The 72,089-nt window shown below is 36.5% G+C and overlaps 4 protein-coding genes and 1 long non-coding RNA gene across 7 annotated transcripts; all 5 read left to right on the forward strand.

Annotated features, from left to right (window-relative positions):
* The first annotated feature begins 1,527 nt into the window (after positions 1 to 1,527).
* LOC121412266 (period clock protein-like) lies at positions 1,528 to 5,126 on the forward strand. The gene is made up of 3 exons (XM_041605165.1): positions 1,528 to 1,648; positions 2,893 to 2,953; positions 4,623 to 5,126. Exons 2-3 carry the CDS (start codon positions 2,893 to 2,895, stop codon positions 4,904 to 4,906), a joined length of 345 nt encoding a protein of 114 aa, XP_041461099.1. The 5' UTR covers positions 1,528 to 1,648; the 3' UTR covers positions 4,907 to 5,126.
* A 3,036-nt stretch (positions 5,127 to 8,162) lies between these two features.
* On the forward strand, positions 8,163 to 29,358 carry LOC121411678. 2 transcript variants are annotated; one of them, XM_041604500.1, is made up of 13 exons: positions 8,163 to 8,279; positions 8,930 to 9,052; positions 18,601 to 18,723; positions 19,355 to 19,483; positions 19,721 to 19,888; positions 22,623 to 22,892; positions 24,636 to 24,767; positions 25,543 to 25,656; positions 26,221 to 26,265; positions 26,542 to 26,715; positions 27,224 to 27,413; positions 27,861 to 28,114; positions 28,482 to 29,358. In XM_041604500.1, exons 1-13 carry the CDS (start codon positions 8,180 to 8,182, stop codon positions 28,679 to 28,681), a joined length of 2,022 nt encoding a protein of 673 aa, XP_041460434.1. In that variant the 5' UTR covers positions 8,163 to 8,179; the 3' UTR covers positions 28,682 to 29,358. The 2 variants fall into 2 exon arrangements, with proteins under 2 accessions (XP_041460434.1, XP_041460435.1); XM_041604501.1 differs by lacking the exon at positions 26,221 to 26,265.
* Positions 11,842 to 16,683, forward strand: LOC121411680. The gene is made up of 3 exons (XR_005969523.1): positions 11,842 to 12,014; positions 13,413 to 13,473; positions 15,779 to 16,683. It is a non-coding gene; the product is annotated as an uncharacterized LOC121411680 (long non-coding RNA).
* A 6,295-nt stretch (positions 29,359 to 35,653) lies between the features above and the next one.
* Positions 35,654 to 38,426, forward strand: LOC121411681. The gene is made up of 4 exons (XM_041604502.1): positions 35,654 to 35,794; positions 36,698 to 36,761; positions 37,184 to 37,480; positions 38,218 to 38,426. Exons 2-4 carry the CDS (start codon positions 36,698 to 36,700, stop codon positions 38,370 to 38,372), a joined length of 516 nt encoding a protein of 171 aa, XP_041460436.1. The 5' UTR covers positions 35,654 to 35,794; the 3' UTR covers positions 38,373 to 38,426.
* A 7,431-nt stretch (positions 38,427 to 45,857) lies between these two features.
* Positions 45,858 to 58,136, forward strand: LOC121411682 (serine/arginine-rich splicing factor 3-like). 2 transcript variants are annotated; one of them, XR_005969524.1, is made up of 6 exons: positions 45,858 to 46,025; positions 50,422 to 50,689; positions 51,554 to 51,763; positions 52,370 to 52,984; positions 54,287 to 54,352; positions 56,912 to 58,136. XR_005969524.1 is itself a non-coding variant. In XM_041604503.1 (5 exons), exons 2-5 carry the CDS (start codon positions 50,448 to 50,450, stop codon positions 56,916 to 56,918), a joined length of 525 nt encoding a protein of 174 aa, XP_041460437.1. In that variant the 5' UTR covers positions 45,862 to 46,025; positions 50,422 to 50,447; the 3' UTR covers positions 56,919 to 58,136. The 2 variants fall into 2 exon arrangements, 1 of the variants encoding a protein (XP_041460437.1); XM_041604503.1 differs by lacking the exon at positions 52,370 to 52,984 and having other exon boundaries at positions 45,862 to 46,025.
* Positions 58,137 to 72,089: the final 13,953 nt, after the last annotated feature.

A 72,089-nucleotide genomic window follows, 5' to 3' on the forward strand; every position in this document is an offset into this window, starting at 1 on the left:
CCGATTTATGTTTTAGCAAGTGCCATTTCTTGTATCATTGCCATTTTTTAAAACCGAAATATGCTCGCTCACGAACGTGTTCTGTGCTCCTTTCATCTGAAAAGGACCCGATATATGTGAGCAAGTGCCCACTTGCCTTCTTGTAAGCACCCTTTCCTCGAATCAGTGCCATTTTGTACCCAAGAAAAGTGCCCCTCACGAAAGTGTTCTGTGCCCCTTCCCCTGAGAAGGACCCGTTTTATGTGTGAGCAAGCGCCCCATTGCCTTCTCGTAAGTGCCCTTTCTCGTATTAGTCCCCCTTTTTACCCAAGAAAAGTTCCCCACGCGAAGTTCTGTGCCCGTTTCACCTGAGAAGAACCCATTTTACGTGTTAACGATTGTCCCTTTTAAACAAGAAAACAATATTGTCATTTTAAGGATAATCCTACGTGCCTTAAGCTTCGTGAGTCATGTAAGTGGGGGTAGATAAGCAGAGGCGTATGGATGGGGAATTGGGGACTCACGACCAAGAAAAAAAGAAAAGGAAAGAGAGAAAGGTGAAATGTGATATTATATTCCGATTGTCAAAATCTATCACAAAATTGGATTTTCGTCATAAAAATTCAAAATTTTTGCTCGCTCGCTTCGTTCGCAACTTATAGATTTACGTGATACGATATATCTAGCCCCCTAGTTCTTTTGGCCCATTACACCACGGTAGATTGTTGGAAGTTGTTTTAAGATAGTACCCTTTTGAAAGAAAAGGTGCCCTTTTCCCTGTGCCCCCCACTTTGCTTCCCGAATGTAAAATACCGTAAATGCAAAGGAAATGATATCCTTATCACATTCAGTCAGTAGTTTGATAGCCATTGTACAATCTGTTCTAAAATCATCCAAAATGTTAAACCCAAGCATTTGAATGCCGAAGCTGATTTTTCTTTGGGAAGGGTTGATCAAAGTAATCCCTCATCCGGTAATGAACAATCAATAATGGCTCTTTTGATTTTTTTCGTTGTTTTTACTTTTTTTGGTCTTTTGTAATTAATTTATTAATCAAGAACTAATTTCAAAATGTCATTATTCACTAATTGATATATGGAGCTAAGTAGTTATGCTTATTACCCTTATTATTTATTCGTTTTGATTATACATAAGGTCTATTTCAAAATGTTAGAATTCGCTAATCTGTTGAAGAAGTAAACTTCCTTCTTATATCCCGTTTATAGACTTTTTTGATTGCAGAAACATTAAGTAGGAAATAAACCCTCTTTTTAGAGCAAACCAGAAACCTCACGAAGTTATCCGTCGACCTTCGAACAATCAATTGGCGCTATGTTTGGCAGATATTACGTGCAATGTTTGTTATATTCCGTGGACCTATTGTGTCTCAATATGAAACGGGGTTTTGGCGAAGTTTTTGTCACCTGCATCATAGGATTTCCGGCCGATTGCTTGAAGTCTGTTTGACGAGTGGCTTTAGAACCTAACATGACAGCAAGGTTAAAGTCATACATGTGTCGTTAACATCATAATGTCTACACCTCTAACCCTATATAAGGGCGAACTTTATTCTAACAACAATGTATTTTATCTGCACATCTTCACGAGATCATTATCTTTGCATCAACCTATTTTCCTGGAACTTTGGAAAGTTATCTCTTGAGTCAAAGTAAGTCGTATTATTCATTTTTTTTCATACAGTACTCTGCAGCGCTAAAGAACATTTGCCTTTTATTGATATTGATATCTATGTCAAAAGGAATGAACTTCTTGAATGAAGATTTTTTTTCTTTTCTGATACTTTTACATTCTTGTCTGTCGAGAAATGACCTCTGAGTGGGTCAATATTTGTTGACGACAAGTGAATTTTTGTTTAGACAAGATTGAGACAAGATACTAGCTTATGTCGTCAACGAAGCTGACTCAAATTGCTGCTCGCTTGAAATTTCACCTGAGGCTTTGTCATTGGAAACAACGTCATAGATTTGGTCAGTCAGGGCCCTGTCTTACAAAGAGTTGCCATTGATCCAATCAACCACAACTATGGAAAAGAAACAACGTCAACATCTAAAATGCATGCTTGTTCAAGATAATGCATATTCATACATTTATCGTGTTCTTGAAAATTCAATGTGATTCCCTTTGCTTACAAATGACATTGTTCAAACTTCCTGTAGAAAAAAAAAGTATGACATCGATGGATTTCCATATAGTTGATGCTGATCGGATCAATCGTAACTCTTTTTTTGTAAGATGGGACCTGGGTCCCGTCTTACAAAGAGTTACGATTGATCCAATCAAACGTAACTCTATCGAATCCATCTGCGTCACAATGTTTTCTACATTATATTTTCAAAATTTCCTTTGTAGACAAAGGCGAACACACCAAACTGTCAAGAAAACAATTAATTTATGTAATTTATACGTCGTATCTAGAAAACATTTTGAACATTCGTGCATTTAAGATGTTGACGTTGCTGGCCGCTGTCCATAGTTGGGATTGATCAGATCAATCACAACTCTTTGTAAGACGGGGCCCTGGGCAGTGTTTCATCAACATTTTTGTCCGACAAGTTGTCAGATCTGACATCTTTCTCTGACTCTGATTGGCTGTGAGGCACTGTTACTATGGTAACTGTCGGATAAAATGGGACTTGTCGGATAAAACGTACGACAAGTCCTTTCATTAAAAACGCTCCCCTGGAGTCTTCGTCAGTCTGACGGACAGAGAAAAGAATATATTTTTCATACATCATCTGCATGAATCTTCTATGTGCCTTACAATAGAGAACAGTCCCAGTAATGTTAGTCTCTTTCGTAAAATGAGCTCCTTGTGACCATCGTTAAGGTGTCAGTACTTGAAAAAAATATATATTATATACTCCTTATTAAATTTATCATTTTTTTCTCCAGATGAAGCCAATGATGATCACCCTGTGCGTGTTGCTCTGTGTAATGCTGATAACCGTCGAAGGTAAGAATGCTTATACAACTATAATATGGGAATTCGGTGAATTTTACTGTCTTCAGAGTAATAACCATCACGTTCAAACTAGGAAAAACCTTTGATTGTTTCTGAGTATTTATCATTTTAAACTCTTAATTTGAAATTTTCCAAAAAAGTAAGCAAGCCATAACGATCACAGGCGAAACACTAATTTTCAGAAATACAATCAAGACATCATTCTTTGTGTCGTTTCGATGGTGAATATTCAAATAAGTCCAAATTAGTGTGAAAAGATATTAACTTTTTCGCTGCCGATTATAGTTGCAATAAGTTGTACATTATTTTTTTTAAACTGACACTCCGGCGGCATCGTGGCCACCACGGTATCAGATCGCATCCTTATCGTAGTTGGCAGTGCATTACCATCGCTATATATGACAGTATGGAGAGGCGGTAATAATCATACGATAGTGATCGTAAATTTTAGTAGGCATGTAGGCAAACCGATGTACGGAGATCGTAAGGCCACTGTGCGATCTCCTTACGGACTCGGCATGAAAATCGTAAAATCGCTTTAAAATGCAATGTATCTGCAGTGTCATTTTGTGTGTGATAAATAGGAAGTACTTTGAAAATTGTCGATTGAAATTAATATCAGCTTAATTGAAATCTTACCCTAAAATATCTATAAACATTTTCTAGCCCATAGGCATATCTATAAAATGGGGTCACAGAATGCACGTCACCTACGCCATTAAAATGTAATTGAGAAATGTTAATTGAGATCCTTTGTGTGTTTTATTGTTTTGAGACCGTTATTTAAATTCCATCTTTTTCTGTCATCCACGATTTTCAAGTGTTTTTGCGGTTTCTGGATTCATTCTGGTTCCTTTCACACTTGCAAAAACTGTGAAATGTTGACACACCTTTACAGGAAATAAGAAAATATAAGAAATAACAGAAATCATAATGGGTTTATTTCATTTTTTTAATAGATTTTAATCGTTTTCAAACTGAGTCTGAGATAATCATTTGATGAATGGAAGATACATCACCAATATAATTTTCATTCATTTTCTTAAGTGTAATGTTTAATAAATGTCATATCATGTTAATTATCACTTACATCATTGAATGTAATTGCAAATGTATGAATCAAATTTGTAATAAATTTTCTGTTCTGGTGGAATTAAATCAATTTCGAATTTAAATTTGAAGAAAGAAAATCCTTTTCCCCGTTACCTTTTTTTTAATTTCGAACAATATAATTTATGATTATACAGAATGCATTGTACAAAGTATATAGTTATGAAAATAAGTTTGATATGAAATGGACTGTTGAAAGGCTGATCTTGTTTATTTGCACTACCTTTATAACCTTGAGTGGTTAAAATAACATTATTTATATGAATGACTGTTTGAAAAAATAATGATAGCGAAGCATTTTCCTTCTTAAAACGAAGAAATGCCAGGTATTCCTGACATTATTTGTAGCATGAATAGTAGACCCTATAAGAAAAAGAAAAGGAAATTGATTCAAAAGTGAAAGATCATCTTGGAATAGGACTGTAGATTCCCTAGATTATACGCCGATCTTTCCACCTTTTTTCAGTTCTTATTATACATGTATTTTGCTAAAAACATAAAAATAGCACCATTTTTAAAATGAAGCAATTTTTTCATCTATTTCATCTAGGCCGGCGACACAAGCGGTCAAGCAGTTCGAGCAGTAGCGAAGAAAGCACCGGAACAGAAACAGGTACGGGTACAGGAACGGGAACTGGTACAGGTACCGGTACAGGAACTGGTACTGGCACAGGTACCGGTACAGGAACCGGTACTGGCACAGGTACCGGTACAGGGACTGGCACAGGCACCGGCACAGGAGCAGGTACAGGAACTGGAACTGGGGCGGGCGCTGGAATTCCAGTTGTTGCCACTACGCCAGCAGCGACAGCTACATCACCACAAGCACCTTAGCGGAGTAGTGACTCTCAAAGCAATTCACCTTTCACCCGTGAAATTGTTTTTTTTATTCAATCATGCTAACTTGTATTTATTTATTGCAACATGATTTTTGGAACAGGAGTCAATAGGACAAACAGAGTGCCTATCAATGTACTTATCAACAATAAAAAATGCAAAACCAAGTATTAAAGGTCAAGTCCATCCCAGAAAAATGTTGATTTGAATAATAAAGAAAAATCAAGGAAGCATTATGCTGAAAATTTTCATCAAAATCGGAGATTTTCGCTTATTTTTCACAAAACAGTGATATGCACAACTCGGTGACATGCAAATGAGGCAGTCGATGATGTCCCTCACTCACTATTTCTTTTGTTTTTTATTGTTTGAATTAAATAGTTCATGCTTACAGATTTGACAATAAGGACCAACCTGATTAAACCATATAGTATTAAACAATGCTAATTGCACATTTTCAGGGAGGACAGACAATAGGGAAAAATTTGGAATGCTTCATATTTCACATAATAAAATACAAAAGTGAGTGAGTGTTGTCATCAGTCTTCTCATCATACCGACAAGGATGTGAATATAACTGTTTTGTGAAATTAAGCGAAACTTTAAAACATCATAACTTTCTTATTTTACATCCGATTTTGATGAAATTTTCAATGTTATGCTTGTTGGATTTTTCTTTTTTTATTCGAATCAACTTTTTGTTGGGGTGCATGACTTGTCCTTTTAAAAACAGGAAATGCCATTTGGAATATAATAATTGGAAATACCCATTTTTAATATTTAATTCCGCGTATTTTGGTAAAGCAAAGTAAAACATAATCCTTTGACAAATAAAGTAAAAAAATCAATTTCAATTTCAAATTTCAAAAATAGAAAAATTAAAGTCATAAAAATTAATTCGCTTGGTAATTCGCTACTTATGTTAAGAAAACAATGACTTGAGCCTATATCTAAAACATTATATTATTTTACTGTATTTTGTGAAATGCTAAATGGTGTTTTTTTTAAGTATGGTGACAATTCGTATACCACTTTATTGTATACTAGAAAATAGAATATTGTTTGCACTATTGTTTTTCATTTTAATACAAATACGGGTTTATGAACTTTACGAACTATGCAATATCTGGAGACATTATTTTGTAAACATAAAACATTTTATACATTTTCTAAAATTAAGATATACTTCATAAATAAATCATATTGATATGGACTGAGAAAGCATCTTTTAAGAAAATTGTCTGTTTTATAATGTTATCGAATGTATAAGAAATCATTAAGTGGGTATTAATAAGGTAGTTGTTAAAATTCAAGATTTTTGAATTCGAGATATACGGAAAGCAGTTGAAGAATTAAAAGAGAAAGACAGGAAGAGAGAGAGAGGGAGAGAGAGGGAAGGGGGGGGGTAGAGGGAGAAAGCAATGGAAGGTTTAAGAAATTACAGGTGAGAGGAGAGGAAAGTTGCATTGGTTCGTGTTAGGGAAAAAACAGAAAAAGAAAAAGAAAGCAAGCAAGAAAAAGAGGAAAATTTATGAAATTAAAAGGCATCCAAATCATCAATTTGCAAGTCTTGTGAGCCATATTGTCTTCCATGCAGTCATCCATTTACACCCGGTTAAAAAAAATATGGAAATTCTTTTGTATTCAACTTGTCCTAGATAGAGTTTACTATCTACCACAAAGTACACTGATCATCAAATATCAAGAGGCACCCCTTCAAATAATTTTTGTCTGTGACGTTGATTGTATGACCATAATGAGAGACAATAAAAATATCCTTCAATTTTAAAAGAAAATGTATCAAAATAGGGAAAAACGTCAATTGATTGATAAGTCATGATGCTTATTTTGTAATATCGATTACTACGTAAAAGATAACAAACCATTACTAATATACAAAATTCACTGGCTTCATAATGCTATTGTAGCACATACGTGCTATTCAATGTAACGTTTTGTAATTCCAAAGGAATATAATTCAATTTTCAATAATAATATCCGTATACGGTTACATGAAAAGCGATATACTAATGGCTGATTTGGACAGTGTTTGAGGGAGCTAACGATAAAAGGGGAATATACATGTATATTCCAAAAGTATTTAATGATGTGTATACATTTGGTAATTGAATGATGCTATTAAAGAAAGCTCATACATTTTATATAACACCATAAATATGAAAGACGCGTTAATCAGTGGGAATTGCAGTAAAATATGTATTTCCCTTCGCACATTTCAACTGCGTTTTTCAAGAGTGATTGTGAGAGAGAAAATGTAAGTTCTGGAATGAAGCAATTTCTTGGCATGGTTATCATGATTATAATTATTTCCAACTATCTTGGCTTTGATTCAATAAATTTGGCAAAGACATTGACCACTAAGTTCATATTTGAGTAAAGTGCACTTTGTTTTCTACATTGCTGATGATGACACGGATTTTAGACAGTATTTTCTTTTTTTTTAAATTATCATTGCTTATTAATCCTTTTTTTTAAATCTACATATGGACTGCATTTTTGATGAAAATTAAACCCCTTTGTTGGTAGCAATGATATTAAGTGAAGCAAATATATCTATAAGTAGTATTTTTCAAATGTATCACTGGCGGTGGAAGCCAACAATTTTAGGGGGACCACCAACATATTTAACAAGCAAAAAAAAAAGGTTACCAATAACCAAGTTATTAACAAAAACTTTAGGGGGATCGTCCCCCACCTCAAATTTAGGGAGGGGGGGCACGCCCCCCCCCCGCTTCCGCCGCCTATGAAATGTATTATGACGACTACTTTTTACTAGGATGATCAGTGGTTAGATTGCGATTTAAAAACTAATCTAAATGTTTGTAGCAAAATGTCTTTCATATTTATGGTGTTATATAAAATGTAACAATGCAAATCTCCAAAGCAGCTCGATTCATAACAGTTTTCGTTACTGAATTTATTGGAAGCAGAAGGAATCTTAGAATTGCAACAGCTCGATTCAGTACCCTTTTTGAATAACTTTAAGAAATAAATCTCAATTTGGCCATTAAATCATAAATAAAAATCAAATTTACGCATTGATGATGGAATAAAGATGTTGACTTCAAATCACTCTCTGTTTCAAACAATCAGAACGAATTCCAGAAAAGCGTAAAGAGACTGAGTCACATAATAATCATCTCCGTGCTATACATCATGAAAAAATGTATCGTTCAACATTGCTATGGTATTTTAACTTTTTTTATTAATTTCCTTCTTTCGGAAGATATCAACGAGTGCATCCGGGGTATGTCCAACTGTCACCCATCGGCGACATGTATCAATACACCCGGCTCCTACCAGTGTAGATGTAATCAGGGTTACCAAGGAAATGGAAGAACATGTATAGGTAGGTTAATGACTACCCCTTACATAGCTTCTACTACGTGCTAAAATACACATCAAACAATCATAATTTATCATTGCAAAAGTATAAGTAAGGTAAATACATGTATAGGCCTATACAAATATTTCAACTATAATGGTAAGGCGTCTTACATACAAAATGAATTCGTTTTAAAACATATATCTCGGAAGGCAGTTGCTACATAACACGATGGTTACAAATCTTCTCAAACATAATAATAATAATAATATACAACATTTAAAAGCGCTTTATACATAAGTTTCAAAGCTCTGTTTCAAACAATCAGAACGAATTGACGTTTATTTTGCGGTTGGCAACATAATTAATGTGATCAAAATTAATCAAAAGATATTTATGTTGCGGTTGGCAAGTTAATTAATGTGATCAAAATTAATCAAAAGATATTTATAAATTGAAGAGCCAGAAGACACAATATTGCTCATTTATTCTTTAGGACGACTTACATCACATTGGACTTTATTTTTCTTCATTATTTCATCATAGCACAGTGTTTACTACAACCTTTTTATCTTATGCGTTAAAAATAAAGAAAGGAAAGTGGCGAATATGTGACCTTGAGGGAAGCCTCTGTTTTATCTCTCGAACGTCATTTCCATTGTTCCATACTATAGATATCAACGAGTGTTCTACTGGTACCTCCAACTGTCACTCATTGGCTACGTGTATCAACATTCCTGGTTCTTACCAATGTAGATGCAATGAGGGTTACCAAGGAGATGGGAGAAACTGCATAGGTTCGTTTTTATCATCTTCTCTCAACATTATCTTCATTATTGATTGATCGAACTTACTTTGCAGTTGTGATATTTCATGCATTATAATCGATTTACAAAGAAATACTTTACCGGAATAACCCTTTTATCCTAAATCAAAACATATTACTTATCCATATATTCATTCATCCCTGAAAAAATTCTACAGGTCCACGATTTGTTTGTGGTATGGTTTTTCTGTTTATGTGAAGGATAACTGATTGTTGAGAATGTTTCATTTGTGGTGGACATGTGGAAAATTCATTGTGCCTTTGATAATGATTTTTTGATAACAACTTTGCTCATTTTTTTACGCTGGGGACTCTAGTAGGGCCTACACCAAATTTCCACTGGCTTTTTATGTCTATAACATCATCACGAACTTTCGCTGCCAAGAGCAGATAAAAACACTATGGAAATGTTTAAAAACAGGTACAGTTTGACGGGTTTTCCCACTGGATTGGGAAACACCAATTAATATTTCGAAAGAGAGCCAGATAATTTTGAAAATCCATGGAAATGCATGCGGTCCTTAAGCTCGGACAATGCACAACTGTCAGCATCTGCCTCTTGCTGGGCTGGAAAACATTGGCAACCTGTCGACATATAGATTCATCAAGCCTCCCTCATCACGCATACTCTGACACGATATGTCAAAACAAAACTATTTTGGAGGAGGTCGACGTTAAACTTGCGTGTTGAATTAGTGCCGTTAAATCCAAAATTGTTCCGCCAACTCCAGACGCAAAAAAGTAACTAGACTATTTTAAATACTAAATCTGTATGATAAATATTAATGATTCTTCATAATACAGTGATGAGCGAGATAAAGGATAATCGATGTTTCTTTTGTCGTTAGCTATCGCGTCACATCCACGGATCCACGGAGTAAAGGAATTCCTTCGAAGGATACCTCAAACTAATGCAGTTGCTATTATATTCTTGTGAGATGGGTATTCTCTGTCCCAAAATATCCATGCAGATAGCCATGTCATTTGAATTCATATAGTCCATCAGTTGCGGACCTACCTCCCCTCTCTTCTAGTGCATGGGAGGTCAGTTCGAAAGGGGTCCACCATGTCCACCCGCTAGTCATGACCCCTGGTCTTAACATGCTTAATACCCGTTAGTCATAGTCATAAGGGTCTATATTCATATAGACATGATAGAAGTCGCTATATAGTCATCAACGACGAGGGTCGCTAGTCATAATCAAAGAATAGCGACTAGCGAACCCCTTCTACCATTTTGAATGGTGAACCTCTTTTACTATTATGACTAGCGACCCTTAGATCAATGTACCCTTTTCCTTTTTATGACTAGCGACTCTCATCTTGTAGTATAGACACCAACCCTCCTTGCGACCCTTAATATGATCAATGACCCTTATGTTCGATTATGAATAGTGACCCTCATCTTGCATCGTGAATATCGGACCTTATGACTTTATCGGACCTTATGACTGGTAACCCCTTTTGCCTTTTATGACTAGCGAAGTTATGACTAGCGAAGTTATGACTAGTGATCCTTATATGACATGTATGACTAGCGGGTTTACCCTGTTCGAATTCACCCTCCCTATACTTGCACTACTTCTTTCCACATCTCTCTTTCATTCTGGAAATCAGTGAATATGCATGCATTCTCCGTCCATGGTCTTCCCCCATTCTCACTTTACCCCCTCCCATCTTTTTTCTCTCTCTCCTTCTCTTTATCTTCCCTCCCTCTAATTTGCCTAATCTGGACCACCATACCAATATGTGCTAAGGATAATATTTTACCTTCGAATTCTTCTAACTTTGTTTATTCTTACGTACAGCCTTACAACTTCATGTTTTTACCTCTTTCATAATGTTTGTACCTTCTTTTCTTCTGACTTTCTGCTCCATTCCTTCCCTTCACTCCCCCTCCTATCTCTATCCACCCCATGTCTCTCTATATCTGCCTCTCCTCCCCCCCACCTCTCTCTTACCTTTCCAAATTCCACAACACAAGTAGTTTTCAATACCATACTTTATCCGTATTATTCATTTTGTAATTATCTGTGTTATTGTTTGAATATGTTCTGTGTCTTTATTACATTGTGAATACATCGCAATTCGGCCTTAGCCGCGATAATGTCTTGATTTTATTAATAAACCATTTATCGATCTATCTATCTATCTATCTAATAGTATCTATCTACATACCTATCTATCTATCTATCTATTTTTCCCCTTTCATCTCTCACCTCGCCACCTCTCTCTCTCTCTCTCTCCTTCCCCCATCTATTCCGATTCGTATAAGGACGAAGCCAGCTAGCGGGTATAGATGATGCCAAATAATTTGCGTGCATCGCAGAGATCCATTAATGACAACAGCCAATAGATTATTAATCTTAATTATTGTTACGCCCTTGAAATTAGAATGACAGTTCTATTTCATGGAAAATATATACCTCGAATCAAATGATCAAAGATCAATATTTGTCAGATACGTATACAATAATAAGAAATATCAAGCAAATACCCCAAATCCGTTAAGACTTGACATCTAAGTATTGAAACATAAGTCATAGGCTTAACCGATATGTATGTGAATTCGGAAATATCGGCCATAATGGGAGCTAATTACAATTAACTAATATGACTTCGCAATGACGAATAATCTTAAGCTAATTAACTAATTTCACTATTCACTACCAAAATAATTAATTTTGACGTCACCTGTGTGAAGGGATTACCGATAGACAACTGAAAAACTTGACCGAAGTTGACAACAGTCTGCAAATGATTCAGGTTCCCATCCCGTTATTCCAGGAGGGGATTAAATATATCTCTATATATTCAGCTACGAGTTTGGAAAGATTTTAAAATAAGATTTCAAGGCAAAGCGGTATTCATCACTGAGATTGTTCAAGGTTTTCTCTCTCATCCGGACAGTTCCAAACATCACCTCTTTCAAAGTAAGTTCACCAACATTTTATCATCGCCATTAAAGAGTTTATATTTTGGAATTGTATACCTCTGTAGTATAATATAGTAGGATGCGCCCGACATTTCTTCATAAGTATGTACATTGAAGTTTAAACGTTTTATTTAAATGATTTATCTTATTCTTCAAAGTGCGTTAGCATTCTTCATCGCTATTCATTTTAGTTTAATTATGCTTTCATTGTCTTTGATCTAATTCCAATTACGATTTCTTTGGCCAGGCTTTTAATTGATACTGGTTGCATTATTTCAGTTTCTTTGTACGATATGCAAACAGAATTATTGGCAGAACTATAGTCTAGATTGGCTTGATGTTGTGTACAACTTTTTAAATCCCTACAATATCGGTTCCAATTGAGTAAATGGAGTAAAAAGAGTATATATGGCTATTTATCAGAGTTTGATGATAATTTGTACTAATTGTTATACAATCAGCTAACAAGATTGCCGTTTGTCCGTATCAAAAACGAAATAACATGTAGCATAGGCCTAGGTTTTATCTTATTAACTCTTTGCACGCTGAACTATTTTTGGGGAATTAATAATGACAATAGTTTCCACGTAATTTTCTTTGAATCAAGATTTTCATTTTAAACAATTGATACTGATGATTGTTAGATAGATGCTGTCCAAGAACTTTTGCCATTTATTAGCATCATCTATATGAAGTTAGTGTAGAAAACTAATTGTTACGATTGTTGAATTTTAATTGTACGATCGTGCACAATTGCAACACCAGCATGCAAAGGGTAAAGAAAAAAGTTAGATATAGCTATTGTTCATAATCTAATAATGGTCTAACATATAGACATGCATTAGTCTAATACCTAGACATGCATTAGCACATCTAGTGAATTAGTTTAATTATTCTCTGCGTTCACATGGCCGTTGTTTACGAAAAATAAGCATGGCTTGAAGACAAAGAGGTATAGGCTATTTGCTTTATCCCGTAACGTTTAATAACAAAAATATATAGGCCTACGTAGCTTAAAATTGAAACATTTTTCCACAACTTGTCATTTCAAAACTGTTTGGTTTTTTGTGTCTAATTAGAAAATGACCGCCCTATTGTTTTTTTTCAGAAGTCATATCTTCGAATTATCATGAAAAATACCATGAACAACATATCCATTGATTAAAAAGCAAATGTGTGTAATTTTGTTTGCTGTTATATTGTTATTATGTAGTTATAACTCGGTAAATTTCAATACATGTGTTGAGCTTGCTGAACAGAGGACATCAGTATAGGCCTATAATTATACTTATCTTTTTAACTGCCTTAAGAAATAAATTCCTCTTCTTTGCATAAGAATGCTACATTGATAAAAAATAATTGATTTGTGTTTTCTTTATCTTATCTTTATCTGTAGATGAAGCCCATGCTTTTCACTGTGTGTGTTCTGCTTTGTGCAATGATGCTCACCGTTGAAGGTAAGACATGTAAAAATTCTGATATCATTTATTCATTTATCAATTTATTTATATATTTACCAAATTATTCATAATTTCATTCATTCATATCTTTATTTATCTTTTAAAATGTATTTGCTATTCATGAATTAGTTTTACTTCTTAAATTTTATCAACACACACATTATCTTTTTTATCACTCTTTCATTGTCGTCAGAATCAGATATCTGAGAATTTGATATCACAATGCACCTCCACATCATTCATGAGAGAAGTGATAATATACGTTTAGTGTAAGATACGTGTCATTTAATGTTCGGCGAACATAAGTGTGAAAACAAAATCGGATTGACACTTAACAATTGCTTTACAACAATTTTCTGACGTGAATAAAAACAAAATCTGGATTGGTGTCGACATTCTTTTTTTTTTTTGGGGGGGGGGGCATGTTTGTACCCACTGAGTTTCATGACAAATATTATGTATGGCACTGCATAACCTATCTTGTAAACATTGCCTCTTCATAAGGTCCATTATCTCACTCTTTATAATTTTTTGTAGCAGAGAGTACCCGACGCTGAGGTGAAGAATAGGAAATTTTGGCAATCACTACTCAGACACTTTCTATAACGCAGAGAATCATTTGTCAAATTTTGAAGCCCTTCGATGTTTGTCGAAAAACCGCTGAATCAAAACAGCAGTGTACTAGCTCCTATACTCTAGAAAAAATACCATAATATTTGCAATTGTTCGTCTAGTTCGAATCTTCGGACGAAGTTCTGCTGTCCCCAGTCCATCATCTTTCGACAAAAGCCTCTCAACTCTCCAATGTGCGTACAGTATAAAGCGGCTTCGTATACAGTGCGTATCAAAAAAAAGTTTACACTTTGAAAAGGCCCTGGGAATTAAAAAATATGCAACATGTGGGTAATTTTTTCACATATAATTATGATTTTGGGTCTCATCTATCAAATGAAAGTAAAAGTTTTGACAGAATGTTACACTTGAGTGAGCACTGTCCATTTTTGTAAAGCTCGCAGAAATCTGTTTGCGCAGAAATGCTTGTTTTCACGCTGTGTCAAGGGGAAAGGGCGAAATCAAACTTACCCTGCGAAGCATTTCTCATAAATTTCCCTAGCACTTTTAGCCAATTGAAATAAAACAGATACATTCAAGCATTTTGTAACAATTTTGCCGCCCAAATTTGAAATTTTAACACTTAGTAAGCACAACCTTTACCCTTTTTGTGCCAGCTGGATCTGAGGTCATAACTGAATCTGAACAAAAGTTTATATCAGCCATCTCCAGCACTTTTCACTAAGTTTTTATCATTTAAAGTGGCTTTACATTTCATTTTTCATTTAATACTTGTTTCTCCACACTTTTCCCAAGCTTGGCAATGATTAACAATATGAAAATAAAGCCTAAGCCATTTCATGTAAATCACAGCTCAGTGTAAAGCAAATATCGTCATGATGGACTCGGTGTGTGGGGGAGTGGGGTGGGGCGCAATGCACTCTTCGAAGTGTTTTGGGCAAGGAAACAAGTTTAAAAAGGTAAAAGATATCTTCAAATCAATTTTAATAGCTAAATTCCACGTGTTCTTCATGATTAAGGTGTACTTTTATTCGCATAACTATTTCAAAGTTCTGCGCAAATCATTTTTCACCAACTTTTCAAAAGTAAGTGGTGCTCACTCAAGCGGAAATATTTTTCGACAGTTATATCGTCATTTGCTTAAACGGATCTGTACCAATGCTAAAATGTGGAAAAATCATCAGGATATTACAAATATATAATTTTACAGGATTTTTTCTAAGTGTAAACTTTTTTTTGATACGCACTGTATATTGATAAGTACGAAAATATGCTAATGTCTTGGATGCAGCTGCGAGTTGTTGGACTCATTCACCACTCTACACTCAATTCTAGAAATACATGCATACGCACATACATACATATACATACATACATATATATATTTATATATATATATATATTTATATATATATATATATTATATACATATATATATATATATATATATATATATAATATATATATATATATATATATATATATATATATATATATATAATAATTACATATAATATATTATATTAGGCGGTGTTTTATATTATATATAATATAATATATATATAATTATATATATATATATAACATTTATTTATTTAGAGATTAATTCGACAATATTTAAAGAAAAATATCATTATCACCCTCTTTCCTTCTTTCTTTTCTGTTATTTTTCTTAGTTGTGGAGCCATTATCTGCACTTTACTCCAAATGCAATTTTCTTTCATTGCAGGTCGTCGCAGCCGACACCGTGACAGGCGGTCATCGAGTGGGAGTGGTTCGAGTTCGGCCAGTAGCAGCGAAGAAGCTGCGGCTGCCACACCAGCTGCTACGCAAGCCCCGGCAACTACCGTAGCACCGGCAACAACAGCAGCACCTGCCCCACCAGTAGCTACTATGGGGCCAGTCACTATCCCGTAGCAGTTTCAGTGGGAAATGGAACGCCCTTGTATGGAAGGCGGCGTTTTCCAAAATATCATATATATATATTTTTGGAACACATCGCCCTCCATACCCTTGGTCAATGAAGCTTTCGATAGTTATCTGTTTTGTTTCTATCACGTGACGTGATATTACAAGATTTATACACTGTAGTCTCAACAATATTGTTCATCTCTGTCATATTAACTCCGATTTTTGCCCAACTACACATCGTTGATATCACAAAAGCCATCTACTATTCTAACATCTTTAGAAGATGAATTACCAATTACCATTGACCAATTTTCTTTATCTCTAACAATCAACAAGTCATAATGAATCAGTATATATTTACAGATCGTAGAATAACAAAATGAAGTGATTTGTCGATAAGTTGTGTTTTATTTTGATAACTTATGATGTCAGCAATCGGGCCAATTGTTCATCTGGGTCCCGTAACACAAGGGTTAGCGATTAATCGTCCGCTTGATTTTTTATGATTGATTGTACATTATAGTCAATGCAATCAATCGTAGAAAATGTCCTACGATCATTGCTAAGCTTTGTGTGACGGTCCCTGGTGCAGTTTTCACACAATTGCCTACATTTCTTTGTCATCTTGTATTTTTTTATATGTGACATTAGATTATTTAGATCCTTTGCTGTTTGTTAAAGTCAAGACGCTTCATATCAATTAAAGAAAGCTTTCGAAAACAATGGTAACTGACTTCCTTTGTACTTATTTCTTGATACATGTTACATTGAATGTTGTTTATGTTATCGGTAAAGAATATGGAAATTTTAACTATGAGAAAAAGAGATTGATACAAGGAGAAAGACGGTGCATATATGGAGAGAGGAACGGGGCAGATAAAGGGTATTTTCTAGGTAGACCTGCAGAGAGGGAGAGAGAGAGAGAGAGGGGGAGGGGAGGAGGGAGGGTGAGAGAGAGAGAGGGGGGTAGTGAGGTGAGTGAGAGGGAGAGAGAGATGGGGTGTGGTATGATGAATTGAAGTTGAGTCATGAGATTCTATTGATTCAATAAACTTCATTTTGACCAGACTATTTTGAGGGAAAATTGACAAACACCACCGCCCCCAACATACAAACCTCTCACACAAAGTTTTCATTGAACGGGTAAAGGCCTTAACATGACTGTTAGCTGTACTCCTTTTCACATCTAACCAGTTTGCCAATATCCCTGACAAACAGGACAAACTCATCGACACCATGATCGAGAGCCGGGAAAGATGCCTACATCTGTACATAATCATGATAATGGCCAGAAAGATGCATGTGGTGGGTCGTGTGGGTGTGAGTGTGTGTGCGTGAGAGGGAGAATTAGAGAGAGAGAGTGTGTTTGGGAGACTAGAGTGGGGGGAGAAGGGGCGGGGGAGAAGAAGATCAGTTGCAGGGAATGCCCGGAGATAATTATGGGCTCTAAAATCGAATAGGCCTAATTCAATAGGCATATATGAAATTACAAAATGAAAATAAGGAGAATCGGCTTTCCAGTCGAACATGTCCTTTCTGACCTGCTTAGATACGAAGAATATGACACAATCCAAGTTGAAAATAAATTCAGGACTTGTCACGAAAATATCCCGTTCATATTTCGATTTGCCCGCTATTATTGAGAGCGATATGTGATATCTCCATGGTGTTACTGAGTAAAGCATCCCTTAGTTTTTGCCCTTCTCCCAAGAACGTCATTTTGTCCTCCGCTTACAGGATCAGCCTGGAGCTAAGTCTGCAGGCATAGACCCTGATTGAAACTTTGATCAAGTGTGTCTCCACGCAAAGACTAGCACATGCAAAACTCGCTGTTTCAATTCAGAGCGAGAGGGCTTTCAGTACACAAGGCAAGAGTAGGCTGCAGATTCAGACCCTTAACACGAGTGAAAGGGTTGCACAGCAGACTAGCCTGGAGCAGCACGTGTGTGTCGGTCCTCGATGTTATATAACACAAGGATAGTGAGACCCTAGACTAAGGCAAAACAGAAACAAACTTGCATGTCCCCAGCTGGGGTCAGGCTTGATGTCACAGGTGAGGTCGCACGCGACCTAGATAGGTCCTCACTAGAGGATGTCGCACGCGACTGAGAGGCTGCCTAGACTGTCTTTATCGTTACGTAAACGACTCTCTCTTCACACCACAGGCCATGGCCTTAGCTGGGAACAAGAAGTTGGGAGTTACTCCCTGCTGGGAATGAAGGGTGGACATGTAGGCAATGAGGATGACAACCTCGATCGTGAACTATGCCAATGGATGTGCAATGTGCTAACACACCCTATAGATGTCTTTGCTCTCGATATACACTGAGATCCATATAGTATTCAACATCTGAACACGCCATTATTGGAGAGTTTGATAAATCATTTTCATTTCTAGGAACCTTCAAATCGATAAGATATCGCAGAAAATTTCAATCAGAAATCGTGACCTTCAGTTAAAACATTCTTCGAAAATGGCCAATTAATTAAAGATCTGTTGATGTGATGAAAATCTGATTAAAAAACAACATCGGGTGACTAAACGTTTAAAGGTGAAAAAGTGAGAAAGGTCCGAATATGTAACCTTGAGGGAAGCCATCGTTTTATCTTTTAAATTTGCTCCCTATTGTTCCGTGCTAGATATCGACGAGTGCGCTACTGGTACCTCCAACTGTCACTCATTGGCGGCCTGTATCAACATTCCTGGTTCTTACCAATGTAGTTGCAATCAGGGTTACCAAGGAGACGGGATAAACTGCACAGGTTCGTTTGGATTTTCCGTTTTTTATCATGTTCGAAAAATCGATTGAAAAAAAATCGTCAAAAATAATAACATTTCAGAAGGCTGCATGGGGAGGGGTGAATTGCTTAAATAAAATGTGAGGGCATTTGAGAGATGACATGACATTTACTCCGGTCATAATATTTCAGTTGCTTAGAGTAAGGATTGTTAAAGAGTTTTTGGGTTCAGAATAATGATAAGATTAGGGTTAGGGTTTATTTAGTTTTGGAGGTAAGGTCTGGGTTAATGTACAGATTTTCCATCGGAGCACTCGTCGCCGGAACAAATCTCTTGCAACCATTTGAGTAAGTAAATACCAAGGGAGAAAATAACATCCCGTTTATATCGTTTTCGTCTTTCCCACAACACCCACTACGAATTCTCGTACTTAATACCCCCCCTCCTGGGATATAAGATACATGATTCTTCATTGGGTGAAAAGCTCTACCCTATAATATCCAATCGTCCATATCAACCCTTTTTTGTATGTATTTGGTGTGAAAAATAATCATTTATTCATTCACTCTATTATCTATTCTGAAGAATTTCATTCTCTTTCTCTTTCTTCCTCTTTTTTCTTCCGATTAAACTAACTTAATAACATATATCAAGATATCAACGAATGTGATGCGGGATCTTTTACCTGTGACCAGAACGCAACGTGTGTCAACTCAATCGGAAGCTACCAATGTACCTGCAATGCTGGTTTTACTGGCGATGGCACTGTCTGCGTTTTAATTGGTAAATAATGAATTCAAATTAACTCGGTAAGTTATTCAATAAGTCAATTCAATAAGTAGGGTCTATACATTGTCATCACAGAGAGTTCAGTCGACTATTTGGTATTTTTCAACTTATCAAGTGTTAACAAGTTGCCAAAAGAAGTTGTTGAATAGAAATCAAAATAATAATACAATTCGATACATCAATACTTGAGATAATTTGATTAATTTAATGTTTGGATGTACTACTGTTCAGTTTCAACTGCCACGAATGTTCGGTCCAGGGGTGACATTCCATGCATCTCTAATATCCAATGCGATGACGTCAACACTGAAGGGACAGAGTCTGCTCAACCGGCATCAAAGTTGTCTGGAGCAAGATCCTCTGGTGGTGTTGGGGCAAGGACAAATGGCAAAAGTAAAAGTAATTACGAAGTTAAGAAAATGCAGTTTCAAGTATGGCTTCGACCCCTACAGAAATTTAAGCGTGCTGCTTGCTAGTAACTAGCATGCGACTAGCAGGGCGCTCGCTTAATAAGCGAGTGCATGCTAGCGAACAGTCCCTGCTCGCTAAAAGATCGCATAACTATTACTCTGCACGCATATTACACGCTTATTAAAGGCGCTGTCACACCTTGGCGTTTTAGACAGCGTATGTCCGACGTATGAGGAATTTGGCGAATACGCTGGCGTACGTCGAATACGTTACGGGTAAGTTTTGCATACGTTGAGAGTACGCTAAAAACACGCTGGTATACGCCGTCATGCGGCGAGGTCGTCGAAAAATTTTGTGCAAGCACAAAATTTTTCGACGTATGCCAACGTATGGCTCATACGTCCCGCATACGCGGGTCATAAGTTGTAGGCAAGTTACGCGATCGTTGATACACGTTGACACGCGTTACTCGTAAGTTACTCATAAGTCGATGTACGTCGAGATAATGTCCAGCGTACCCTAAAACTTAATTCTAACCTATAACGTGCTTTGAACGTATGTGTAACTTAACTCCAACGTATATTGACGCATGAAGACGTGCTCGGACGACCACAAAACAATACTGAACGTGTTTATAACTTACAGGTACCGCGCGCGGCAGCGTATCGCTGACGAACACGTGTCATAGCCTATAAAAAGGCTGCCCTCGACTATTCAATTCATAACCGCACGATACATCACCGTATCAACACCACCGCCATGCCGAAGAAAAACTCCTGTGAACCCCACCTTTGTATACCAATTCCTATAAACGTTGTCAATACGCCATTATACGGTAGCTGTAAGTTATAAACACGTTCAGTAAGTTTTGTTGTCATCCGGAGCACGTCTTCATACGTCAATATACGTTGGAGTTAAGTTACACATACGTTCAAAGCACGTTACTCATAGGTTAGAAGTAAGTTTTAGGGTACGCTGGACATTATCTCGACGTACATCGACTTATGAGTAACTTACGAGTAACGTGTGTCAACGTGTATCAACGATCGCGTAACTTGCCTACAACTTATGGCCCGCGTACATGGCGTATGCGGGACGTATGAGCCATACGCTGGCATACGTCGAAAAATTTTGTGCTTGCACAAATTTTTTCGACGACCTCGCCGTATGACGACGTATACCAGCGTGTTTTAGCGTACTCTCAACGTATGCAAAACTTACCCGTAACGTATTCGACGTACGCCAGCGTATTCGCCAAATTCCTCATACGTCGGGCATACGCTGTCTAAAACGCCAAGGTGTGTCAGCGCCTTACGTTAGGCTATCGTAGGGCATAAGTTGTGTACGCCAGCAATACGCTAAGCATTCGTTGGAATACGTTACTTATAAGTTAACGAAGCGTTCGATATAAGTTACTAATACGTTATCTGTACGTCCAACTCGTTATGAATACGCTAAGTATACGCCCAGAGTTGAAAAAAACAACAACAAAGTTCAGCGTATGCCGACGTTTTAGAGAAATTTTGATACGTCGGGCATACGCTGTCTAAAACGCCAAGGTGTGACAGCGCCTTAAGCTAGCCGCATGCTAGTTACTAGCATGCCGCAAGCTTGCTAGTCGCACGCTTGCCGCAAGCTTGAAAATTTCTGTAGGAGGAACATGGAATTAGCATGTGTTGATGTTGGCAATAATCAATCACAAACACCATGTGCGGCGATCTTGTGAGATTTGTTTATCCCTTAGGGGCCACAGAACGGTTTTCAAAGTGTGTGTGTGGGGGGGGGGGCTGAGTATGCAAAAAATCACAACCATATGGTAATTTTTACGTTTTTGTACACGGTTTTGGAAAAAAAGTGTGGGAGGGGGGGCTGAAGACCCCCAGCCTTCCCCCGCTTCTGCGGCCCCAGTTCCTTTCAGAGAGAGAGGGGGAGACGAGGTCTCCCGTAGATAGAATACTGTTCAAACTTCGTAAGGTGGACAAGTATCCTGGCCCCCTCCCGCGGGCCCGCTGCCAATTCTAGCAACAAGCAACTTTGTGTTGAGCTACCAGTAGGGTCTTTCTAAACCTAAAGGGCCGCAACACCAACATTTACACCTCTCGTGAAATCATATGAAATGTTTCTATTCGTTACCATGGTTACGGTCTTTATTTGGCACGATCGAAGTACACTGAATTGGATTTATTTCCGTGAACAAATACATAAAAAATGTGAAATTGACAAATAAAATTGGGAGCAGCATGATGCTACCGGTCTACCGAGGGGTCTTCATTTACTACCATGTTTAGCGGATGGGGAATGCATTTTGAACTCGGTGTGTCAGATAGGAAGTGCTTATTGCTTTACTTAAATTCAACAATGATTTGGGGAACATATTCCTTGTTCTCCTAATGTTAAATAAATGTGTTTTAATATCGATAAGAAATGGTTATGACAATTTGAAGATCAGAGTTTAGCACACACACACCCACGGCAACACAAAAATCGTTTAGCGATTCAACATTATAGAATATCGGAATACCTGCCATGGAAATCTTTAGAGGGTAAAAAGTAAACTGATCTAATGACAAAATAACATTGCTGATGGAGACTGGTTTTCAATGGAGTTTCTTATTCTGTATTATTTAGATTTGAGTTATTTTTCACAATGAAATTTAAAAATTCACAAATTGATCACTTGATTTATTTCTTATGTTTTCCTCTTTTTGTATCTCATAAACAGATGGAAAGGTTCCTCCAACTGTAAACCTCACCGTAATCGCGATCTACCGTGCTGATTCAACAATTGACTTGATAGCAAATGGCACAGTGATTTCGGCATTTATCGCCGACCCATCGGCAGAATTCGGAACGACTCGCATAGACTCGGCCGTAACCGGACCCGATGGCGTGGTAGTGTTGACAGTGCCGCACAATCAGACCGTTCTCATTGCTGCCACTCGGAGTGAATTCCTCAGTAATTCCATCACCACTAAGGCAAACTTGAATCAGAGTAAGTGGTATTGGTTTTAGTCAATTTAGACCACCATGATCATTACCTACTTTAAAGACAAAGAAAGAAAACAAGGTCGAGATAAAATGACAATAAAAACTTTGATCTCACAACGTTTTATACCTTACATGCTACCATTAATAACAAATTGAATAGAAGCTTTCATTTAATAGAACAAGAAAGAATTAGTCAAGGTTTATGTTGATTCCTGAGATTTCAATGTAAGTGAGAGGATTCCATGTTTTTTTTTTTTCATGTACACTGCTAAAATTCTGGTGTTGATCTACCACCAGCCAACTGTGGGCTGGTACAGTGGCGTACCGTGGGTCATGGCATGGGGGGGGGGCACCAGCAAAAATTTTGAGTCACCTAGTGAGCGCGCGAAGACCTAATAGAGATATTTTAAGGACGGTGCCATTAAACGGATATGTATCACACTGGTCAAATAATGCGAGCGCGAGCTTAAAATTTTTGATATTCAGACCTAAAAAGGGACATTATAATCAATCTTTTGTAATCATGATACGTACCTGTCTCGCTAAATAATGCGAGCTGAAATTTTTGTAAATATTGACCCCCAAACAGGAGGATTTCAAGGACATTATTTTAGGAATCCCTTAAGAGTATACACATCTCACCATAGTCATTTATTGCCAATAAGCGCTTGCTGATTTCGTTAGAATTACACCTAAACATCCATATAAAGCACTTGTAATCATGATTAACATACCCATCTCACTAATCAAATCTTGCGAGCGCGAAGCGCGAGCTGAAAATTTAGGAAATTCAGACCTGAAGAGGGGCATTTTAAGGCTTGTTTGTAGGAATTCACGAAGACCATACGTAGTTCACTAAACAAATGATGCGAAGTGCGAGCTGAAAATTTTGGATATTCAGATCAGAAAAATGGACATTTTATTCTAGGAATTCATGGAGAGCAGACATAACGTAAGCACAGAGGGAAATGTTTTACATCACTTTAAAGTAGTCATAAAAAAGAAGCATACTACTGTACATAAAACAATAATAACTCGAAGTGCGAGGAAATATATTTGGCAGTTTGGTGTATATTGACTTGAAAACGGGAGGTTTTAAACCGTTTTAGTACAACAGGATTACATATCTTGTTAAACAGTCATGTTAAACACACATGGGCCCTGATAATGAGCAAATTATTTTTCATAAAGTTATGAAAAAAAGTTTCTTATGTAATATGTGTAATATGTAATAATTATGATCATAACAATAATGTCTTTTTTTCCCACTATACGTTTCTCTTCCTTTCTCCCTCTTTTTCTCCTTTCCCCGTTTTTTTTTGTCAGCCGATGGGGGGGGGGGCACGTGCCCCCCATGCACCCCCCGTAGTTACGCCACTGAGCCCACACCAGAGTCCACACCAGAGAAGCATTGAAACGACACGAGTTTGGAATCAAACTGATACTGTTTTAATAATTGTTGCTGTATTAACACATGTCTGGTGTTAGACCAAAACCAAACTGGTATTGATTAACACTTTTTTGGTGTGGACATACATAGATACCGGGCTGGTGTTAAATCAACACTGATGTTTTTGCAGTGTAATGCATATCAGATAGTTACCTACCAACTCCCTGTTGCAATATCAGGATGCACACAAACATTCGCAGCCCGGAAGAGCAGAATTGGGGCAACAATAAAAAATGTCACACCCTTTCCAATATGATGTACCTTACCCCCCCCCCCTGTTGTTCTTAAATCATGCAGATAATGTTGTGACCATTCCCTTGACTGTGTCGGATGAATTCAATATATTTCTCTGGCGAAGGGCAACATCAAACACCTTTGAGTTTGGAAGAGGAAATGGCGCGCCGATGTACCGAGTGGCATTTCCAGTTCGTAAGAAATAGTCAGCTTTCAATGAAAATTTTAGAAATTGTAAAGAAGTAAACCATTACAGTACATAGTTAAAACGATGTTTAGATCTGTTATACAACCTAAATTAATTTTACAGTAGTTTTTAATAATTCTAAACACGTGTATGTAATCTTAAAACAACAAAATTTAATGTTTAACCTATGATTGTTTAAATTATTATACAACTACTAAAAAAGTTCAAATAGTGTTATATAATTTTTAAGCAGAATTTACTGTGTTTTTACGTTTTTACTTAAGTTCATGTGTAGTAGTTTTAATCGGGGATTCAATCATATTGTAGTTGTACGAAAAAACATTTTGGGAGTTGAATAAAAATGTGTTTTTTTAGTTACTTCTATCCTGCTCGAAAGAATATAGTTTGACAGTGTGTTCACACTATGGGAATGTGTACTTCACACAGTTAGAATAGTGAAGTTTAACAGTGTGGCAATAATATTACATTGCATGACCAGATTCTGAATCAAATTGATTCCACTCAGATAAGAATATATAGTGAGTTCAAACTATTGGTATTAAGAAGCATCGCATTGTATTAATGCAAGATTCTTTTCGTCAAAATTTTATAAGGTATATTACCTCCCACTATGAATAGAGGGAGTATTCCTGCTGAAAAATGGAACCTTTGTCCATCTCGAAATATACTTTTACGAAAATATGATCTAAGATGAAGATTTAGCAACTTTACGGTAAATTGGCACATGCAGATTACTTATAATTTTTCTTTCGGCGGTATCAGGTGGACTAGCAGTTCCTGAAAGGTCATTGGTGGAAATCGAATTTTATGAGGTCAACATAACCAATCCTAAAGATTTGCAATACGCCCCAGAATTAATCGCCGAGGTCCCCAGAGGTAAGGCTTGATCTTAAACGTCATTAAAAGTATTAAAGTATTATAGTATTATAGGATTCATTGAATCTGATTTAATACCAAGCGTAATATTTGCGTGAATTACCATGTAGAAGATGTAGGAAAATAAATGTGTCAGGGACGTCAATTGACTTTAAAAACATAGAAGAGAGTCCTGTTGGACGTTTAGCTCTGTAATATGCCTACCATACAAATCAATTGAGAAGAAATTGTGACTGCACACTTGTACCCCTATGAAATTATATTACTGCCGCCTCTCAGTGCAAATGAACTAGATTCGATCATGTCGATTGTGCTTCGGAAAGATATTCCGTCATAAGTTATAATTCGCCAGAGTAAAATTCTGAATTAAGAAGTTTTATCAATGTAAGTGGTATAGGCCTACAGATTTATTATAATTGTTATTTTACGAATGAGGAAATAAATGAAAATAAGGAAGCATTTGATGGCATTTTTTCTGTAACATACCTCACTGTTTGATTCTTATTATTATACACAATCATTCGTCACCTAAGATATGATTATTTTACCTACTCTTTGTCACAGCTCCTCTTGAAGAGTTTGGGAGGCGGAACAGTGATGGGATATCAAGTAAGAAAGTAACAAGCTTATCGTACAGGTCTTGACTATTAAATATTTTTCATTGCCACTTCTAAAATGGAGAGCACAAGAGCAAGGGTACAAGGCACTTCATGTATATGGTATTCTCTGTGTACATATTTGGTAAAAGGGGAGGGCACTTGAACTCTCTATGTGCCTGTCACTTAAGTTCCGGCTAACAGGGATCTCATGTTATAGGCTTATCGTCGAACATTCAGTTTCCAATCCCTCGACTTCACACCTTTTCATTACATTTTCTGCCCGTAGAACACGACCTTGTTTCTCTTGAGGTAGTGAGTATGATGGAGCTTCGTATGTCTCGTCAGGGCGAGGTCCCAAGAATCACAGGTCCAGTCACTCTGACCATGCCGATCTTTAACCTACCACAGGATCTATCGGTAGGAGATTCCCTGGATGCCTGGTTCTTCGATACTAACCACGGTAAGAACAGACTGAGATAGCATGGTGTCAATGACTGTAAAGACAGTTCAGAGCATTCCACACCTTACATGGTATTGTGTTACCGTTCCCAAAGAAACAACCATTCTCTCTTGTATACACCCTGGGTTACGCCCTTTTTCTCTTTAGTGTTTTTTAAAATTCTGCTTCTGATTTATATTAATTTAGTAATCTAATTAAGACACTAGTAAGAACATGTCGCAATCTTACAGACTCAGATAAGGATGTTTTTACGTCAGAAACGTTCTCCCTAGTCCCAAAGTGATAACAGTGTTGCAAAGAAGTGTTGACCTTATACATGCGACGTCATTATATCATAGCGCACTCCCTCAGAGGAAATAGGAGTACAAGCAAACGGAGTTGTCAGAGATGCGCCAGCTGCAGATTACCAACGCATGTAAAGCAAAGGCTTTAGTCTCTAAGATGGCGGCGCGGTGGCGTCAATGCGTAAGGTCCATTTTGCCCTCATTTCATCCGGCTCCATTTGCAGGTGTGTGGAGGAACGACGGAGCGGGAGTGATAGGGGTGGATCCCGACAGTAACAAGCTCGTCTGGACTTACCAACCAACGCACTTCACCTGGTGGGCCGCAGGAAGACCGCAGTATATACCTAGTTGTGTCAAGGTCAAGACTTGCCTGGATGAAGCGTGTGTAAATCCTTTACCGGCTATCAAGATAAGGTATCTTCTTTGCAGTAACTAGGTGCGATTTATAAAGTAGTCAACATATTCAGGGTTAAACCATTTTCCGTGAAAGCTTCAGTAGTCATTCAAGAACAAACTTTATCATGTTTCTCACAAGGTTCCTTCTCGTGTTTTGATTAAAATAATAGTCTCCTTTTCTCACTTAATTATGTTAAGAAGAACTTCGGTACAATGGTAGTAAATGTATAAGAGCCGTCATTTTTTTCAGGTCGGCTCTTGTCCATTTCTGTGAATTTCCATGAAGCCGAATGTTGGGCTTTCCCCTTGCTAAATGCTTAGTTTTCTTTATAATCTAAAGTTGGATATGGTAAAGCTACAGCAAGTGTTGAAATGTTTTTTTTCAATAGTTTGTGCAAAATCATCAAATTGAGATACTACCGATTAACTTTTATCTCACTTATATCTCACTTTTGTTTTGCGCAGTCTAATGGGTGATAACTATGGATTTATGAGCTCCAGGATAACCGATCAAAATGCCGAAACGTGCTTCTCATTCAAACACGGAAGTAACGTGTTTCTCCAAGCAGCATGCACCACACAAAGAATACAAGTTGGCAGTACGACGCAGCCCGCCCTCTGCGACAATTCAGCCGTTGATATTCCTTCATTTCGGTCTTCTTCCGGTACTACTACGAACGTCTGCAAGGAGGTCACAATGATTATTCCATCATCGGCAGGTATATTTGAGAACTTTGTAGGCCTATTGCAAGTGGCAAATATTGACAAGCCTGTTAGAGCTGAATACGGGCCTGTGTTGAACGCCTATACTTGCAACTATGCAGTATATCGTGTGTCCATGGACTTAGTTATTGCGTATTCTTTAAAAATCTTTAACATAATGGAACAAATAAAAATGTTGGTTTCCTTTCAAAGCAGAGCCATGTGGTTCTTGTCGTTCATGTTTCATAAGCCATGTATTACTCAGATTGTATTAACAATATCACTCACATGTTTCACTAAAAAAATCGACAAATAATAAATTTACACTAGTTCTCCTTTTATCACGTTCATTTCGTTTCTCATTATTTCGCTCTCCTACTCCAGTTAACCCCACATGCCCTGACCCTGGTGAGGCCGAATCTGCAACACGTACCTTGAGCGGCCTCCGGTATTCCAACTCGGTGCAGTACACCTGCGCTCCTGGCTTCTCACCTGAAGTCGGGTATGGCTACCGGACGTGCTTAGAATGTGGAGCGTGGTCGGATCAACCTGTCAATTGTGCGTTCACACGTTGGTTTCCATGAGGCTTCTCCAGAGTACACCAATTGCCAAGGATGAATCTGCCGAAAGCAGTGGCATCGGGTCATCATACACATGACTGTAAACATGCTTAGCGATCGACAGCAGATATTCTCCGGTCTCTATTCCTCTGGTTTGTAGAGGTGTGGAATGTCCATTGCAAAGGGTGAAGCAAATTGAAGATACTAAATGAGTAGGCCTTCTTATCAATTCACGTGGGAAACGGCTCCCTCTTTGGAAAATTTCGTCCTTTGTTTTTGGAAATTGTATTAAAAAACAGTCACACATCAATATCAAGGACGTTGTTTTTTATAGGGTTTTTCTCATTTTCCTTAAAAACAAGATATGTGCAAGTACTATTTTGTTATATTTCGATAACCATTTCCATTCTTCAGCTCCCCAGGTGTATTAAATGACCACATATATCTTCCAATGAGATTGAAAGAGACATAATGGTCCATATAAGATTCAGAGAATGGCGATCGCGTGGTAACAAGATACCAATAAACATCCAGACGAAAATAAGATCTGAAAAAACTAGAAAATTTATTGTGGGTGTATAATGATAATCAAATGTTTTGTGCTGAGGGAAAGTGATAGGTTTCAAAGGTTTAATTCAAGCACGATTCGCTCCTATTGTGTATTATGGTAATGTTCAGATGAATAAAGTAACTACGATTAATATGAAGTGTTTTTATTTTTCATTCGATTTTCATATAGAAATCAATTGAGTGACAACCAAAATATAACCTTTGTGAGGAGTTGTGTGGCTCCGTGGATACGTTCGAATCCCACCACAGCACTTGTGTCCTTTGGCTATGCGTTTATCTACAGTTGCCACTCTCAACCCAGGTGTATTAAATGGGTACCCGATAGGAGGTAATTCCTTAAATGCTTTGAGCGCTCGATAACAATAGCAATGCTAAAGCCGGGTATTATGCAGTGTTAATAAACATTGCGTAAAGCGCTATATAAATGTTGCATAATTATTGTTATCATTATCATTAACACGCAATGAGAGAGGATGGGATGTAATTCTGGGGCAAGTCGACTACACCAAGTAATTTCCTGGTCTTATATGAAGTTGTTAATGGTCAATAAAACTCAAACTATGCTTTAATTTCAGGATCTCAACTCTTGTGTCAAGTACGAGTTCACTAATAATTTGGATGTGATTTTTATCCATCACACGCAGACGACCCCATGTATCATTCACCTCATTTTCACTTAATAATGTATGTCACTGCGCATCTCAGTGCCGCACCTTTGGGGGTATGGGGCCCAATTTGATGGCCCAACTTTACATTTTTGATAGAAATTGTAATAAAAATTATAATGAAGCGAATTAGCGAATCGACAAACAGGCCTACACAAATAAACTATAAAAATATGAAAAATGTATATAAAATTATGAAACAAATTTCAGAGCAAATACTTCCAGAAAGAAATGGTTTCGTTTCAGAAACTTTTCTCGAACACGCTGGCAATGTGTTTAGCAAACATAATTATTACCAATGTTTATTGCTTAGATATATGCATCCTCGCAAGATCTCTTCCTTTTCCTGCCATATTTGCTTTGGCTGTGGCATTTTATCGATTGTATACTAAGTCAGTTTGACTATATTGTGTCTATGTAAGATACATATCTATATATTAGGAATTATGAATATAACTTGTTCATTCACTGTTTGTCTGAACAAAATGTAAATGTTTGTACAGTGTAAGAATGCTTTCTGAAAATAAAGAACCTTGTGGAAGGGGAAAAAAGAAAAAAAAAGAAGATGAAAATATGAAGAATGTATAAACGAATGAAAATAGATAATATATAGATATGAGTTTAATTACAAAAGGAGCTAAACCCACTTTCGGATTGTTTCAGTAATTCAAAGTTTTTTTTTAATCCAAAAATTATTCATGAAGATAGGAAAAAATACGTTATTTTCAACAAAATTTGCACTGATGATGTGAACTTGTATCCACAACATGCACCTAAAGATTTGAATGCATAAATTTATGAAAAGTAGTAAAATTAAATTTTTTTAAATGACCCGGTTGTATATTTAGCTCCTTTTGTAATTAAACTGTTTTTGAATTAGATCCTTTTGGTATAAAACTCAAAGTTACAATGATTTTTACCAACCTTCCATTTTTTTTTTAAATACTATATGGTGCATTAATTCCCACGTACATATCTTTATATAAAAAATCAATTTCGGTCAAAAGTGGATTTAGTCCCTCAGGCTACAGAGTAAAGAGTAAAAACGCTGTTTAAGATTTTATATACCACAGGGTTTTCCATTATGAACATTACAGTATTTGTTTAACCGTTTAAATAATCATGTTTAATTATTAAAGATTAGATATTGAAAATTAAACTTTGTTTCTTAAGATTTAAACACTGGTTTAAACTTTTTGAACAATTACTGTAAGGCTCATATAGTGAACAGCGTTTTTTTTTTACTGTGTATATAATATATATATAAAACAAGTAAGTAAGTAAATAAATAAAAGAAAACAATATGTGCGTGGAGATACACCATTGATGGTTTTATGCAACAGGTATACTACAACGGCTTGGTTCATTTGCACGAAGTCATCCAAAATTAATTAATTCTTCTTTAGATGGCGCTATATATATGATGAAATAATACTTTATTGATCATGCAAACTCGAATTCATTCAAGATAAAGTTAAAAGTCTTCTATTGTAAAAATTGAGGAGCGCCATGAGTCATTTCTGACAGACTTGAGAGTCATATTACTTATCATTCTTGTTAATATCATAACAAGTCGTCACCATCATAGTAGTAGTAGAAGCAGTAGTAGTAGTAGTAGTAGTAGTAGTAGTAGTAGTAGTAGTAGTAGTATAGTAGTAGTAGTAGTAGTGGAAGTAGAAGTAGTAGTAGTGGAGGTATTAGTATTAGTAGTAGTAGTAATAGTAGTAGTAGTACATGTAGTAGTAGTGGAAGATTTATTTTCATATTATTAGAAGTAGTAGTATTAGTAGTATAGTAGTAGTAGGAGTAGTAGGAGTAGTAGTGGAAGTATTATTATAATTATTATTATCAGAAGTAGTATAGTAGTAGTAGTAGATGTAGAAGTAGAAGTATTTGAAGTGGTAGAAGTAAAAGTGGTAGTGGTAGTAGTAGAATAAGAAAAATTAATAGTGGTAGCATTCATGATGATAATAGTAATAATAATGATGATAATAGTTTAATTCATATAGCGTTTCATACTTCGTGTTTCTAAGAGCTTTACATGTAAATTATTATTACCCCGATCAAAGGATCCATCACTGTTCCACACATTAATTAGTGCACCATTTCCACTTCCTGGGCAGTATCCTGGCAAGGCAACCAATTATCGGTGCACATGTGCCCAATATCTTTAATCTGTCTCTCTTTAATCTCTCTGTCTCTCTCTCTCTCTCTACTGGCTGTTGTTCCAATTTATTAAAAATAGCAAAAGTAGTCCCAGTTTACAAAACAAATGACCGGACTAAAGGTACGAATTATCGTCCTATATCACCTTTACCATGTTTGTCCAAAATTTTGGAAAAAGTTTGGATATAAACGATTGGATTCTTTTTTGTCATTAAATAAAATTCTTACTCCGGCCCAATTCGGCAAAATTCTCAACCGATTTCGCAATAACTAAATTACTTGATAATGTTTTTAACTCTTTCAAAAAGAACCATATAATTGCTTTATTTATGGACCTAAGTAAAGCCTTCGACACCATTAACCATATCATTTTATTACATAAATTAAATAATTATGGAATACGTGGAGATGCCTGGTCATGAATTAAAAGTTATCTTTTAAATCGACAACAATTCATCTCTATTAATGATATTAAATCTCTGTTTTCCTTTCTTAATTGTGGAGTGCCACAGGGTTCGATTTTGGGACCACGTCTGTTTTTAATATATATGAATGGTATAGTAAATTCTTCCCAAATTCTTTCGTTTATTTTATATTCTGACGACACCAACATTTTATTATCTCACAGAAATTCAAATGAATTGATTGATAGAATGAATTAAAAATGTTTTGTCGTGGTTTAAATGTAACAATTATCCTTAAAAATAAGTAAAACTCATTTTGTTCATTTCAAACTACTCATAGGAATGACGCATTTACCCAAGACATTCTAATTGATAATGAGCCCAAAGATTAAAAAGAAATTATGTGAAATTTCTTGGTATTACAATAGAAAAACATTTATCATTGAACCAACACGTAAGCAATGTATCCTCATCAATGGCCAAAGGAATTGGAATATTATACAATTTAATTAAAGTATTTTTTGCCAGAGAATTCCCTTTTAATGATATACAATGCATTGGTACTACCATATATCAATTATTGTAACCTTATTTGGGGGGAACCGAATAAAACTAACCTTAAAACATTAACTTTTATTACTAAAGAAAGCTGTTATAATCTGCACAAAATCACTATATCTTTCACACACTGATCCTCTTATCTTCTAAAAACGTATAAGATATAAATACTATACAAATAGCTATTTTTATGTTTAAATATTATTACAAACTGCTTCCTCCTGTATTTATCGATTTCTTTTCATAAAATAACAACTAACATTCATGTCCAACACGGACTTGTCAGAATATTCACTTAGACAATCCTAGATCACTATTAGCACATAAAACACTTAGACATCATGGACCTGACATATGGAATACATTGCCTAATTCACTCAAACAGTTAAGATTAATTTCTCCTTTAAAAAAGGTATTAAATCATTATCATTGGATAAATATTCACAAAGTTAAATGGAAAATTGTTCCTTCTCTATATCCTATGAAACACATAATTTAAAAAACAGAAAAAACAACCAAAAATCAAAATAAATCATACATTATGAGGACCAAGCGTCCCCCCACGCAGTCCAACTTAGTTTATAGTGGCAACCCCTGCAACCTTCTAAAAATCGTATTAAAAACAGGTATTAATAGAAAATGCAATTTTGTTCAATGTTTTGCTTGTCAGTTATACGTATATTATTATTCTATTTTTTTTAATGTGTTTATGAAAAAGTGATGCAGAAACTAATAAATGAAATGAAATAATTACATTGACGTTCACATCCTACCGGGTACCCATTTCACACCGTGGCAGAGATGCCAAACGTGGATGAGTGCCTTGCCAAAGGACATTAGCGATTCGCCCCCGACCCTTGTAAGAGTCAAGTAAGGGTTTATCACTACACCATGATTCCTCCATATTATCATTATAATTATTATCACTATTGTTATCATTACCACTGACATCATTTTTATTGAATATCATCATTTATTGTTATCGTCATTATGATTATTATTGTTATCATTATATAAGGACCACGGTATCGTATTTCATCGTATTTTCATACATTAACGGCAATGTCAGGATTTCTTAACAAACAGATTGATCAAACAAAACAAAGCAATACAAAACAAAACAAAACAAAACAAACATGGTCGTATAGCTCGGCACCGGGTGCAGGAAACTTTGAGAGGGCCCCATATGACGAATGATTCTTGCTATTCCAACATCGAAGCCGGTCTCGTGCCAAGGTCGTACACGGTACTTTAAAACCAAATCCTTAACAACGAATGGATTCGTCACAGGTACGTCGTTATATTCACGGAAATGTGGCGTCAATATTTGTATGTGATATCATGGTCACTTGCTCTCTTCAAGGAAGAACAGGCGAGCGACAAACGGGCAATAATATCAAAATTACAAGCGGCCCGTTTCATAAAGACTTAAGTTAACTGTGGTGTTAAAACTGACACCAATTGGTGTTAATAGAGAACCCCACTCTGAGGTGTTAAAATAACACCCTAGAGATTGAACATAACACCAAAGAGTGTAAATGTAACAACCATAGGTGTTGTTATAACACCTTTCGGTGTAAAACTAACACCACCAATTTAACACCGGTGTAAAATAACTGGTGTGGTCCTCTATGTACACCGGTTAACACCACAGTTTTTGCTGTGTATAGTATCAGCCAATCCAATCGAATGATTTCAGTAGCGTTGACAAGTTATTTCAAATTTGTTATCACAATTTTAATGAAACGGGCCCCCAAAGGCTTCTTTAAGGATTCACATTAGGCATGTTAGGTGATTTGAAAGATGCTCACATCCAAGTCCCCTTTCCAATCATGGGCTGTAGTTGGGGTGAATTATTAAGTATTCATGAAACTTTCAAATGTCTAGATTATATAAAGATATATGATAGATCTAGATAGATAGATAGATAGATATATAGATAGATAGATGGATAGGTAGATATGATAGATAGATAGGTAGATAGGTAGGTAGATAGGTAGATAGATAGATAGATATGTATATAGATAGATATATAGATAGATAGATAGATAGATAGGTAGATAGATAGATAGATAGGTGGATGGATGTATGAATGAATAGAATATATATAGAAAATGGATTGATAGATAAATAAATAGATAAGTGGGGGATGGATGAATGGATAAATAGTTAGATAGAAAAATAGATAGGTAGATAGTAGATAAAGAAGATATACTAGATAAATGAATAAATTTGGTGAATAAAAAGAGTTCACATATTGTACATTTAGATTCATAGAATTAATGAAAAACTCATGAAATGCTTATCAATGGACGTGTATATTTTTGATGATCATAAATATCATAATGAAAAATATGAAGGCTATAATCTGAGAAATGACGTGACGTCCCTAGTAACTCAATGTTATCTTGTTTTGGTATTGTTGATTAGTCGGCCTATTGTTTTGTTTTTGTGGAATACCGTGACTAACACCTGGCACGGCCTCTTTCCTGTAGACCCTAATCAATTTGATGAACACGCTAAAGGAAATGATACATTATCGGATGACATTACAATTATAAACAAAATAGGGTATCGACACTTGTATTTAATTAGATACGCATGTATATATAAACCTGTGAATTGTCAAAGTAATTTCAAAGTTCCTGGAGTTGCGATACAGTACGAACTATCCTATCATCACTATCATCCTCATTGTCCAAGTATTTCCAGAGCTAAAATCGCGAATACTCACGATCCTGCCATCGTCACCAACCTGTATACAGACATTCAATGTGAGTATAAAAAGGCATCTTCATATGTTTTTTTTCAGGAGTTGGTCTCAATCTGTGACATGCTCGAGTATTGTCAGCAGACCTTCGGGGCATCCTACTTTTTTAGTTTATATATATTTATTTATCTATATGTATTACTTCAATTATTATTTCTTCAATTTCGACCTAAGATACAACCTTGATAGTGATGTCGATAAAAGTTGTGAGGGGTGTAAATTTGAATAATTTTCTATCATCCACGCATTATAGTCAGATAAAATGCAATATATAGGCCTAGTGAAACTACACAAGAGATATATTTGTTATGCTTTTCGGAGACTGGCATGGAGGAAGATCAAATCTCCAAGAATATTCATAGAAATATGCGTATATTTATATCATGTTGAAAAACACAATGATTAATTAATTTGTTTATTTAATTTCACTTTTCTCATTTTGTATCTATTTTTTTTATTCATCTGTTTATTCGTTAAAGTAATATATTTGTTATTATCGATGATGCGTATGGGCTCGTCGTGGTCTAGTGGTTCTGACTCTCGCCTTTCAAACAGAGGGACGTGGGTTCGAATCCTAACCATGGCGTGTTTTCCTTCAGCAAGAAATTTATTCACGCTGTGCTGCACTCGACCCAGGTGAGGTAAATGGGTACCGGCTGGAAGAATTTCCTCAAAAAGCTGTGCGCACCAGAATCGGTAGACTACCGGTAGCTTAGCCGGGGTAATGTAGGAGCACCTTGAGCATCTATAGCATGGGTGATACATGCGCTTTAAAAGTCCTACATTATTATTCATTATTTTATGCAGCTTACACGAGCTTATAAGTGATAGAAAAAGAGAATCAGAAGAGTCAATCTCGAAGCAACCTTCGAAATCAATTTATTGTTCTTTTCTCCTTTCAATATAGATGAAGCAACACACAGTGATGACAGCTTTCATCCTGCTTTGCCTTATGGCACTTGAATTAGAAGGTAAGTAGATTGCTTGTTCGCTCTTTCAATAGTCCCTCGGAGAGAATAGAATTCTGTATGTCATTTTGATAAAATCCTCTACTTTTTCTTCTTCAACCAATAAAAAGCATATTCGTTGGGAATAATATCGCCCAAAAAATGAATTACCTATGAAAAAGTTGGTTATTTTAACCAACAAGCATTAATGTTTCCTTTTCATAACAAATTGGGCGTTATTTTATTCAGTTTTTTTATTGAACCGTCTATACAACTGTAGTATACTGTAGTAATTATGGTAAATTCATTTACAAAAAACATAAGTGACCTTTTAATAGAATCTAACTAGCATTAAAAAAATATATGATTGTATCGAAAGTATCATTTTAAGATAAAGCTTGACTTTTAACCGATCACTTTGTTTTCCACAACTTTTATTTCTCAAGCACATCCCCATGGCAGACATCACGGTAGTAGGAAACGAATCGAAGCTTTCTTACAGAGATCGGGAATTTGTGAAAATTACAACGCCTCGTCGGTAGACGACCGATCTACCTGCTCAGACGAGTTCGTCAATGGCCTCAGCCCCCGGAACTGGGGCCGACGTTCGCTCTCTGATATCGTCGATTTCATTTGCCTGGAAGGTGGTTTGGAAGCCTCGTCTGCCTGTGTTATTCTCGACATCGCTTGCGACACGATCACTACGGAAACTTCGACATTGGAGAAATGCCCCCGCTCTCGAGGTAAGCCTATCATGACAAAGATTGTAGAATAAAAAATCAGGAAAATTACAATAATGATGATAATGAGAACAAATTAATATGACACGTTGAAAGAGAATAACTTGTGATTAATGCTCTCACAGCTAAATTAAGATCAATATATAGGAAATTTTGCAAAAATGTACTCCGTTTGAAGTCGTTCATCAATAATGAGGATTTTAATTACAGTGTTTTCTCAAGACCAAGAAAAAGAAAAGAAAAGGGTTAAATATGGTATTTTTCTCAATATCATGTCAAAATATACTATTCTATAATATTGCTGTCATTATCAGCATTACACTTGCGTACAGATGGGCGCTTGGGAGCCATGTCCCCGCCCCCCCCCCAAAAAAAAAAAGAAGGGGTAGAAGAAAAAGAAGTTTTTTTTATATATGTTATGTCAAAATGTGTAACACTAATTATAGTCTTGTACGAACAAAAATCAAAGTAGGAGTGGGGGGGGGGGGGGGGGAGGCTGAGCCAAAAGTGGGGGTTGACCATACAAAAAATCACAATCCTATGGCCGTTTTTACGTTTTTGTACACGGTTTTGGAAAAAGTGGGGGTGCGACTGAAGCCCCCAGCCCCCCGCTTAATTCCGCGGCCCATGATATTATCATAATCATTATCATCATCACCATCATCATCATCATCGCCATCATATCGCCATTAGATATCATCAAAGTCATTATCAACATTATCAATATTGTTCTTCTGTAGGCAATCGCCAAAGACGTGATGACTCCTCGAGCAGTGAGGAATCAAGTTCGCAGGAAGATGAAGATACCCCAACAACAACAACAACCACTACTGCCCCAGTGACCACTACCCCAGCTGCTGCCTCCACACCAAATACTCCAGTTCCTAACCCTTAAGTACTGGCATAAAGATGGGGTTGGGGGGCCTTGGGGGACATGGACCCCCCCCCCCCGCCAAAAAAGAAACCCACGCAAACAATGATAATAATAAAAAATAGATAAATAAAAAAATCACCAAATTACAGGAAAAGAGGAGAAAAGGAAAGAAAAAGGGGTAAAGTATTTTTGCATATTCTATATGTTAAAACCTATCATAAAATAGGTCAACAAAATTTGTTTTCTAGAAATGTTTCCCCATTTTGCCATGTGTGCCCCCCCAAAAAAAAAATGGGGGGGGGGGCTCATTACGCCACTGCCTGTTTTCCGTTGATTATGCCATGGACCTATAGTAGGTCCATGATTATGCTAACATTATGTGAATTCGGTTCGTGCACCCTTCTCCTTGATATCCTACCAAAGTAAAAAAAAATATATATATAATTAGTTTGAATATTCATGATCACATTTGATAAATAAAAACTTGGTACAAATGAATGAAATTAGTTTTGAAAAATTGTTTTGAACCGCATGAGAAGGTGCGATTCTAAATGTGCCCCCCCTCCGAAATTAATGCCTAGATAGAGGTTGGATCCAAACACCACCAACTGACACAACCCAAGTGGGCCATGGTGCATCATTGGCATCGTCGCGAATTTTTTTCGTGTAATTGATAGAATATCTTATTTCAACTTTCAGAAAGGTTGTTTTCATTTTATATTGAAAATTGTTTTCTGTTGAAACAAAATAATTGCACTCAGTGGCGGACCGGAGGAGACCAGCCTGGAGGAGACAAAGTATCGGAGGGGCACAGCATTGTTAAAAAACAATACAGTGCTCCTCCAATTTATTGTCTCCTCCGGGTCACGGTCCGCCAGTGATTGCACATGTTTATAATGTGTATAAATATATAAATGTTTCATGCAGAGCTATATGTTAATTATTTTAATAAGTTACGCTCATTGGTCATTGTACGCACGTGTTCAAGACTGAATGATTCATTGTCATTCAGTTTGTGTTACCTGTATAAATGTATGAAGATTTTATTGTGAAGCAAAAGAGATATTCATATTTGTATAAAATTTGTGTGAAATATTAATAAAATCATTTTTTAATGTAGAATATTCAACGGGTTATGTGAACATTAGTTACAGTCTATTTGTGTATAGATGGGAGAGGGAGGGCTTAGGATACTATGGACCCCGAAAAGTTTCACGACCAAGGAAAAAAACCAAAGAAGACAAAAAAGGAGGGAAAGATAGAAAAGAAATGGGGACGAGTGGATTTATTCTGAATATAATCATTGTGTCGAAATCTTTTTAAAATGATTTTTTTTAAGGTCAATATTTTCGCTCGCTCTCGATTTAGATTTTTTTACCTCGTCCTTGCTCTCGTGCCCCAATTGGTCTCATTTATAATGTGAGTCACAGGGAGTGAGTGTGTTGCTGTGTATGTGTACAATTGGGATGGGGAGGAGGAGATGAAGAGGAAGAAGAAAAAGAAGAAGCCAAAGAAGAGAAAAAAGAAGAAGAAGGAAAAGAGGAAGAAGAGGTAGAAGAAGAAAAGAAAGAAGAAGCAGAAAAAGAAGAAGTAGAAGAAGAGAGAAGAAGAAAAGAAAGAAGAAGAAGGAGGAGAAGAAGGATTAGAAGAAAAAGAAGTAGACGAAGAAAAAAGAGAAAGAAGAAGAACGGGAAGAAGACGAGAAAGAAGGAAAAGAAGACGGGAAAATAAGGAGGATGAAGAAGAAGAAGAGGAGGACGAAGAAGGTTATTTGTGTAAACTCGACAGTTTCATGAAAGTACACCAATTGTGTTCTTTCTGTCATTATTTGGAAATTTTTATTAACCCATTCATAAAACGAAAACGAAGATTCCGACGAAGATTCTGCTAGGATCGAAAGCTTAGGCCCCTTTTGACTCTAATTACTCCATTGGCTTTTTTTTTTAGATAAGCAGTTTTCAGCAGCTTCTTTTTGCCATTCATAAAACGTTAACAACTTTTGATCTTTTAAAAATAGTAGCCTTTTATTGAATTTAATAGGACAAACTTCATACATTTTGCATTAAACATTTTATTTTAGATTTTGTTTATTGATCGCGTGAGGCAGGCGAAAATGATGGTAAACCTTTTAAACATTTTTTCTTCGATCTTAATGCTTAATGATTGCAACATCAAGCTGCAATTTGATTTTATGTAGCTTACATATTAAAAGGAAAGTTTACCCTGAAGAAAGTTTGTTGTAAAAATAGCAGAAAATATGATATTGGTAAAGATTTGAGGAAAATCTATTAAAGATTAAGAAAGTTATTAGAAATTTGAATTTTGGGTTTGTGAAGTCGTATAAAAACGAGCAGCTATACCTCATTATGTTATGTAATATAAAATGCATAATTTTAATTTTTAATGGTACGAGATGATTTTTTTTCAGGAACGGGTGTGAAATGATATGTTTATTGATATACTGAATGTACCGTAAACACCCTTTTCAATTTTCTGAATAATGACAACTAGTTGATTTTCTTTTTACCATACGATAATTTCGGAAATCTGCTCGCATATGACGTCAGAAATCAAATAATTAGAATTCTAATAACGCTTTTTATTTTTTGATGGATTTTTTCAGACCTTCGGCAATAAAAATGTATATGTATATATATATATATATATATATATATTATATATATATCTGTTGCTATCTTTACAATCAACTTTTTATCAGAGTGAACTTCCCCTTTAAATTTGAAAATGGGATCGAGGGGCTATACCATTGAAAAAAAAAAGATGTGCTGTAGCCCCCCCCCCCATTCCGCGGTCTCTGTTTGCAAACTGTATATTTTACGATTAGACTCCTGTACATGAGCTATGACAGATGACACTTTGTTACGTTGCCAAAGAAGAAGTTGATTTCGTGCTGTTTATAACTTCCCGCCCAACCCGGGGGGGGGGGGTCTCGTGTGTATCGCATACGGAGATGTGCCAGGGTCTTGCTATTGCAAAAAAATCCTCAGCCATGGGTCCTATTTTTCAATTGAATACTAATCTTTAGACATGGGTCAGTTTTTGAAAAAAAAAACAAAGACTTATAGTCCCCGGAAAAGCACCGGAAATGTCTATATGTTAGTCCCGGTCGAGAGTATACAGCCCGGGACCCCCGGATGGGTCTATACATATTTAAAGAAAATCCTCAGGCATGGGTCTGTATTTTCAGAAACTGATCCTTAGACATACTTGCATGTTCACGGTCAAATGACCCTTAGAAATGGGTAAGGGTTTCCAGCCCGGCCGAGCCTCACACCCAAGTAGGCCTACCCCCCCCCTGTCCCGACGGTGCCACTGAAATGAAGCCGCTTGCTTTTCGGAAATATTTGCAGTCAGAAATAGGGTTGCAAGTTTTAGGGTGCAGTTTAAAAAGCCTTGTAGTAGCATTTACCCCGGGTATTCACCCCCAATAGCAGTACCCCTCCCCCAACGATTTCGAGCTCATCTACCCCACTGATGGAGCAAAAAAAGGGGGGGGGTTATCAACCAAAAATTTAGGGGGGTGACGCAAGAAAAATAATCTGACAAGCAAAAAAAAAAGGTTATCAACCCAAAATTTAGGGAGGGATGCAAAACAAAAGAAATAATCTGACAAGCAAAAAAAACCCCCAGAATTCTAGGGCGGACCACAACAATTTTAGGGGGGGTCCAGCTGAATTTAGGAGGGGGGTGAAATTGACAAGTGACAAGCAAAAAGAACAAAAAAAGTTATCATTAAAAATTTTGGGGGTCTATCCCCCCCGCCTAAAATTAAGGGGGACAGGACCCCCCCACCGCTTCTGCTGCTTATACTGGGTATATAGAGGATAAAAAAGAGGGTCGATCGATGTGACGGAGGGAGAGAGAAAGAGAGACGCTCGTAAAGGGCGCGAGTCCACCTCATGGAAAAAGATTATTTGAATAAAGAGAATAACGACACAACAATACTGAAAATTTAATCAAAATAAGAAGTAAAATACGAAAGTTCTGATATTTTAAAGTTTTACTTCAGCGATGAATTTTTCGGTGTTATGCTTGTTTGATTTTTTTGGGTGGGGGGGGGGGTGGACTTAAATAAAAGGGGGTTTCAAGCCCAGTGTTATAAGCCTGCATAACCTAGAAAGTCCTCGCCCTATCTCTAAGATGTTATTTGGCAAACCTCAAAAATACCCCTAGACATGCAAGTCAAAGATTTCATCCATTCTTCCTTTTTAGGTGATCGAGAAAAACACCAACCCCTTCAAAATTATGTTTCTGAAATGTACTGGGAAAATTGCGAATTCTGGCACCTTTAATAAATGAAGTTTTGTATGAAAAGCAATGAGAGCTTCAGTGTGCAGACAGCTAGCGTATCGCTCACAACTATTATATAGCACGTGCTAATGGAGCGATCGCGGTCCTATTGGGGGAACTGGTATGGCGGACAATAAAACTCGCGGGCTTCAAACAAAGGACCCTCCCCGCATATCCATTTAGTGGAGAGATCAGTGATCTCCCCCAGCCAAAAACCAATGCTCAGCAGAGAGCATTGATACAAGAGAATGCCTACTCTGAAAGGTCTACATGTGTATCACGGTAACCGCGCGGCGCCGCAACGTGTGTGCGCTTTCCCGGCATGTGTCTTTAGCAATCTGTGGAATGTGCACGGGTGGGGTGGGGCGGTGGAGTCATGCATTCCCTTCCCGTCGTAAATTGCATTTTATATGGATTGGATGTGGGTCGATGTTGCCCCCTTTAATGGCGCAAAATGACAAAGAGATGGCAAGACGGAAAAAAAACATGCACAGCGAAATTAGAAAAAAAAACAAGTAAGATAAGCTGGTAAAGAATATAGGGGCGGGGGGAGAGAATTAATCATTTTCAAAATAAAAAAAGTTGACAGGCTCATAATGTCCCGTTTTGTATATAATTATATTTACATCTTGAGATGCATTATGCCTATAAACTGGCCCGATTTGAGCAATTCACTCGGATCGACGTGCATGCTAGCGGCGGATCGTGTTGGCTTTGATAAGATATCACTCTAAAAATATTGGGTTAAAATATTCCATGGGGGTAATTATGTGTCGAACCAACATTGGTCATTTCATTTGGGCATTTATTATTTATGCAGTGTGATGAAAATTTAGCCCATTCTAAATCATGTAATTGCTGATTATCTTTTTAACCTTATACTGGACAATGCTTTCCGTATATAAACACTGCCCCAGTGGTTGGACACAAGTCATACCATCGTGCTAGTTAAAATTTTACCAATTTTTTTTACAGTGTAGGCTACCAGTGCTGAAAAGTGTTTTTTTTTTCGACAGGTCAACTATTTGATATGTTTCATATTCCGGAAACCAGTTTTCAATTTAGTGATCGATGTAGTCGTGCCAGGGAGGCTAGTCAATTATATTGCTGTACACATGCGTGACAAGAAAAACGCGTTAAGGGGTCAGTTTTTCAGTTTTGCGGGACGTGGGCAGAGCGTGCTCTCGTCGATCGTTAAGCCGGTAAAAAAAACACCGATTTTTTTCAAAAAAGGGTAGTTTTTAAAGACTGGTCAATGCAAATGTTTGGAAATAATTTGGTCCGAATGTGTAGCAAGCGGCGTACATTCATTGAGCCTCCCCCCTCCCCTGCCTGGGTCGTTGTGCGACTTCCCAGTGCTTTTTTGAGGCATTAGAATAGCATGTTTCTTGATTTGATCGGAGGGGGTTTAAGCCTCCTCTTGTGAGTCTGGCTTGGCGATTGCGTTAAAAATAATACATGCAATTAACCGCATCGCTTACAATTCTCCTGAATATCCGTTAATTCAGCTCACGCATAGGCCTATTAATAAAACAAATGAAATTTGGTTCAGGATCGTGCTTCGATCGCGCCCCTTCGTGACTTCAGTTTTGCTTATAACAGCAACCTGTTCTATTATTCTCCAAAAATGAAATCCTTACAAGCTTCATTTTTTGCTAAAAATTGAAAGGATTTTTCTCCCTGAGAAAGGAGAATTGGTTGATAATTGACTCTCTATGTACCATATAAAAGCTGTGTGGTTGATGTTTTAAATAGGCAAACTAGTCAATTTTGATGTTGTTTCCCTTTCACTAATTGTATTTGTTGCATCCGGTTCAGTGACGTAGCTAGGATTTTTTCCCCGGGGGGCACTGAGGGGTCCTTGCTTTTTTAGGGGGGGGGGCACCGGCCATTTTTCCGGTGTGTGTGTGTAGGTGTCCACAAGGGCGGATCCGACTTTCGCCAATAGGGGACGGGGCCCGAAATTATCTTCACCTATATCAGTCACTTCTTAGTTTTATTCTTATAAAACAACATAAACATAAAATAATCTCATAAGCCTTATAAAAAGTGCGAGCGCGAAGCGCGAGCGTTTTTTTTACTTTGATGTATTTTTTCCTGAAAATTTAATTTTCTGGGCAGTGTTATGTGTGATCCTGAACAAGATTCGTATGTACCCCCAAGCGCGAACAGAAATTTTTATCAACTGTTCTAGCATTATCAAAAAGGGACCTGTTAGGGACTGCTTACAGTCACCCGCGAAGGCGGTATATATTTCAATAATGCGAGCGCGAAGCGCGAGCAAATTTTTTGACATTCCGAGCTAAAAAATGGTCATTCTAAGCACTTTTTGTATTAATTAATGGGATAGGTATGTAACTAGACTATTGATGTGAGCGCGAAGCGCGAGAGGCAGAAAATTGAGATTTTAGACCTAAAAGAGGGACACTCTATTCATATTTTGTAAGTCATAAATAGGATATAGTCAATTGGGTATCATTAATAATGCGATCGTGAAGCGTGAGCAGACAATTATTGATATTCTGATGTAAAATTTGATAATTTAAGTACATTTTAAATAAAGAACATGCAGGCTATCGCGCATATTTTATATTTAGACCTAAAATCTGGGCATTCTGAATACATTTGTTTAATGGAACATTATGGAATACACGTAGACAATATGAACTTGGCAAATCAAACAATGTGACCACGCAGCGTGAGCTTAAAATGCTGATATGTAGACCATAAAACGGACATTTTACAGAGCACTCAAATTTGTAAATGAACAAAAAATAATGAAAGCTCGATGTCCGAGCTAAAATATGTTTTGCATATTGACTTCAAAACTTGCTCCACATCAGCCTATTGAGCAAGATATGAATCCCATCGAACAGGCAATTATGGCGCGAAGCGCCAGCAAAAATTTTATATAATAACATGAAAAGATTTTTTTTCATTGCAAGTCTTCCCCTCACATTATTTCATTCATTCGTCTTCCTCCTCTTATTTTCCTCTTCTTTTTTCTTCTGTCTTTCTTCTTTTCCCTTTTTTCTTTTCTTTTTTTTCTCTGCCAATTTTTTCTGGGGGGCACCTGGGGGGGGGAGGCACACCAAATCTCAGGGGGGCACGTGCCCCCCCCCCCCCCCGTAGCTACGCCACTGATCCGGTTGCAATCAGTGGGTGACAGGTTCAAGTCAAAAGACCACTCTCTCGATCAGTCTCCTGCATGTTGTGCGCGCGCGTGTACCGTGCCAGCGATCCAGCGTAATAAGTAACGTGACATTGTACAGGACATCGACGCCATTGCTATCTTTCACATCAACGATCTTTAGCTAATTCAGCCGTGAGTGAGAAGACCTCGCGAATCCACGACCTATTCATGTGAGTAAATTACATATTTTCATCAGGCATATGATAAGATCATTTGCTATGGAATTGTTTTTTGGATTCTTTACATAATGAAGATATTTTTGTTTGAATTTGTGATGATTTTGGTGGTTATTGAATGGAGTTGAATGTAAAATAAAAATATCGATTCGGCTTCGTGAGTGAGCGCGAATACGGTACCGCCGTCCCATTGGCTTTGCCTCGCCAGTGGCCAGTGGCTGCGTGTGTGACCCACTGAACTGAAACGGCTGAGGTGAGGGAGTGAGGCCTCACTCGGGTAAAAAAAGGCGTCTGATAATAAATGAGAATTAATACCTCGTTCGTAGGATGAGTGGACTAACCAAGCCTTGAGGACTCCATGATCATATTTTTTAAATGCCGTCGGCATTATCGTGAAATAGGTGTCCAGTTACCTAATTCCCCCGGACACTTACCAAATGAAAAACATGTCCTCCTTTATAATAGGCTCAGTTTCGGTTCGCCGCGATATGTCTCCTACTCGTACTCTAGCTCTCAATCTCTCGTCTGATCGATGATATGATGTCATCATATAGCTTTATTTAGTCGCTCGTGCGCATGTATGTAAGGCTTGCTAAACGGTAAACCTTGTTAACTCAGGTTAATTAGTGATTTATTTTGTTTTTGGTGTCCTATTTCACGACTATATTAAAGCTTGTTTACCCTTGTTAAATTATGATTTTCATTTGTATTTTGGAGTCCTATTTCACGACTAAATTAAGGCTTGTTAAACCTTGTTAATTGGTGGTTGGATGTCAATGAGAAGTTACGTGGGGAAATAGGTGTCCACTGTGTACAAGTCTATGGAGAGTTTCTCCGTGCGTTTCTACAGACTGGTGTCCTATTTCACGAGTAAATTACATGTAAGGCTTGCTAAGCCTTGTTAACTAGAGATTTATTTTGTTTTGGTGTCCTATTTCACGACTATATTAAAGCTTGTTACCCTTGTTAAATAATGATTTTCATTTGTATTTTGGTGTCCTATTTCATGACTAAATTAAGGCTTGTTAAACCTTGTTAATTGGTGGTTGGATGTCAATGAGAAGTTACGTGGGGAAATAGGTGTCCACTGTGTACAAGTCTATGGAGAGTTTCTCCGTGCGTTTCTACAGACTGGTGTCCTATTTCACGAGTAAATTAAGGCTTGCTAAACCTTGTTAACTAGTGATTTATTTTGTTTTGGTGTCCTATTTCACGACTATATTAAAGCTTGTTTACCCTTGTTAAATAAAGATTTTCATTTGTATTTTGGTGTCCTATTTCACGACTAAATTAAGGCTTGTTAAACCTTGTTAATTGGTGGTTGGATGTCAATGAGAAGTTACGTGGGGAAATAGGTGTCCACTGTGTACAAGTCTATGGAGAGTTTCTCTGTGCGTTTCTACAGACTGGTGTCCTATTTCACGAGTAAATTAAGGCTTGCTAAACCTTGTTTAAAACTAGTGATTTATTTTGTTTTGGTGTCCTATTTCACGACTATATTAAAGCTTGTTTACCCTTGTTAAATAATGATTTTCATTTGTATTTTGGTGTCCTATTTCACGACTAAATTAAGGCTTGTTAAACCTTGTTAATTGGTGGTTGGATGTCAATGAGAAGTTATGTGGGGAAATAGGTGTCCACTGTGTACAAGTCTATGGAGAGTTTCTCCGTGCGTTTCTACAGACTGGTGTCCTATTTCACGAGTAAATTAAGGCTTGCTAAACCTTGTTTAAAACTAGTGATTTATTTTGTTTTGGTGTCCTATTTCACGACTATATTAAAGCTTGTTTACCCTTGTTAAATAATGATTTTCATTTGTATTTTGGTGTCCTATTTCACGACTAAATCAAGGCTTGTTAAACCTTGTTAATAGGTGGTTGGATGTCAATGAGAAGTTACGTGGGGAAATAGGTGTCCACTGTGTACAAGTCTATCGAGAGTTTCTTCGTGCGTTTCTACAGACTGGTGTCCTATTTCATGAGTAAATTAAGGCTTGCTAAACCTTGTTAACTAGTGATTTATTTTGTTTTGGTGTCCTATTTCACGACTATATTAAAGCTTGTTTACCCTTGTAAAATAATGATTTTCATTTGTATTTTGGTGTCCTATTTCACGACTAAATTAAGGCTTGTTAAACCTTGTTAATTGGTGGTTGGATGTCAATGAGAAGTTACATGTACGTGGGGAAATAGGTGTCCACTGTGTACAAGTCTATGGAGAGTTTCTCCGTGCGTTTCTACAGACTGGTGTCCTATTTCACGAGTAAATTAAGGCTTGCTAAACCTTGTTAACTAATGATTTTACTTTAATTTTGGTGTCCTATTTCACGACTAGATAAAAGCTTGTTAAACCTTGTTAAATAATGATTTTAATTTATATTTTGGTGTCGATTGAAAACCGTCCCTCGCTGTAAAAGTCGTTCAATAGAATATTGTGTGAGGAGCAAGGAACCAGAAGCGACTGCTCTGTGTGGAGAGTTTCGCATTGGGAACAAAAGGTTTCGCATCAGATCTTTTGAAAATTGTTGAAGCGAGGATTTGTTTAGAATATCATGGTAAGGTAGATCCCGGTTCAAATAAGTGTCCAGTTTCCTAAAGCACGGAATGGCCAATGATTTTGATATTGTCAATTTGTATTCTGATCACGAAGCCTTGAAAACCTGATCCATAACACTTTTTAGACAAATGGGCCTAGTAAAAAAAAGATGGATTTCCCTAACTTAGACCCTAGCCTAGCAGCACCAGTACCGTATACTAACCTCGCAATATGTTACCTCGAGCGAAATTCGTGCAAGCCCCACTCCACTTCACTACCGCTACAGCGGCTACACACTTCGGGTAGGTGGATTGTACTGTAGTGCACTCATTCAATGAACAAGTGGAGTGGAACCTGCACGAACTTCGCTCGAGGTTGCAAAACTTGTGATTGAGTGACCTAGCTCTAGGAAATCCATCTTTGATTTGAAGATAGAAAGAAATCACATAAATTTTTGTGATTTTACTTGCCTAACGTGTATGAAGGTTCCAAAAATATGTTAATAAAAAGGTGAAAAATTAGAGGTTTCTTACTGGTCAGACCGATGTCATGTACATGTAGATCCCTCGATCCATTTGTACACAACGCATAGGCTTGAACCACTTACCAGTATGTACATGTATGACGTACCTTCGATTAACGGTTTTACAAATTGCCGTTTTGATCTACAATTCAATTTTAAAGTAAAGATAAAAATGATTATTTATGAAACTTTTGACACTTGATTAAAAAGTAATTATAATAATAGTTATAATCATGTATAGATAAAAATGATTATTTAACAAATAATAAAATGTAATATGTGATTATAAATGATTATTATTATAATATATTTAATAAAGTCTCAAAAATGTCATTGTTTGTTGAATAATAGTTTTTATCTTTAAATTTGTAATTCAAAATGGCATTTTGAAACACCTTTAATCGAAGGTACGTCATACATAAGCAGTTCAAGGGTCAAGCATATTGTATCTGCTTTACGAATGGATTGAAGGATCTACAAGAGATCGGTTTGATAAGAAACCTAATTTTTCACCTTTTTATTAACACATTTTTCGAACCTTCATATGCATTAGGCATATGAAGGTGTAGGACCTATACATGTAGATAATACATGTAAAATCACAAAAATTTATGTGATTTCTATCTTCAAGGATGAATTTCCTAGGGAAATCCATCTTTATTTACATGTGTCTCTTATATGTATATGGGAGGGGGTTCAAAGCTTCGTGATCAAATGACAATATCAAAATCATTTAAAAAATATGATCACATCATCACGGAGTCCTCAAGGCTAGGACTAACCGATAATGTATTGCGATACCTCTTACAGAAAATAAATCAATTCAAACAAAGTCTTTGTATTTGATTTGAATGAATATTGAAAGGCAAGAGAGAGAAGATGAGAGTGAGAAGTATCTTTTGTAATACATGTACATTTATATAAGTTGAAGTCTTTAAAAGGACTGTAAACCAAATGGGAATCAATGACTTGAAGCAGAAGAGTAGATTAGTTGAGAACTCCAGGCAGTGAAGAGTAGATAAGCAGATCTAGAGGAGAACACATGTACTTGTACTACAAGTACATGTGTTCTCCTCTAGATCTCCTAATCTACTCTTCAAGTTGTAGATGCAATGGGAAGTTTCAACATTTCCAAGCAGCTCGACTGTTTATCAAATTAGTTCATGAAGTAGTCCAGCCTTTCAGTTGGGAAGTTTTTCTCAAGAGAGTAAAATGATGAAGCATTACCTGCAAGTGAATATGTTTTTTTTTCAAACATTCATACATTTTTGATACACATCAAGGCTTCTGTGTACATTTCAATTCTTATTATTTCTTACATGTACATCTCAGCTTAAAAAACAACCAGCTAAACCAGAATGTCTCGTTACGATGGCGGCGGTGGTGGTGGTGGTGGTGGTAGGTCCTCTGCTGAAAGGGGCTGCAAAGTGTACATCGGAAATCTTGGAGAATCTGCCAACAAGTCTGAGATCGAGAGACTATTTGGTACTTTTGGATCTTTGAAGAGTGTCTGGATTGCTAGGAATCCTCCAGGTTTCGCGTTCGTTGAGTATGATGATCCCAGAGATGCATCCGATGCAGTAAAAGATATGGATTCAAGGTATGTACATGTATCACTCTTTTCTTGAAAACACCCAGACTTCAATAACATTCATCAGCCCCCAACAGACAATCTAAGTTACATCATTTTCAAAAGTTCTTGTATTTCACTTTGGATTTAATGCTTCACTCATTCAAGATGACTGCCAGAGGCATGATATGCTTTACGGTCTTCTTATCTATTCCATATTTTTCCTTTATGTTGTTCTTTTGCAAAAATGAAAAACATGAGGAAACATGCTCAAGTAAAGAAGATTGTAATTATGGATTGAAACAACAGGAATTAATTGTGCTTGATTATTTTTGGAAGAATCAAATTCTCCTTATTTTCCTTTAATCCTATAGTACACAAAATTGTGAGATAGGCATAGTGCTAGATTTGAGATTTGAGAAACTTGTTGGATGTCTTATTTCTAACACAATATGAGCTTTAATCATTTTTTTATTAATTCAAAACTGGTGCTTGGCTTCTGAAATCTCCTCAGCTGAATTGTTTGCCACATTGCAGTTCAAAGCTTTGGAATCCACAATAATTTTATAAGAGTTGCAGCTTCTTGACCATCCTAACAATTTCCTGATATCATGTATTGGGGTCTACAAATATATTCTTTGTAATGGGAAGAATATTTTCAATAAGGCATGGTGACAACTAAGCTTTCAAACTTTTTTTCTATTTTGATTTAATGTGGCATATCTTCTAAGTATGAATGTGTACATGCCTGCCTGACTATCCCTAAATCTCAATTCCACCATATTTCCAAAGTACATGTATCAACTATCAGGTTTCATTAAATTGTACCAGAAGTTTCAATTAATTTTTCATACTAAATACACATTTACTTTTTGTTTTCATGTTGGAATTAAGAACCATCTGTGGAGAGAGGGCTCGTGTAGAACTAGCTCGGGGTGAATCAAGAAGACGTGGTGGTGGTGGTGGAAGAGGTTTCCGAGGAGGCAACCGTGGTCATTCAAGGGGAGACCGATATAACAGTGGGGATTATGGAAATTTTGGAGGAGGAGGTGGAAGGCGCGGCTTCGGGGGCGGTGGTGGAGGACGCCGAAGGAACTACTCCAGGTATGCTTACATGAACATGTATAGTTTCTCAACATTTGTACAGAACAAGATTCATATTTTCAAACATAGACCTTTTCCTCTGTTTGTTTGAAGTAGCCAATCTTGTATGAAAAACTGGAGAGATTTTACTTTTGTGTTCATTTTAAATGTAAGTAATGAAAGGAGCTGTTTTGAAGATGAAATAACGTACCAAGGGTATATTAAAATTTATGAAGGAAAGGGTTGGAGAAAAATATTTCATTTGGATTCAGACAAAGACGTTTCTCAACAGAATGTGCTATTTACTTAGTAATCTTGTTTTTGATATCCTTATTCACTCTAAACATTAGATATAGATTTTGTAATTTTGGCAATTCTGTATTATTAATGGAGGATTAAAAGTTTTGCTACTTCATGTTGATTTGATGCAGTTGTTAATTGAGTTTGAATGTCTTCAAGATCCTTTTATAGGCAAATAACTTGGTGGTGCAAGAAAAATGTTTGTTGTTGAAATATTCTGTGATTATTAAACATGTATGTTTCAAATTTTTAGTATTGTAAATTTATGATAATAAATATAAACCTTGGTCAGAATGCTGTGACCATTCAATCCTTCCTCCTTTTCAGGACTCTCCTTTTAACGGCTTCACAGCCAAGTAACGCCTTGAGCCTTGTTGTAAAGCCCTTCAGGAATCCACCATAAAGCACTTCCATTCTATACCCTTGAGCAGCTAGTCGACGGAATGTGATCTTTTCATGATAAGGACCTGTTCGGCAGAGGGTATAAAGAAGTCTTGCGCTTCTAGAACCCTCTTCTTCACATTGCACCTTTACGCCAAATCTGCACTTCAGGTTCATTAAGAAAAATCAGAAAAAGCTTCAAAATTCCAGATTCAAAATCTCGACGAAAAAGGGGCTTCAAAATTGGCCAGTCACCACACCACCACCTTGCAAAAGCTTACTTCGATTCAGGCCACGTCGATTTGCGACTTGTGACTTCATTTAGTAGGAGACTACGGCCCTCAAATTCATAATGGCTTCAGGGTTATACTAGTTTCGTCAGTTCTGCACTTGGTAAAAAGATCACGTATACGTCGTACTGCCTTCTCCTGCGTTAGTCCTTCACTAGTCCTTCGCTATTCCTTCACTAGGCCTTCGCAACTGACAAAATGGGAACCTTAAGTTCCCTTTCCGTCCAATTTCTTCACCCTTCTACATGTATATCTACAGGCGAAAGAGGTAGTAAGTGCAGGTTTCTATTTAAAGATGTTATAAAATGTTTAGAGTATACATGTACATGTGTTTTTGTTAAATACCAGATTTCATTTCATAGCATAACACCTTCAGGGTGTTGCACAAAGATTTAACCCTGTATAGCCCAGCTATTTTGAAAATTGCATAGCCGGGGGAGGGGGATAGATTGCGCGATCATGACAAATATTAGCATGCACTCATGATGTAACCTCCACAGTTCGTTATTCAATTATGATGTTTAATGCATAAAAATGATAAATTGGCTGTAAATCCTCAATATAGTCCCAAAACTGCTAGATTTTGGTCTGGACACTCTTAGGATTATTACATGTGTATTAAAAATGGCAATGTCAAATTGTTTTCCTATGTCGTTTAATTGATGGAAATCATCAGCAACACTATTTCAGTCATAAATAACATGAAATCTATTGCTTTTAATCAATAAAGATAAAGGTATGAGTTTTGGCTACATACACAAATTGCATTGGATTTGTACATTAAAGCAAAACTTAGTCTGACATGCACATGCACAAAATGTTAAGCAAATCCGGACTGCGCACCCCGTGTTGCGAATTTGGTTGCACATGAATTAAAATCCATGAAACATCCCAGCGCAATCTTGTTTTGTTTCAGACTTATCATGAAAAAAATTGTCGGGCTGAATATGGTTAAGTGTCACTCAGAATTGCACTTGAATTTCATCTGCATGTGTTATACATGTATGATGCATCAGCGCATTGGTCAGATAATGCACATGGCATTAATCAATCAGATTACATGTTAGATACATTTTGTATTATTCTCTTACATTGTATTAATATTGTGACATTGTGATCATGCATGAATAAATATAAATAACGTGCATGTGGGCGACATTTAACTCTCCGTGAAACACTCTCAGGTGTGGTTTATATCAGACCATCAGATTGGGCACCTGGTTTATTTCCTGCTTCACTAACTTTATTCTGGCAAGAATGTACCTATACATTATTAACTACATGAAAAGAAGATTGAAAAGGACATTACTTCCAAAATTCATTCTGTATTTGAACATCCATTGAGTGAGATTTCCTCAAGTTGCATCTGAACCCAATGATTACTTGATGAAGGGCAGAAATTATGATTTGTTAATTTTCTGAAGAAGATTGTTTTGTTATTTGTATCTTCATTATTTGCATATACTAGCCTACTTTTGTCTGCAGCAGGCTCTGACATAAAACAGGTAAGTTTTTACAGGACTAAATAAGTAAGAGTATTGGTTCAAAATATTTTATTTCTTTTTCCTGACAGATCTCGATCGCGATCTCGCTCACCTTTCCAAAGACGAGGTGGATTCAGTCGAAGCAGAAGTCGAAGGTAATTAATAGGCATGTTTAAAGAGGCCCTGACTCGGGTTTGTTTCACAAAGCGATAAGGATGATTAAATATCACTGCAAGTACAGTTAACACCAATTCCACAATACAGTGCGTATAAAAAAAATGGACAGATTTGAAAAGTTTATAATTTTTTTTTCAAATTATGATCTCTACATTTTGGTGTCAACAGGTGCTCTGAAGTCTTATCCTTCAAATGCCATTAAAATAATTTAGTTTTGTTCATGCTTGAGCGAACACGTTTTTTTTTTTGTCTGGGGTTAAAAAGGAGGCCTGTGCCAAAATGGCATGAAATGATAATATAGTTGGACTTCTTGCTAATCAGCAGACTCCCTCTTGACCTTTTCATTATCTTTGCCATCATTTTCGAATTATGCGGTCAAAATTTACTTCCAAATATACTTATTTGCTTGAATAGTTCTGTTGTTCCTTTTTAATATGTTCTCTGTTTGCTTTGAATATTCCTTCTCTAGGCAAGAACATTTTTTTTTAAACTAAAGTATGGGAGAGCATGTATTTTTTTCAAATCCTTTGATTGTGTGCTAGGTTATGGTTCCTTTGAACAGTGGCATACTGATGGGTGGGGGCTTGGGGTGCTCCCCAAAAAAATGAATAAAAAAAATCATGACCAAGAAAAAAAAAGTGAAAAGGAAAACAAAAAAAATATAGAAAGCGAAATATGATATCGTTTTCTGAATATTATGTCAAAATCTGAAAAATTGTATATTTTATTTAAAAAGTGGAAATTTTTGCTTGATTGCTTCACAAATTTTTAATACATTTTACCCGATCTGTCATATCTTGCTCCTTCAAAATTGACTCAATACACCATTGCCGTTGAAAGACATGAATCCTTTCCTGTTTGTCCTGTCAAGCACAAAAACTTGGTGAAGGATTCCATAACCCTTGAAAATAGGATTCATGTCTTTTATAGGTACCATAACATAATTTGTTTCACATAATAAAAAGATTTGAATAATTACCAATTCTCCCAATTAACCCTATCTAGGCGGGGATATTTTGGGAGTTCGTATGTCGGGGGGGGGGGGGGGGGGGGGGGGAGGGGCTGATGAGCTTAAAGTCTAATAATCTAATTTCTCATTTCTGCAATTTTGGCACAAGCCTCTTTTTGGACCCCAGACAAAAACGTCCCATGTTCACTCAAGCATGAACAAAATTTATTTTTTTTAATGGCATTTCAAAGATAACATCTCAGAGCATCTATTAACATCAAAATATAGATATAATCATTTTAAACAAATTTTTTAGACTTTTCAAAACTGTCCCTTTTTTTATATGCACTTTGAAACCAGGATTGCCCTGTAATTATCACAATATCATGTTGGATCTAGATCTGGTAAAGTGAACTTTGTGAAATAAAGCTAAAAATGATTGCGCTGTAGATCGCCAACACTGATAAGCGCATGAGGGACAGTATATTATTATTATTGTTTGGAAAAAGACCCAACATTTTGCTAGAATCCCATGCAGATGCTTATGTTGCTAATTTCTCAGCAATAATCCTTTTGCACATATTTGTTATTAATGCAAACAGATGCTTGGATGGTTATTTTCTTGGATTATATTCCAAATTATTTTTGAATCATTACTACTACTTGCATTATCTTTATAAAATCATGCTTAAAGTGCCAATGGACATGAACATTTTCCATTCCATATGGGAAACATGGTCAAACATTGTACTCTGGGATTTATTTGTTTTTTTATGCAGGTGTATGTAGACTGAATGTCCTCATTTGAAATTCCCTAGAAGTATTAGGACAGTTTGACTGATCTCTTTTCAAAATCTGGAGTAATCACTGTTTTTTTACCTTTTGTAAAAAACTACCTGTCATTTTTTCAAAAACAAGCTTGCTTTTAAAATAATTAATAATTCATTTTTTTTGCATGATAAACTTTTTTTAAAGAAAACTTTTTATCTCAATTCAAAGTTGATTGAGAAAACTTTTGTTCTTACTTGAAAATGTTTTTATGGACTGATAAGAGTTTATTAAAAGTATCCGTTTATTACTGAAAGTTTATGACGGACATTCTGGCTAATAACACATTGTTGGGTCCGACAAACCTTGATCAACAGAGGTTTTCTTGATAAACCCTTATTTTACATGTGTAAGGTATGCATGGTATGTGAATAACATAGCACCAACAGGTGTCCCCATTACCATAAGTGAATTTACTGTGTAGCGTGAGTGAAGTCGCATTGCGCATTAAACACACTTGAACTGGCAGAGCTTGTGTCATGACGTGTTCTTCTGAGTATGTTACAACATGAAACACAGCATTTCTTGCCAAACTCTGTTCATGAAGCAAAAAAAACTTATTTTATTAAGTGATGGACTAAGTTTAAGGGTTAAGAAGATGAAAAACATTGTATATAAAAAAAGTAAGTTGAAAAACAATATATATTGATTATAAACTTATTTTTTTGGCAAATAATTAAATTTATCTTTTAAAAACTTTTGTCAATAAACGGTGATTGACATTGAAATTTTCTGTTTGTTTTTCTTTTCTCTTTCACAGTCGTTAAGTGATGCAGGCATAGTCCCAAGATCAACATGCTGCGCTTTGAATGTAATGTATTGAAATTATCAAGTGGAGAATCAAACCAGCCCTGCTCTGATTGGCTGGTTCTTGGGAAGCATTCTTCAAACGCACCAATTACCAGCATAATCCTTCTCGTGGAGTAAGAGGTTGATCTGTACATTATATCATATTGCCAAAGTTTGTCTGATCTTGTTGTCAGTCATGGCACAATATTCTCGTTTTATTTTGTGGGTGTATGACTCTGTGTAATTTGAGATACTTCTCTATGTATTTTTTAGTCATTTGTGTATCAGCGTCATTTTTTATACCTTTCCTGTCAGTTATTTTATGCGACCATCCTAGATTGATTTTGATTTCATATCATGTCATCGCGTTCCTCACACATGGTGAAATATTGAAGGAAATTCACAAATTATGCATTATATTTTGAATTCTTAGCATGTGAACTATGTTGATATCTCATCAGTAGCATCAGTTATTAACTAAATACCGTTAAAGGGAATGTATATTGTAAGTGCTGTGTGATTCGTACTATTTTAGTATCCTAATTTCCTCACAATTAATCTTTGGTTTTGGGAAGTCTTTAATCTATTGTTACATAAATACGTTAAATAGATGCAGAATGACATTCATTACTGATGTAAAAAAAGGTTTTAATTTTCTTAATTGCAATTGTTTTATTTTTTAGGATTTGAGTAAATTAATATTTATGGATTCAAATCGATAATGTTTACGAAACACAATAATACACTGTATAAATTTCCACTAATATATTATATATAGTCCACTGCAGATTCTAAGTTGGACTCTGATATGTGTATTCACATATCAGTTCACATTGATGAATTAGCTGCTCCATTCAGCATTATTCAGTTTGACCAATTTTTTATCATGGGCCAAATTTCCATTTAATTGGACAATGAATTAATTCAATTCAAATCTTGTCCATGCAATCTTAAGAACTTTTTTAATAGATAGCATCAAGATGCTACTTTTTATGGACACCAACTGCAGTTAGTCAAGTCTTGTATTTTCATACATTTGGTTTTGACTTCACAAGTTTTTAAACGTCTCTTCTTTTTAGATAGAATGTTCAGGGTGTTTTAATGGTAATGACTGTCAGATATTGTATCAAAGTACCATTTTATTGTAAGATTTTGTCATATGAAGACCAATAAATAAAATATCACTATCACATTCATACTTTTATGAAATTTTAGAATTCTTGAGAGTAATCATAAAGCTAATTTGATGAGTAGTGCACAAGGTAAATGTAAATTTTGAATGACTTTTGAATGTATTTGAATGCATTCAAATGCTTTTGAATGTATTTGGAAGTGTTTAAAAAGCTTTTGAATGCATGTGAATGTTTTTAAATGTATTTGAATATATTTGGACGTATTTGAATATATTTTGTTGAATTTGAATGTATTTTAAAAGTATTTGAAATTTTTAATGTATTCAAAAGTATTTTAATGCTTTTAATATATTTCAAAGTATTTTGAATGGGAGGAGCCGGGTTGGATTCTCTGTCATTGTAAATTTCACACAAGTGATGGTGAAAATACCATAAGTTATTTAAGGCATTGTTTAGACCAGGGCACGTTTAAGAAGAAACTTAAAGGACAAGTCCACCCCAACCATTAGTTGATTTGAATAAATAGAGAAAAATCCAACAAGCATAACACTGAAAATTTCATCAAAGTCGGATGTAAAATAAGAAAGTTATGACATTTTAAAGTTTTGCTTAATTTCACAAAACAGTTACATGTACATCCTGGTTGGTATACAAATGAGGAGACTGAAGACGTCATACACTTTCTTTTGTATTTCATTATGTGAATATGAATTCTAATTCTCTCGTTGTAATCAATGTGAAACAAAGATTAATTCCTCCCTGAACATGTGGAATTAACATTGTTTTGATATGGTTCAGTCAAGTTGGTCCTTATTGCCAAATCTGTAAAAAATGAAATATTGTATAATTCAAACAATTTTTCTGGGGTGGACTTGACTTTTAACCATTGATTATAGGGCTGATTTATTCGAGTGTTTGCATTGAGTATTGTGTATTGGCTCCATGAGCATCTGAGATTTATGTTACGGGGCCCCTGAGTTCGCAATCCATGTTATTTGCATTTTCTGATTCAAACAGATTTATTATGTGGTCCCAAGTGGGAGAAAGATGAAAAGGAGAGAAAATTGATCGGGGGGGGGGGGGAGAGAAAAGGGAGTGACGTGTGGAGAGAGGAGAGGGAAATGGATGGACGGGAAAGGGGTATGGGTCATGGCAAGGGACAACAAAAGAAATCTTTGTCGAATTGCTGAATCAAATCTTTAGTCCTTGATTTTGGACAAACAATACATTTTGCAATTTTTCATCAGCTTCAGAACTAGGACGAAACTGCTGATCCGGTTCATCAATTTTTGTCAAAGACTTGTTCTTTGTCATGACCGGCATGTGAAAAAGGACTTAATTTTCTCAGTTCTTGAATCCTCCGTACCTCGCTAAGCAACATCTTCCTGATAAGACGTACAGGGCTTTTGCGCCCCTCCCTCTACGACCTTTGCAAATAAAACCAAAATGAAAAGAATACACTGATCATATTCAACAATAGAGATGATTATGAACTTGTTATCTGATACTAGTAAATGATTTTTCTGTCATCACTAGTTTCCGTCTTTGCTAAAGATTGTAACGATTTTCCTCCCCGGAGAAAGGAGACTGGAGTGACCTACGTATGAGCAAGTGATGACTCTGTAGTTTGTACCATTTAAGCAGGGGCGGCGGAAAAAATTCCCCCGTAGGAAAAAAAATGCCTTATTTTTCAAAATGGAAAATGCCCTTATTTCAAAATGAAATGGGCCCTTTTTCAACTAAAATGAAATACAATTTTTGGAGTAAAACCATACATTTTAGGTTGAAAAATCACAAAATTTTTGGCTGGCGCTTCGCGCTCGAATCAATTATTGTTTAGTATAAGGTATTCGTTATGATTGTTGCAAAAATGCATAGAATGTCCAGTTTTCAGGTTGGATCTTGGAATATCACACATTCTTGTTTCGTGTTCGCATAAGTATTGTTTGTTGAGGTACTCATTCTGTACTCATATCTAGTTTTCAGGTGAGAATATAACCATGATAACAATTTTCTCGCTTGCGCTATCATCATTATTTGTTTAGTAAGATATTCATCCTGTTCAAACAAAATAATTAGAATATCCAGTTTTCAGGTTGGGATATCATACATTTTTGGCTCGTACTTTGCGCTCGCACCAATTATTGTTGATTAGGGCAGTCATTCTGTTCCTGGTTAAATAAAATGCCGAGAATGTCCAGTAATTATCTGGTTAGAATATCACAAATTTTCAGCTCGCGCTTCGCGCTTGCATTATTCGATTGGTAAGATATGAAGCCCGTATCCTATTCATGTCACTAAACTGATGCAGTCTTTCAAAGGTTCAGCTCGCGTTGATTCTTTAGTTAGATTCACAGCCTGTTCTTCATGATTACAAAAACTGCTCGGAATCTTCACTTTTCATGTCTTACATTGCATGAAATTTCCAAAAGTATGAGCTCTTGATTCCGCGCTTGCAACATCTCACAAGGATGTCCTTTTAACCGTTATTAGATCCATTGACCAAAACGCAAGTTTTACAACTTCAGATTTTAATATTTTTCCAAACCGCTCGCTCGCGAGGAAACAAAAGCTTAATATCAATCAGAAATCACTTTAAGGAAATTTGCTCAACTTCTACAAAACGCACAACTGCTTCACACAGATGATAATCTCATGATTAAAATATCCGTTTGCGCCAAAATGCCCTTTTTTGGCATATGAGTGCCCTTTCATTGCTTTGCCCCCCCCCCAACGAAAATACTTTCCGCCGCCCCTGCATGAAAGTTATTAATTAAAGGGCAAGCCCACATCAACAAAAAGTTTAATTGAATAAAACGAGAAAAAATACAATAAAAAGGCACAACACTTAACATTTCATCAAAATAATCAGACGTAAAATACGAAAGTTACATTTTTGTCTCCCCTGCATAGCAGAGTGAGACTAATGGCGCCGCCTTTCCGACGGCGGCGTCAACATCAAATCTTAACCGATCGAAGGTTTAAGTTTTTGAAATAACAGCAAAACTTGGACAGAAGGTTAATCAAGTATATACTGAACATCCTGAGTTGTGGGTATTTGTTGAATTACCATCATAACTTTAAAAGTCTATAGATCTGATTCATATATAACTTGGACATAAGAGTAATCAATTATCACTGAACATCCTGTGCGTGTTTCAGGTCACTTGACCAAGGTCAAAGGTCATTTGAGGTCAATGAACTTTGGCCAAGTTGGGGGTAGCTGTTGAATTACCATCATAACTCTAAAAGTGTAATGTTCTAGTTCGTAAAACTTGGACATATAAGAGTTACATCCTGTGCGAGTTTAAGATGTCATGATGAAGGTCAAAGGTCATTTAAGGTCAATGAACTTTGGCCAAGTTGGGGTATACAGAACTTCATTTTTGAGGAGCGCGATCGCTATACTCTCCCAATTACTTCAGTATATATTTCACTTAAATTACCTCTTTTATCACATCTATCAGTAGATCATGTGTTCCTTCTATAGGAAGGCACGTAATACAGATTTTTAAAGAATACATTATGGATAAACAGTTTGTATCACCATATGAAGAAAAAGCAAAAGAGATATTTCGAGGGTATTTTATAGTCCATCAAAGGGATAGTTGTTCACATGTGACATCACACATCCTTGTCGCATTGCCAATAGGCGGATCACCACAGCATTATAGTGATTGCAATTTTCAAATGTTCATAACTTTCTCATTATTTATCCGATTGTTCTCAAACTTTCTTTGTTCTTATTCTTTGATTTTTCTGTTTGGACTCAGCCTACTTGTTCCAAAGGTTTCATTCCTCTTTAATGAGCTCCACGAAATTATAAACGTGAAGGACTAGCTGGCCTGGGTATATGTTGAATTACATGTATACCATCATAACTCTGAAAGTGTATTAAAGAGTATAGTTCATAAGAGTAATCAGTATCAATGAACATGATGAACAACCTGTGTAGGTCAAAGGTCCTTTAAGGTCGAACTTTTGCTATGTGGGGGTATTTGTTGAATAACCATCATAACTCTGAAAGTGTATACTTGGACATATAATGTAATCAAGTATCACTGAACATCCCGTGCAAGTTTCCGGTCACATGCGGTCACATGACCAAAGTCAAGGTCATTTAAGGTCAATGATCACGTTGTATTATCATCAGATGAAAGGGTTTTTTTTGTGAATAATGATTTTATGGTAGTGCAAGATCAGCACTGCTGCTATGAATCGCCGCGTAATGCAGGTGAGGCTGAATGCCCGAGAGGCACTCCTCTTGTTAAAGGGATGGTCGGGCTGAAAATATTTATATCTCAATAAATAGAGTAAAATTCACAAAGCAAAATGCTGAAAATTTGATCAAAATCGGATCACCGTAACTGGCAAAGTTATTTATTTATTTATTTTATTTATTTTGTTTTATTTATTTTATACTGCAGGGTAGGCCTGTTCAGTTCTTAAAACTGCTTTACAAAGGCGCCCTGCAGTTTAAAATACATGTCAGGATAAATATAAAATATATCATCAAAAAACATTCAACGTCAAAAATACAAAATACAAACTATTTAACATCAGAAACAATTAACATCAAAAAATTTAGAGTGGGAAGTGACAATCTAAACATACAAGTACATAGCATTGTAAATCAATGGAATATTATTTCGCTCTTCATCAATTCGTATGAAAGGCTTTGCATAATTTTTTAAAAACTAACAAGGAGGTACACGTACAGGCTTGTAAATTTGAAGGAAGTGCATTAAATAATTTGGGTCCGAAATATGCGAAAGATTTTCTTTTATATTCAGTTCTAGCTTTGGGAAGCTGAAGGGGGCATCGCAAAGAAAACCGTGTCCTGTATTTCACGGGCCGTTTACATACTAAAGGTTTTAAATAATTTGGAACTAAATTGTTCATTATCTTAAATACAAAAACACAATACTGATATTTTATACGCTGATCTACTGATTGCCACTTCAGTGACTGCAACAGAGATATTTGTGATGTATTATAATCTTTTTTCAAAAGCATCCTGGCATATTTATTTTGAAGTTTTTGTATCTTATCTAAATGTATTTTTGCACTGCTTCCCCAAGATATACTACAGTAATCAATGTAAGGTAAAATCATAGAAAAGTACAGCTTCTTCATGATATCAAAGGACAGTAAATGCTTAATCCGCCTTATACAACCTATTGCTCGAGATATTTTACAAATGATATTAGTAATATGTTCACACCAAGTCAAGCCCGAATCGAGCATGACACCTAAGTATTTAATCTTTTTTTACATTTTCTAATTGTATGTTCCTGAATTTCACTGGCAAATGAGCACCCCTCAACTTTTTCTTTTGACCAAATACCATGGCTTTTGTTTTTTGCGGGTGTAAATGCATATTATTTAAGTCTAACCATTTACATATTGAATCAAAATCATCTTGCAAATACTTTTGTACCTCCTGAATTGATTCACCGTGATTAAAAATGGCGGTATCATCAGCATAAAGAGACATTTTAGAATGTACATGCAATTTCAAATTACACATGTCATTAATAAAAATACAAAATATCAATGGACCCAATATAGATCCTTGTGGAACACCTGATTTTATCTTTAAAAATTCACTGCGACAATTGTTAATCATTACAAATTGCCTTCTGTCTGTTAAATACGATTCCATCCAGTTGTATTCATTGCCAGTAATACCATAATACTTAAGTTTTGCAAGTATAAAATTGTGAGGAATAACATCAAAAGCTTTGCGTAGGTCCAAGAAAATACCACCAGTAACATGTTTTCGGTCCATTTTATCATACAAAAAATCTGTAATCTCAGTTAGACAAGTGGCAGTGGAATAAGACGGTCTGAAGCCAGACTGACAATTTGCCAATAGATCATTTACATTTAAGTACTTATACAATTGATCATGTACTGCTCTCTCTAGTATTTTGGACAGGACTGGAAGCACAGATATTGGTCTATAATTGTCAATATCAAAAGATCCTCCCTTATGTACAGGAGTAATTCTTGCTGTCTTAAAATCTTCTGGAATAACACTAGTTTGCAAAGTTGCGTTGAATAAATGGGTTAAAGGTCCAGCTATACTCTCTGCTGCCAGCTTAAGAAACTTAGGGTAAATACCATCTACTCCGACCGCTTTCGAACAATCAATATGTAATAGCTCTTTCAAAACATACTCCTTTTTGATTGCACAAAATTTAAATTCACAATCTGGAATAAAAAGAGTTTGTAAATTGTTTAATAAATCTTTCGAGAAATTATTCGAAGGGGCTTGCAACCTTGAGCCGACTTCATTAAGGCTTTGTTTAGAACGTGAGCTATTTCATTGTTAGGTATTTGACCATCATCAATTGTTAACTTAACATCATGACTCGTGGTTTTATTTTTCTTAGGTAGAAGCTTCGATAAAATGTTCCAGTTCTTTTTTATGTCATTTCCGCAGTCCTTAAATTTGTCCTGATAATACTTCTTTTTCAAATTTTTAATCAAGTTATTAGCTCTGTTACGAGAAGACTGAAATTTATTCCACCAATGAATTAATCTTGTTTTTCTAAATTGCTTTCGATAATAATCCCTTTCGCGTGCTAACACCAAATAATCATCATTTATCCAAGGTACCCCTCTTTGTTTTTGCCGCACTGATATCATGGGGCATGCCAGTCACAAATGTCTAGGAGTGCGTTTTTAAAGGAGTGCCACAATTTTTCAACATCAGTCCCACAGGAATAAAACTCATGCCAATCAACTTTCCTTACATCATCTTTAAATTTCTCACTGTCAAAGTACTTGAAAGAACGACATTTAGTTTTTTTGGGAGAAAGGGGTTGATGTTTCCCTTTAATTGCAGTAAAAATCACAGAGTGATCACTAAGTCCAGCTGACTGCACTCCTGATTTAATAATATTGTCAACAAGTGAATCAGAAATACATACCAAATCGATTACTGACTGGCTATGTGGTGAAATTCTAGTGGGTTCAGATATAACCTGTGTCATTTGCATTGTAGTAAGGAGACTGGAAACTTTTCTAGAAAGATTATTCACGGTTTGCATATTACAATTAAAATCACCAAGAAGGATGACATTGTTTGTAACTGTATACAATTTCTCGAGATTACTTTCAAGACTGTCAAAAAAATCTAAATGATTATCGGGTTTTCTATACAATATACCAATAAATAATGAGCTACTATTTCTACGTTGCAACTCCAACCAAATTATTTCTAAGGCAACAGATTCAAGATCCAATCTTCTTATATATGATAAATTTTCTGATATAAAACATCCCACTCCACCTCCATGAGTACATCTATCCCTCCTCTCAAACTTATAACCTTTAACAGAAATCAAGCTATCAGAATGTTCTTTTGTTAACCATGTTTCTGACACTCCTAGTAGATCATAAGGGTTATTATTCAGCAAACATTGTAAATCAGCAACTTTATTAACAATGCTTCTGACATTAAGATGAGCTAATTTAATACCTTTAATACCTTTTAGAGCAAAATCATTAGTTTCGGTTGACATATCATCATTTGCGTCGACAGAAATATTATTACAGTTATACATGACTTCAGTAGATACATCAGGATCATTCCAAAAAGGTAATACACTTTGCAGAATGCATTTCGGGCACTGCCAATTTTCAAACAGTTCGTCTGAATCATAGGTCTCTCTTGAGACCCCGCCACAAACTATATGCACCCACTGTGAACATACAGTGCATAACAAAGCCTTTTGATTTATTTTTACAGATTTATTACAAATTGAACATGGGTATTTAATCATTAAAACTTATGTTGAAATTAGGTTCATATTTTACTTCCACCACTCTAAGCAATTTATATACATTTAACATTTTAATAATCAAATATATAGCAAAACGAATATGAGCAAAATAGCAACAGCAACAATAACAATAAAATGTAAATTGACACATTTCAAAACAAGTGAAAAGTATTACGCGTAAGTTATGAATGTAATTTTATACAAATATACAATAGAATAATAACCAGGTACTACTAGTAAATAACCTTATTAAAAACAAATCGTACAATTAATAGTGCAATTTAAAAGCAAATGGTAAACAGGAACGCCTGTGTGCTCAAGCAGACCAAGTTTTACAGTTAAGTGAATTTGATTGAGATTGTTGTCTCATTCTTTCAATTGATCAAGTTTTCCGAGGTCCTTTACACTTGAAAGAGCAACTCTTTTCCCACTCTTATTTATCGCTGTTATCCTTCCGTCTTGAGTCCAGACTTTGTGGACTTGCGGGAGGTTTCCCTTCTTCACTTGCCAGAACAGCTGAGATCGCTTTCGTGTTAGATTTTCATTGATGTAAATTGAAAGGCCTTTCAGCTTAGCCCTAGATGCATATACAGCCTCTCTTGCCCTGTAGTTGGAAAATTTGATGATGATATTCCGGGGCTTACGTGGCTCCTTCTGCTTGTTCTCAAGCGCAGCATGGCTGGAAAGGCGGTGAGAACGATCGATGTCCTCTTGTTTCACTGTAACACCCAGATTCCTCTGGCACACCTCTATGATCTTGGCATCAGTATCTTCGTTTGCAGATTCAGCAATACCACTGAAAATCAGGCAATTGCGGCGTGAATACTGCTCCGCCTCATCAGCTGCAGCTTCTAGCGACTCGACTCTGTTTTTTTGGACTCAACATGATCAGAAACTGCTGATTCAATTTCCTTCACAAGAACAGATTTTATGGAGCTGACTAGGTTCTTTACGAACGATTCTTCTAGAAGAATAACTTGCAGAGCTTTTTTGATAGCCACCTCCAACCCTTCTTCTACGCCTGGTACCTCATACGCAGCAGACCCTTCTTCGCCTCCGTCATCACTGAATCGAGAGTTTGTTGACCTCGTCGGGGATCGGGAACGCGCACTAGATGATTACATATTTGTGAAAGTGGAGCTGGCGTGGAATGATTTGTATGCGACTAAATTCTCTTCACGATCTAGTTATTTAAACCTGCTCATGTACTCATTGCCGATTGTGACTCTTAAACTGTCATCATTATGCAGTCTTGTACCTCACCCTTGCATCTCTTACACTTACCATCCTTATTCTCTTATGTGGAGATGTACACCAGGATCCAGGTCCTTGTAAATACCCATGTACGAAATGCAAGAGACCTGTTGCTGTCAATCATCGTGCGGTTGACTGTGATGCATGTGGTGAATGGACACATATCAAATGTGCTGGTATTAACCCTATCCAGTACAAAGATATAATGAACAATATAACGAATGACAACAACTTTGCATTTACCTGTTGTATATGCTCTAGTGTTGCTGTGAATATTGATGATCATGGTTCAACCTCTGATTCTGCTTCACAAAGTAATACGGATGAAAGTAATACTTCAATCGATAGTAATATCACAACACCCGGGAACAGTGGTTTGAAAATCTTAAACTTAAATGTGTGCAGTTTGAAATCTGTTGATAAACAATCTCAATTTATAAGTATTATTGAGGATTTTGATCCGGACATAATAATAGCTACTGAAACTAAACTAGACAATGAATTTAGTAATAATGAGATAATTCCTCAACACCATGGGTATACATTGTTTAGGAAGGATAGAGACCGATGGGGAGGCGGAGTTCTTATTGCAGCCCGCAGTTCACTGAAAGTTGTCCAACTCGATCTTTTAATTGACTGCCCATTATTGATTGTTAAAGTGAAGCTCGTCAATGAGCCGGAAGTAATAGTAGCAGCCTTTTATAGGTCGCCAACCAGTGGACCTACCGTGCTTCAAGATCTACATTGTAACATTAACTCAATATTTGGGAATAGAATTCCTAACTTCATCCTTGCTGGCGATTTCAATCTTCCAAGCATCCAGTGGAGCGAGGATCCTAGAATTGAGGCTAATCCACAGTATGGTCTTCACATTAACGAGATAATGATGGACATCACTGAACGTCTTGGATTAATCCAAATGGTTCATCAACCGACACGGATGGGTAATATTTTGGACTTGATATTCACTTCGGTCCCAGACTTAGTAGATGATGTTGCGATAGAGAAAGGAATGAGCGATCACGACGCCGTTACCTGTAACTTCTCCTTGAAGGCGAGAAGAGAGAAACTCAAACCCAGGAAAATTTACCAGTTTCGGAAGGCTAATTTGGAAGGACTTAGAAAGGACTTAGGAGAATCTTCTGACAAGATACTCAATAGCTGTTCCGTTAAATCAGCATCGCAATGTTGGGATCTCCTCAAACAAGAGATACAGGATGCAGTCCATTCTAATGTACCACTTAAAATAACAAAAAAAAGACAGGACCCACCCTGGTGGAATAAAAGGCTAAGTAGAATTACTAGACAGAAGAAAAGAGCCAGACTTAAGGCTAAAATTACAAATAAAGATGGTGATTGGACCAGATACAAGGACATTCAGCGGCTCTTTAGATTTACATATAGGAAAGCTCATAGAGATTACCTTACATCTGTATTCACACCTGAGGAGGGTGAAAGATTTGGGAAGAAAGCTTTCTCATACTTTAAGAGCAGAAGAAGAGATACGATTGGTACCCGGTCCTCAGAAGAAACGGTCAGGAAGCTTCTAGTCCTTATGATAAGGCTCAGATGTTGAACGACCAGTTCTGTCGCGTATTCACTCGTGAGAATCATCTACCTCTTGACCAGCTTGGAATGTTAGATGTAAATGGTGGTGTTGAAGATCTCCCTAAACTTCCAGACTTAAACATCGGTATTGCTGGAATAGCCAAGCTTCTGGAGGCCACGAAGGTGAAGAAAGCACACGGACCAGATGACATCTCTAATATTGTACTTAAGGAGGGCAAAGATCAGATTGCTCCAGTTCTAACCATGATACTTCAGAAATCCTTGGATGAAGGTGATGTTCCACAAGATTGGAGATCAGCCAACATTGTTCCTATCTTCAAGAAGGGTAATCGTCACTCTCCGGAAAACTATCGCCCGGTTTCCCTAACTTCTCAATCCTGTAAGATAATGGAACATCTCATCTACAAGCACATCATCAAGCACCTTGAAAGTAACAACTTCCTGAATGTAAATCAACATGGATTTCGGAAAGGCCGAAGCTGCGAGAGTCAACTTGTCCTGACCATTGAAGACTTGTCACGGTCACTGGACCAAGGATCACAGCAAGATGTTTTGATACTAGACTTCAGCAAAGCCTTTGATAAGGTACCTCATCAAAGGCTTCTCCTTCAACTACGAAAGTGTGGCATCCATGGCCAACTCTTACGTTGGATTGAGATCTGGCTGACAACTAGAACACAGAGGGTAGTAGTTGATGGGGAGAGCTCGGACTCGGCAAAGGTATTATCAGGCGTGCCGCAAGGGTCCGTTCTCGGCCCGTTGCTCTTCCTCATCTATATCAACAACATCTCATCAAACATATCTTCGAATTTGAGGTTATTTGCGGACGACTGCATCCTCTATCGGACAATCAATTCCAGAATTGACTCAGAAATCCTCCAGTCTGATCTTGACAGGCTTTCCAACTGGGCAGACAGGTGGCAAATGGAATTCAATGTGTCCAAATGCTATATACTACGAATTGCAAAGAAGAGACGGAATCTGATCCCCAAGCGTACACGATAAATGGTACTACTCTGCAAGAGGTCAAACAGCATCCTTACCTCGGAATAGAACTTACTCAAACCATGTCATGGGAGAGTCAAGTGGACAAAGTAGCAACAAAAGCGAACTGTATGCTTGGAATGATTCGTCGTAATCTATCTGGCTTTTCTACTAAGAAAATCAGGGAAGCAGCTTTTACCTGCCTAGTTAGACACCACATCTGGAATATGCCTGTAGCATATGGGATCCATTCTTATCTAAACACATCAACAAATTGGAGGCTGTCCAAAATAGAGGAGCGAGGTTTGTCACAGGCAAATATGGCATGGATGTGCATGTATCTGACCTAAAGAGAGAATTGGATTGGCAGCCGCTTCAACACAGACGGTTTGTATCCAGACAGACGTTGCTCTACAAGTCTATCCATGACCGAGTCGCTATACCCAGACCTGAGTACATTACTCAACCAAGGAAGGCCCTAAAGGGTCACCATAGACTCTCCCTCTCCAACATCAGATGCAACACCGACACCTACCGTCATTCATTCTTCCCGAAAACCATCCGGGCTTGGAACCTTCTTCCTCCTGATGTCATTTGTTCCAAGACCCCTAAGACATTCAAAAATAAACTGTGGGATACTATAGTGAAAGGAATAATTACTCTAGTCCCTCCAGCCAACTGCAAAGTGGTGGGACTCAACTCCAAAATGTACTAAAAATATTGAGCTCTCTCGATCGCTAACGTTCTTATTGGTCATCAATATCCACTTGAGGATCAGGACCAGGAACTTCACAGATTCAGATTCAGACTAGATCTTTGCTCATGATGCTTGCGCGTTGGCGAGGCTTGCATAGCTCCGGCAGGCGTGGCGTCATGGTTTCGCCCGGGCCGCTCGGGCCTTTTGTAGCAGCAACCTCGTTGTATCCCTTCGCAGCTGATTTGCTTTTCATTGTGAGTTTCTCGATCAGAAGACGTTAATTTGAAACAATAAAATCAGTATAATGAGATAGTCATACCTTTCTCCAAAGGGTCCAGCGTAGTCAGCAGTATTGGTAGACTGATGTGGATTATTCCATATAGTATGGTCCAAAGTGCAAAGGTTACATTTTTCCAAAATATTGAGCACAACAGTCTAAATTCCTGGAGGAGCTACAAAGCGCGTCCTTTCGCGCCCGCGTCCATCATCATTATTGAATTTTAAAGATTTGCATTATTCCGGTGAAACAGTTCGAGGCACTTTATGAATATTTATTAGGTGGGCTGATGATATCATATCTCCACTTGTTCTTTTGTATCTGGAAATTAGGTTGATTAAAAAATTGAATCTACCAAGAACTAAAAACAATTGGATTGACAACTGATTAAGTGCATTTAGTTATTTATTGCCCTAACTTAATTCATCATAATGGAGATCGACACATCATTTACACATGTACTGAAAATGAAACATTTATGATTTCATGTGATAACATAACAAAAGTGAAAGTGGGGATGTGACATCACCCACCTAATGAATATTCATGACAATAAACGTGCATATGACTGTTTTCACAATATTGATAAACTTTGAAATTCAATAACTTCGTTATTTGTTATTCGATTTTGATGAACTGATTTTCAGCATTTTGCTCTGGGAATTCTATTAAGATATAAACATTTTCAGCCCGGATGTTGGCTCCCGTAATTTCAAAAAAGTTACATGCACACCCTGGTCGGCAGTGGAGTAACTACGGAGGGGCATGGGGGGAATGTGCCCCCCCATCGGCTGGCCACTACTAGAAAAAAAAACGGGGAAAAGGAGAAAAGAAAGAAAAAGGAAAAGAAACGTAGTGGGAAAGAAAAAATATTGTTCATTTTAATGTTATTATTATGTTATAATTGTTTTATGTTATGTTACATAAGAAACATATTTTTCATAACTTTATGAAACATGAAACTTTATAAAAATCAGTCCTTAAAATGTCCCTTTTCTGATCTAAATATAAAAAAAAATTCAGCTCGCGCTTCGCACTCGCATCATTTGGTTTGTGAAATACCTATGTTCTTAGAATGCCCCTCTACATGCAGGTCTGAAATTCCTAAATTTTCAATTATTATTAGATAAGTGAGTTGCGTATGTTCATCATGATTGCAAAGACTACAGGTGCTTCATGTGTTTAGATGTAATTCTGACAAATCAACAAGCGCTTGGCACTCGCATTAGATGACTATGGTGAAATATGTAGGCCTATATATACTCTTAATGGATTCCAAAATTCAGTCCGTCACCTGTTTGGGGTCAATATACAAAAATTTCAGCTCGCGCTTCGCGCTCGCATTGTTTGTTTAGCGGAAAGATACGTAAAACTATAATGATTACAAAAATGTGCTTATAATGTCCCTTTTTAGGTATGAATACCTAAATAAATGCCTCTAT

This window comes from Lytechinus variegatus, chromosome 3 (assembly GCF_018143015.1).
Source record: "Lytechinus variegatus isolate NC3 chromosome 3, Lvar_3.0, whole genome shotgun sequence".
Taxonomy (NCBI): Eukaryota; Metazoa; Echinodermata; class Echinoidea; order Temnopleuroida; family Toxopneustidae; genus Lytechinus; species Lytechinus variegatus.

Coding starts and splice junctions, on each gene's coding strand:
- LOC121411681 (XM_041604502.1), top strand. CDS start 36,698: ATGAAGCAACACACAGTGATGACAGCTTTCATCCTGCTTTGCCTTATG. Junction 36,762..37,183: donor TATGGCACTTGAATTAGAAG/GTAAGTAGATTG, acceptor TTATTTCTCAAG/CACATCCCCATGGCAGACAT. Junction 37,481..38,217: donor GAAATGCCCCCGCTCTCGAG/GTAAGCCTATCA, acceptor GTTCTTCTGTAG/GCAATCGCCAAAGACGTGAT.
- LOC121411678 (XM_041604500.1), top strand. CDS start 8,180: ATGTCCAACTGTCACCCATCGGCGACATGTATCAATACACCCGGCTCC. Junction 9,053..18,600: donor AGATGGGAGAAACTGCATAG/GTTCGTTTTTAT, acceptor GTTCCGTGCTAG/ATATCGACGAGTGCGCTACT. Junction 19,484..19,720: donor CACTGTCTGCGTTTTAATTG/GTAAATAATGAA, acceptor ACTACTGTTCAG/TTTCAACTGCCACGAATGTT.
- LOC121412266 (XM_041605165.1), top strand. CDS start 2,893: ATGAAGCCAATGATGATCACCCTGTGCGTGTTGCTCTGTGTAATGCTG. Junction 2,954..4,622: donor AATGCTGATAACCGTCGAAG/GTAAGAATGCTT, acceptor TATTTCATCTAG/GCCGGCGACACAAGCGGTCA.
- LOC121411682 (XM_041604503.1), top strand. CDS start 50,448: ATGTCTCGTTACGATGGCGGCGGTGGTGGTGGTGGTGGTGGTAGGTCC. Junction 50,690..51,553: donor GTAAAAGATATGGATTCAAG/GTATGTACATGT, acceptor GTTGGAATTAAG/AACCATCTGTGGAGAGAGGG. Junction 51,764..54,286: donor CGCCGAAGGAACTACTCCAG/GTATGCTTACAT, acceptor TTTTCCTGACAG/ATCTCGATCGCGATCTCGCT.